The sequence below is a fragment of the Rutidosis leptorrhynchoides genome, chromosome 10 (genome assembly GCF_046630445.1).
Source record: "Rutidosis leptorrhynchoides isolate AG116_Rl617_1_P2 chromosome 10, CSIRO_AGI_Rlap_v1, whole genome shotgun sequence".
Lineage (NCBI taxonomy): Eukaryota > Viridiplantae > Streptophyta > Magnoliopsida > Asterales > Asteraceae > Rutidosis > Rutidosis leptorrhynchoides.
Window position 1 is genome coordinate 58,564,664 of NC_092342.1, and position 72,089 is coordinate 58,636,752.

The 72,089-nt window shown below is 33.1% G+C and overlaps 1 non-coding gene across 1 annotated transcript; it reads left to right on the forward strand.

The window, feature by feature from the left end:
* The first annotated feature begins 29,775 nt into the window (after positions 1-29,775).
* On the forward strand, positions 29,776-29,881 carry LOC139873859 (small nucleolar RNA R71). The gene has a single exon (XR_011767573.1). It is a non-coding gene; the product is annotated as a small nucleolar RNA R71 (small nucleolar RNA).
* Positions 29,882-72,089: the final 42,208 nt, after the last annotated feature.

Genomic DNA, 72,089 nt, shown 5'->3' on the forward strand with positions numbered 1-72,089 from the left:
CTCCCTTTAAAGTCTAGGGAAATAACATGAGATATATCTGTTCATCCTCCACTTCTCTTATTTTGAATAAAGTATAAATCCTATTAAAGGTACGAAAATGTTCATTTGGATCTTCCTTCGGCGCACCACTAAATTGGCATTGATTAGTTACCATGTGTAGAATTTGTCCTTTGATTTCATAATCTGGCGCATTAATGTCTGGTTGAGTAATTGCGTGACCTTGGCCAGTGTGTTTAGCTCTCATTCGGTCTTCCATACTTAGAGGTTCCAGATTTTCCATGATTGAATTTGTTGACTCTGAATCACTAGAGGATTCTGATTTAATGGGTTGTTCCTCGACAATCTCTGTTTGAATGATTGGTGGTTTTGGAGGAAAGATTAGTGGTTCAGGATCTTTGAATTGTCCCTGAATATCCTTCGGATTCTCAATTGTGAGGTCGGGTTCAAAAAATGGATTGTCGGAAATTTGAATTGGAGTACTTGGTCGACTGGATGACGATTCTAAAGAAAAATCAACGGCAACAATATTGGCTAGATGTCTTGATCGTGTTACAGGTGGTGAACGTATGAAAGGTGGTGAACGTTTTGCTCGGTGCATTCACTGAATATCCTATTAGTTATAAAAGTAAAAATTATATAAGTTATCAAATTAATAGACTTTTCTGCTTTTGCCCACGTTTCGAATAGCCAAAAGATGTAGCAGGGAGCCAGAACCCTTTAAATCGGAAGCTCACAACTCAGCCACTAACAAATTCAACTATTACTACGAAGCAGAAAATTTGGATGTCTATCAATTTAACCGCTTAAAATAATTTTTCGTTTTGATTTTTAAAGAAATTTTAGAGAAGAAATAGAAAATTCTATGTCCTAAAAACTAGAGCGTCGTGAAATAAGAAAGAAAAAGAGTGCGTCGAAAAATGTCGAAAAATAAAAGGTCGAAAAATAATAAAAATGAACGTAGCGCGTTGAAACTTAAAAGTCTAAAACTAAGAATTAAAAGTTGCGTCTAAAGATATTAAAGCTTAAAGAAATTCTATATCCAAAACGGTAATAACTTAAAAAATACTAAAATCTTAGAACGGCGTCATAAAATTCTAAAGCACTTAAATCTTAGTCTAAAGAAAAAGCACTTAAGGGATTTTACGGCAAAGCCTAAAAATCTAGAAATAAAAATAACTATGGCAAAAACTTTGACTTAAAACAAAATACGAACGAAAAATACAAATATTACGCTAAAAAAATAAAAAGATACAAAATATAAAAATAAACTTAAAGTTGTAAAAAGTACAAATTTTTTTATAAAAAAATTATTTTTATATTATTTATTTTATAAATTATTAATTTTATATATTTAATAAAACTAAAATTAAAATAAAAATACAAATTAACTAAAACTAAATAATAAATAAACTAAACCCTAATTATTATTAATTAAATTAACCCTAATCCTGTCGGCTGAGGTTACCAGGCCTGTCTTTTCAAGCCATGCGATCGCATGGCTTCGAAGTTATATTTCCATGCGATCGCATGGGCTAGGGTTTCTGGCCAGAATCTGGGCTGCTACAGTACCAGGCCGAGTGTTTTATTATTATTATTTTTTTATAGCGTTACGCTTTTGGCGTTTTAGTTTCCCCGGCAGCGGTGCCAAAAATACTTGATGTTATGCGAGGGGTATATGAAATAGTATTAATTTTTACTAGGAAATACTATTAAATACGATACAATTTTACACAAGTTATTTATTTATTTATAGAGTGGATATACCTAAACCTTGCTACAACACTTATAGGCAGTGTACCTAATCTTACAGTAGTGTAGTTTTTAGTAAGTCCGGTTCGTTCCACAGGGATCTTAGCCAAGTTTAACGCTATATTTTTAAAAACTATATTTGTAAAAATATAAATATATATAAGTAGCATTATTATTATAAAAGGGGGATTTTACCGTTTAATGACCGGTTTGTCGATTTTAAAACTTTAGTCGCAGTTAAAACCTAATGTAAAAATATTAAAAATAAATATAACTTAATTTAAAGCATAAATTAAATAACGATAATGAAATTGCGATAAAATAAAATGACAATAAATAAAGTTGCGGTAATTAAAAAGTACGATAATTAAAAGTGCAATTAAATACAATGACAGTAAATAAAAGTGCGATAATTAAAAGTGCAATTAAATATGAAATATATAAATTATGCTTATTTAAACTTCCTTAATCATGATGTTTGACGTGTTGATTTTAGTTTATTCCCATGGGTTAATTGTCCTTTGTCCTGGATTATTCAATATGTCCGTCTGGTTTTTGTCCATAACAGTCCATCAGTCATAAATATAAAGTGCGAGTGTACTTGTCAAATTATCCTTATATCCGAAGTCAAATATTCCAAATAATTGGGGACTTAAACTATAATTACACCAAGTGTCCTTGTATATAATTCACCCCTGTTTTAATAAGTCCATTGACTATTAATCCATTCCCGTGTCCGGTTAAATGAACGATTATTAGTACTTATAAATATCCCACCCATCGTGTCCGATCGAGTGTATATGGTTATTTATAGGTACGTCCAATTGTAAATCTTTATATTAAATTAACAAACTATCATTTAATTAAATAAATATAAAGCCCATTAATAGCCCATAGTCTAAATTCCACAAGTGTCGTTCTTTTGTTCAAACCCCAATTATGGTACAAAGCCCAATTACCCCGTCTTTAATATTTTAGCCTAACATCATGATTACTTCGGCTTAAAAAAGCATAATAATAACTTAGCTACGAGACATTAATTTAAAAAGGTTGAACATAACTTACAATGATTAAAAATAGCGTAGCGTTACACGGACAGAATTTCGACTTACACCCTTACAACATTCGCTAACATACCCTTATTATTATTAAAATTAAAATTAAAATTAAAATTATAATATATATATATATACTACGTGAGAGTAAGAAGAGAAAAAGATGTGTTTAAACTGGCCAAAACACGCGAAATTTATAGGATGTCACCAGAAACTGTTCACCATGCGATCGCATGGGTTTATAATGGCCAGGCCATGCGATCGAATGGCCTACTTTTCCAGCTCACATGACTTTGTTTCCTAGCTTGCCGACGGTTTAATAAATAAATATAATATATAAATAATTTTACCAATTATTTATATATTATATTATATTTATGTACATAGTTGACTTGTAATTTTTGCTCCATTGCGTCGCGCGTTGTTAGTTGGCTCAGGTCCCAGTTCCGGATTTTCGAACGTCCTTGCGTACAATTTAATATCTTGTATTTTGAGTTTCGCGTCTTGTACTCATGTAATTTCGAGACGTTTCTCATCAATAATTTGAACCTCTTGGATTGTACTTTGTACTTTTGAGCTTTTTGGTCATTTGCGTCTTCAAATCGTCGAATCTGTCTTTTGTTTTCACCTTTTATTATTTAAATGAATATCACTTGTAAATAGAACAATTGCAACCAAAAGCTTGTCTTTCTTGAGGGATAATGCTATGAAATATATGTTCGTTTTTAGTATTATCACCTGGTTTTCCACATCCAAAACAAACTACGGTGACATTATTTGTTCTTTTAATTCTATTATTCATTGGTTCGTAGACCTCACACTTCGTAGCACCATGACCATTTCTTTTACACTTGGTGCAAAATGTCGTGCAGAACCAATTCTGGTGGTACTCTTCACACATTTGGCATGGCTGTTTCTGATTCTTGTTGTTATAGGAATTGTTGTTGTTTGATATGGCCAAAACGAACGGTTTTTATTCGCGCGGTGTCATCGGGCTGCGGCGAGCCAGGATCAGCCACTCGAGGGAGGGGTATTGTTTTAAATTTATATTTAGCAGGGCCTAAATCTTACTACTCCTTATAAGTAAGGGAAGTATGACCTAGAGTCGTATTTTTGAGATATCAGTAGAATCGAACATATATTTAAGCCTAAGATAGTTAAGATGGAGTAGTGATTACCTATTTGGGATTTTCTAATTTATAAGACGGATAAAGTAAATGCGATAAAATTCGTAATTCAGATAAGGTTAAAGTGATTGCATACTATGACTTCATCAGTTATTCTGCCGAGATTATGGAATGCTGGCTCATGAATAGGCAGAGACCTTGTATTTATTACACTGGTCCTAAACGCCCCTGTCAAAAGACATGTCACTGGGTACTGCGTTAGGCTTGAAGATTTTGAATAGACAGCAACGTCCCTTACCCCCCGACGCCCGTGCAGTCTGACTACAGGCATACACGTTCAGACGGCTCATCCAATTGAGCGACTCGGTTGGGTGACGTATTAACATTCCACAATGGTCTAAACATTCTTAAGAATAATAGAATACATGGTTTACCATATCCGAGAGACGTGATGTGTTTCAATGCTTTCGTTAATGATTGGTTTTAGAAGATAGTTAGGCCCTTAAAAAGAGTTAAACCATAAAGAACACCATGGCCAAGTCAAGATGACTTCCATGAACACGTTCGGTTATCCTAACGGTCCAATCCTTTATGTGTCTAAACAAATAGTTCCTTAATTAACTAAGAATCCCTCAATCGGGGTGCAATGCTTAAGACCGCGTTATGGTGCAGTGTACTTGTCAACACTAACCGGGTTCCATGGCCTTACTTATCAAAGGTACAACTTACAACAACCGATGTGCTTCAGCGTACACGTACGAAGTTTATATGCTTGGTGACTACACTAGCATGGTCTGGGACCAACAATGTACTAATGGTCTAGTCAGATGTTTCACTACGAAAGAGTCCTCAGTCGAAATCCAAAGCTTGATAGACTCACTACAACCGGTGTGCCTCAGTTGATCTTACGTTGTATCCGATAGACTTCTCTTACCAAGGGGTGACACAGATAGTGTACTCTGAATCGGGGTTCGTGACTTCCCAATAATAGAGCCTATAACTACATTCTATTAGTTGGAAAAGCAATTGAGTTTAAAGCATAATCGGAAAGCATTTCAACAGCATACACAAACCATAATATTATTTCGGCATTATAACTGCTTACATCATAGCATACACTAAAGATAACTACTCGCTAATCATGGCAACAATATCACATAACATAATGATAGAAGACCTTATATAAAAATAAGGGATAGAAGTACCAGTAGATTAAACGAGTTCTGAATATAAAAGTGACAACTTCAAGACTCCAGACCGCTCCTAATACAATCTTCAGCGTTCTTCTCCGGGTACTAGGTTTCCCGCACGGAGTCGAAGGCCTTGAGAGTATGACTAATATTGTACAAGAGAGAGAAAGAAGTGAATTGAAGTGTGTGTTGGAATGAATGACAAAGACCCTTTAAATAAACAAGAATTTTGCCTGCAAACGGTTGGGAAGCCGTTTGACAGGCCGTATTTGGCAGGCCGTTTAGTAGGCAAGCCGTTTATCGAGCTTGTTTGCCTGACCGTTTGGCAGGCCGTTTTCCATACTGGCAAGCCAGTTGGCAAGCAGTATGGCAGGCCGTTTTTGTGCCTGGTCAGCCTTGATTCACTGGATCGTAACTTGATTTCTTGTCTTTCACCGTTTTCGCTCTAGAATCTTCATTTTAGCTCCGATTCTCTTGATTCTTTTTGCACCGTCTTTGTAATTACTTGTTCTTCAATTCTAACCGATGAAGTGGGTATTTTGCCGACAAAGTTCGAATCTTTCTTGTTTTTAGGCCTTAATACTGGGGTGAAAACGTGACTTTTTAGCCGATATCATTGTTGCGGTTGTTATTATTGTTGGGACGATTGTTGTAGTTGTTGTTGTTGGAACGTTTATTGTGGTTGTTATGGTGGTTATTGTTGTTGTTGTTGTTGGGATTGCGATTGTTGTTGTTGCGATTAATGTTACGGTTATTGTTGTGGTATTGGTGACTCTTGTCACTGTTTTCTTCCCACTTTCTCTTGACTTGTTTCATGTTGGCCTCTTCGGCCGCCTGCTCTTTAATCCTCCCCTCAATCTGGTTCACTAGTTTGTGAGCCATTCGAGTTACCTTTTGTATGGAGGTGGGATCGTTTGAACTCACATCCTCCTGAATCCTTTCTGGTAACCCTTTTACAAATGCGCCGATCTTCACTTCTTCATCTTCGAACACTCTTGGACACAATAGGCACAACTCTGTGAATCGTCCTTCGTATGTGGTAATATCGAATCCTTGCACTCGTAACCCTCTAAGCTCTACTTTAATCTTATTAACCTCGTTTCTGGGACGGTACTGCTCAGTCATCATGTGTTTGAATGCTGACCACGCTAGTGTGTAAGCAACATCTTGTCCCACCTACTCGAGATAGGTATTCCACCATGTTAACGCAGTACCGTGAAGGTATGCGTAGCGTACTTTACCCTATCTTCTTCCGTACATTTACTTATGGAAAACACCGATTCAACCTTTTTGGTCCACCGTTTTAATCCGATTGGACCCTCAGTTCCATCAAATTCCAGAGGTTTACAGGCAGTGAATTCTTTGTAGGAGCATCCTACACAAGTTCTTGTGGCATTAGTTCCATTGCTGGATTCAGAGTTATTGTTGTTTTGCATTGCAGGCAGTACTGCAGCTATGTTTGCTGCAAGGAAAACACGGAAGTCTTCCTCGCTCATGTTTAAGTTCTGACGAGTAGTCGGTGCCATTTCCTTCAAAAATAGCCAAAAGAATTAAGTTAATCATATAGAATATTAAGAGTAGTCAATAGTATTTTCGTAGCATAATATGAACTTATTTATAAAAACTTTTTCTTCATATTAGCGTTTTATAATTTTTCATTCGGGTAGTACCTACCCGTTAAGTTCATACTTAGTAGCTAATATACAATTCAACTACTACAATTCTATATGAAAAACTGATTACAATAATATTTCGCGTTCAAACTTTTATACAATATTTTACAAACTTACAATACCGTTATTTTACATATAGCATGAAATATAGCACACAATAACTTTGATACAAGGTAGTTGTGAAGTCAATTCTAGTTAAGCGCAAGTCGTTCAGCAAAGGCAATAAAGACACGTAATTCGTAGGTCCAGAAACAAGTCATGCAATCGGGTTTTACTAGTATTATTTCCCATCCTTGGTCTTGTGGAAAATAACCGTTGTGATCGTTGGCAAGACAGCATGTTGTAACGTCATCAAAAGGACGAGGGTTACGTAATGACCAACAGCCTAGTAACAATCTAAAAACCTTGTCTCTCACTCCAACTACTGAATCCGTCACTTGTGGGAATGTTTTATTTAACAGTTGTAATCCGATATTCTTTTTCTCAATTTGGTGAGAAGCGAACATCACTAACCCGTAGACATAACATGCTTCTTTAAGTTGCATTTTGGAAGCTCTTTCTAAGGAACAAAGTCCTATGTTGAGATATGTGGATTCAAAATAGGCTCTCAACCCGTAGCGTAAAATTGCATTTGGGTTCCCCGCACTTAATGCCTTAAAGAAAACACGGCGTAACTTAAGGTCTCCCCAATGTGATATACCCCATCTCTCAAAGGAAAGCCTTTTATAAACTAAGGCATGCCTGGAACGTCTTTCAAATGTTCGGCACACTAATTTTGCCATAAATAATTGTGCCGATGAATTCTGACCGACTCTTGACAAGATTTCATCAATCATATCCCCTTGTAGGTCTTCTAATATACTCGGTTATCTATCCTTAACATCCATTTTGTATTTTATACTGTAAAGTAGACGAGGATTAGATTCGTAAAAGATAATTAGCAAATAATACAAGCAATTTTTACATATAACATAAAAGTACAAGTACACTACAATACATATATTACACAGCATGATTACAACTCTTTATTCCGACTCACTTGTTTCTTCCTCTTCGGACTCGTTTCATTTTGCTAATTTCATAGGGATACATGGTGCTCCTCTAATACGAGCCGTCGTTTTCACAAATGGTTTAGAAAAACCTAGTGGATTAGATGTTCCCGGGTTATAGTTAAAATTTAAGAAATACGGGTGTTTACGATACACCCCATTAGGGTACTTCATGTTAACATAAAGTTCATCGGGGTTGGAATCAGGTTTCTCTATTTTGATGCCTTTTAAATTATTATTTTCTTTTGCTTTCTTAAATTGGGTCGGGGTAATTTATATAACATCATCGGAATCCTCGTCAGGATCCGATTCATCAAAAAATTGGTAATTTTTCCAATATTTTTCCTCCTCCGCGGAGACACCACAAACCATTTTTAACTTTGGACCATTTGTTGATGATTTTCTTTTATTTAAATATTTTTCTGTAGTTATTAATATTTCTTCCTCCAGAACCTCTTCTTCTTCCGGTTCCTCTTCTTCCGGTTCCTCTTCTTCTGGTTCCTCTTCTTCCGGTTCCTCTTCTTCCGGTTCCTCTTCGGGAATTTGTGAATCTTCCCAAAATATATTCGACTCTTCATTGTTATTATGTGAGTCGATGGGATTGGTACTGGAAGTAGACATCTATCACACATTAACTAATACATTAGTAATATACCACATAATATTTACATGTAAAAATATATAATTTCCAACAAAGTGTTAAGCAATCGTTTTCAAGGAAAACACGGTCGAAATCCAGACTCACTAATGCATCCTAGCAAACTTGGTTAGACAGACTAATGCAAATTTCTAGTTCTCTAAGACCAACGCTCTGATACCAACTGAAATGTCCCATTCATATTGATTATAAATGTTTCATATTAATTGATTTCGTTGTGAGGTTTTGACCTCTATATGAGACGTTTTCAAAGACTGGTAATCTAAAATATCACGCTTACACACAACCATTACATAATGGTTTACAATAATTAATATGTTACAACAACGTAAATTCTCGAATGCAGTTTTAAACAAAATTATACAAACATGGACTCCAAATCTTGTCCTTAATTTAGTATGCAACAGCGGATGCTCTTAACAATTACCTGAGAATAAACATGCTTAAAACGTCAACAAAAATGTTGGTGAGTTATAGGTTTAACCTATATATTTGTCAAATCGTAGTAATAGACCACAAGATTTCATATTTCCATTTCTCATAAACAACATGCATGCATATAGCAATCTGCATAAAAATCATTCATATGGTGAACACCTGCTAACCGACATTAACAAGATGCATATAGAATATCCCCATCATTCCAGGACATCCTTCGGACATGATAATTTCAAAGTACTAAAGCATCCGCAACAATGGATGGGGCTTGTTGGGCCTAATAGATCTATCTTTAGAATTCGCGTCAACTAGGGGCCAGTTCCCTAATTCTTAGGCTACCAAGCAAAAAGGGGCATATTCGATTTCGATCATTCAACCATAGAATGTAGTTTCACGTACTTGTGTCTATTTTGTAAAACATTTATAAAACTGCATGTATTCTCATCCCAAAAATATTAGATTTAAAAGTGGGACTATAACCCACTTTTACAGATTTTCAAATCTTTGAAAATAAGGCTTGGCCACGGGTTGATTCACGAACCTATAACAAATATATACATACATATCAAAGTATGATCGAAATATATTCACAACATAGTTTATTACGTTTTAACGATTTAAATGTATTAAGTTAACAGTCCAACGTTAGTAGTCCACAATTAGTTGTCCACAGTTAGTAGTAAAGAAATAAATATAATTTCTCGAATCAATCCACGACCCAGTGTATACAAGTCTCAGACTCGATCACAACTCAAAGTATATATATTATTTTGGAATCAACCTCAACCCTGTATAGCTAACTCGAGCATTACCGCATATAGAGTGTCTATGGTTATTCCAAAAATATATATATATGACGTCGATATGATATGTCGAAACATTGTATACGTGTCTATGGTCTATCAAGATTACATTATATATGTTAGAATACATGTATAATACAATATAAGTTATTTAAGTTATGGTTAGTATAGAATTGTTACAAATTTCACGTAGCTAAAACAAGCAAATTTATCCAATTTTGTTATACCCATAATTTCTTCGTTTTAAATCCGTTTTGAGTGAATCAAAGTGCTATGGTTTCATATCGAACTTGAGTTTATGAAAATAAACAGAAAAAGTGATGGTTTATAGTTGTAGTTACAGGTTACAAGTCATTTTTGTAAGAGGTAGTCATTTTGGTAGAAAGAACGACGTCTAGATGACCATTTTGAAAACATACTTCTGTATTGAGTTTAACCAAGATTTTTTGATATAGTTTCATGTTCATATGAAATATCATTTTACTAGAAGAACATATTTTAAATCAAAGGTTATCATAGTTTTTTAATTATCCAACCCAAAACAGCCCCCGGTTTCACTACGATGGCGTATGTCCGGTTTTACGGTGTTCTTCGTGTTTTCAGGTTTTAAATCATTAAGTTAGCATATCATATAGATATAGAACATGTGTTTAGTTGATTTTAAAAGTTAGGTTAGAAGGATTAACTTTGTTTGCGAACAAGTTTAGAATCAACTAAACTATGTTATAGTGATTACAAGTTTAAATCTTCGAATAAGATGGTTATATATATATATATATATATATATATATATATATATATATATATATATGAATCGAATGATGTTATGAACATCATTGCTACCTCAAGTATAGTAGGTAAACCTACTGGAAATGATGAAAAATAAACTTGAGCTTCAAAGGATCTTCGATGGCTTGGAAGTTCTTGAAGTAGAATCATGACACGAAAACAAGTTCAAGTAAGATTTTCTACTCGAATTAAGATAGTTATAGTTATAGAAATTGAATCAAAGTTTGAATATGAGTATTACCTTGAATTAGAATGATAACCTACTGTAAGTAATAAAGGTTCCTTGATCTTATATGATTACTTGGAATGGATTAGAAAGCTTAGAAGTAGACTTGCAAACTTGAAAGTGTTCTTGAAGTTTTCTTGAGTAGTTGTTCTGTATGTTGATCTAGGTTAACTAGCTTGAGCTAGATTGAGCTAGATTATGAAGGAAATGATGAAGAACACTTAGAACAATGAGAGAAAACTTGAGAGAGATGAGTTTGATTTAAGAAAATTGAAAAATGAAAGTGTTTGTGAGTGTGTAGGTTCACGTGAAAATGGGGGTACCATATAGTCTCCATTAGTTTGTAATTTTGCTCGATATTTCATGCTAGATGTTAAATAATGGTTCCCACATGTTTGATGACTCATTAAGGGCTTCTAAGAGCTGATCATTGGAGTGTATATACCAATAGTATGTATATCTAGGAGTTAGGTTTTGTACGAGTACGAATACGGATTGAGTACGAGTAGAATTGTTGATGAAAATGAATGGAAATGTAATTGTAATCATTTTTGTTAAGTATAAGTGTTTTGATATATGTCTTGAAGTCTTCCAAAAGTATATTAGTACATCTTAATACACTACATGATATACATTTTAACTGAGTCGTTAAGTCATCGTTAGTCGTTACATGTAAGTGTTGTTTCGAAACCTTTAAGTTAACAATCTTGTTAAATGTAATTAATCCATTATTATTATACTTAAATGAGATGTTAAATTATTATGTTAACATGATAACATGGTGTATGAATATATCTTAATATCATATATATATATATATATATATATATATATATATATATATATATATATATGTTAAAATACTATTACAACGATAATCGTTACATATATATATATATATATATATATATATATATATATATATATATATATATATATATATATATATATATATATATATATATATATATATATAGTTTCAAAATCCTTAAGTTAGTAGTCTCATCATACTTGTGTTGTTCATTGTTAATACACTTAATGATATAATTAATTATCATTTTATCATGTTAAACATAATGTGTTCATATCTTAATACAATACATATGTATTTATTTTAATTAAAACGTTGTTATAACGATAATCGTTATATATATCGTTTCGAGTTTCTTTAATTCATTAGTTTCATTTTATGCATATAACTCTTTGTTAATATACTTTGTGAGATACTTACTTATAATAATATCATGTTAAATATATATACATCCATCTATATATATCGTCATGTCGTTTTTACAAGTTTTAAAGTTCGTGAATCGCCGGACAACTGGGTGGTCAATTGTCTACATGAAACTCATTTCACTTAATCAAGTCTTACCAAGTTTGATTGCTTAACATGTTGGAAACATTTAATCCTGTAAATATGAATCTCATATAATATATAATCATGGAAAAGTTCGGGTCACTACACATACATCGTTGGAAAAGAATTTTAACGAGGAATACAACTAAGCACATTTCATCAAACAAGTTCATCATTTACAACAACGAAATCCTCGTCGAATGATCGTTAAAAGTTCATTATCAAAGTTTCAAGTTCGTAAAACGCATTTCATGATTCGGGAAGCTACTACACACATATAATATGCCGTTTCGTAGGTAATTACGCATACAATACAACTAAACACATAACAACAACATTGCAAAGCATTTGATGCATCAAAAAAATCGTTTTAAAATCTATCAAATCCTAACCAAGAATCATGAAATCAATAATCATGTTAATGTGGTCTTACCAAGCCAACCAACATATTAAATTGAAGTTAATGATGCTAGTAACACATTTAACACAATAGGTTTAACATCTAACAACATTTAATCAATCAAAATCAAGATTAAACTAACCTGTCACACCCCCAAATAGGGCCTGGGGTATTTGTGACTAATTATATCAAATCACAGTTGTATAAACGAGAACGACTCTATATGAGACGTTTTATCGCGTTTTGCAGCAGAAGATAAATAGATTACATTGTATTTAGAGCATTAAATGTCTTTAATTGATATGATATGTAATGAAGACTCCAAGAATAGCAAGCAATCATCATCAAAGCAGCACATATACAGCGGAAGCAATATTTAAGTACCTGAGAATAAACATGCTTAAAAAGTCAACACGAGGTTGAGTGAGTTCATAGGTTTGACATAAATAATGATTTCAGTAATAGATGTAGACCACAAGATTTTTATTTATAAAAGTAGATCTCGCAGGGATCTAAGAGTAGTGCCAAGTTTGTGATATTTAGACTAAACAGTTTCAAAGTGTGCCCCGTGAAAAGTTGTACCGTCCTTATCGGTTTGAATCATTATTAAGTAATACAATGACTTGGTCAAATGTATCGGGGACGTTACTCCCGATAGGCCTACCCCCAATAATTAAGAATGTGTTATGTAAAAGCAATTAAAAATATCACAGTGGAGACTTGCAGGACATAGCCAGATATAACACAGTTTAATAGTTGGTACTTGTGTCTAACGTGTAAAACAGTTATAAAAGTTGCGCATGTATTCTCAGCCAAAAAAATATATATAAAAAGGGAGCTATGAAAACTCAGGATACGATACGATAGTTTGCAGTAAATATGCATATGACGGCACTGAACAAGTGCAGAGTTGCCCTCGGATTCACGAACCTATATCAAGTATATATATTAACACATATACTCGTAATCGAACAAGTTTATATATATATATATATATATATATATATATATATATATATATATATATATATATATATATATATATATATATATATAAATTCATTACTTATATCCTTTTTATTTTAATAATATATGTGTTTCATATATTTTCATTTTATATATAAAAATATTAATTTGTGTTGTGTTATATGTATTAAATATATTTTCATATATATATATATATATATATATATATATATATATATATATATATATATATATCCTTAATAATACTAAATAATAGTAATAATAATAATACTAAAATAATATTTGTAATGATAATAATAATAATACTTAATAATGATAATAATGTTTATGATTTCATTAATAATAATGATATTATTAATAATAATACTTATAACAATAATAATAATGATAACAATTTTTAATAAAAATGAAAAGTTTAATAATAATAATAATAATAATTATAATTTTTGATAATAATACTTATCATAACCATAATCGTAATCATAATAATTAAAGATATCAATAATAATACAATTATAATAATGTTAATAATAATGATATTAATAATTTTTGTAATATTTACAATAGTAATAGTAATAATGATATTAGTAGTTTTTAAATAAAATGAAAGGTTTAATAATAATGATAATGAAAATAATAATTTTTTATAATAATAATAATAATCATGATATAAATAATAATAATAATTATAATGATAATACTAGTATTACTAATAATAAAACTTTTAATAATAATAATACTAGTAACAATAATAATAATAATAATAATAATAATAATAATAATAATACTTAATAATAATAATAATAATAATACTAATAATAATAATAATAATAATAATAATAATAATAATAATAATAATAATAATAATAATAATAATAATAATAATAATAATAATAATAACAATAATAATAATAATAACAATAATAATAATTAATGAGAACTACCTTACAAGCCTTTTCCAAAATTTTTTGCCCAAGACGGGACTCGAACCCGAGACCCCTCGCTAACCCGAACACCCATCAAACCATCCATCTGTTTCTCTCATTTCTGTTTTAAATCAAAACTTATATTTATTTAACCCTTTCCTGTCTGCTATTTCTTCTTCCTTCTTCTTAAAAAAATCAATATCGACCATAATCAAATCAATCGTGAATTACCAAATTTGAATTAAGACTTGGAATTTAATTATATTCGACCTGTATTTGGTGATTTTGATTAACAGACACGATAACCAAAAAAAATGAAGAACAGTATAGTGCTGCTGTTGCTGCGTTTGTAACACAAAACAAAACAAAAATTGTGATTTTTGTGATGACCCGGGAATTTTCGACCAAATTTAAACTTAATCTTTATATAATTTCGACACGATAATCAAAGCCTGTATTGGTGAGTCTCAAAAATGTTGGAACTATGTTCATATAATCAATTACCCTTTGACTATTCCCAACGATTCACGAACCACTATTTGTAAATAAATACATATATTCATATACATATATATAAATATATAATAATTATTATAAATTAAAATATTATATGAGTTAATTAATTATGTAAATAAAATAATATATGATATTATTATTATTAAAATAAACCTATATATATGTAATGTATATTGAATATATATTTATATGGTTTGGAATTTATTTAGTAAACGATAATAACACTGGTTTGATGTTTCGATTGATATTAGGCAAGTTATTTTTCATCCGTTCCTTTTTATTTATTTACTCACGAACCCATTATCTTAGGCTTAATATTCTATTTTCTTTGACTTGATTACAACTTTATAAAATATATATACAGATACAAATACAGATCGATACAATTTCAATACCATGTTATTACCCTAATTATATATTCCTATTATTATTAATATAATTATCAATATAAAAAAAATATACATTTTATAATTATTATAATTTATTTTATAAACTATAAAATGGATCAAGAACGTACAATATGTTTATGGTTGCTATCATACTATTTCCGATTGGCAAAACAAGTACTACCACGATTCAGTAAATCCAAAAGCAGTTATAGATCATATCAAACTTTTTATTTCTTTATTTTATTTTTCTTTTGTTCTAGTCTGCGTAGTTGATATTAGAATTATTATTATATTATTATTATTATTATGCTACCTTTTGAATTACTTATCGATCACCTTTCCATCCACTATCTCATCTCAATCTCAATCACAATTATATAGGAGTAATATACATATTCATATATTCTATCTATCTATAGATCGATCTGTCTCAACGGCACCATATACAAATAGTTATGATCAATCTTACACATTCATGATCACAAACCACCACCTCAACAAAATACAAACCATCATCTATATAACCTATCTATCTAATCTCTATCTTAACGAGATATATACATAACACATATGTTTATAAATATATATATATATATATATATATATATATATATATATTCTCAAAGATATAACAAGACCACCACTACCATCGAGCACTTCCACCCTCACCACCACCTGCTATTTTTATGTTGCAGCTCGACACTTCAATAAACACCACAACCATCTTTATGTTCCTATTCTTACTTCGGTTGTGAAGACCACCATAAAACATGAATTATAAACCAATTGAGATGCTACCTTTTTGTTGTTGCTAACCGAAACTAAACCAACCCCATCATCAAATCAATTCTGCTATAGTTTTTGTTTCCGCCTGCTACAAAAATTACAAACCTTTGAAGTTTGTTATTTACCTTCTTGATAGATTAAACCACTTGCAAGACTACAACCATTTTTGTTCCTTTTCATTGACCAACCACTGTTGTTATTTCTATTTCAAAACCATCTAACAACATCATTAACTACAAACTTTGATCACCATCTGTTGCCTGACTTAAACCGAATAAACCACCTGCTGTCCGAAGAGAAACCATGGAACCACAATAAATCATAGAAGAACTGGAACTGTTCGAACAGTCACAACCCTCATGGCTTCCAGCAAACCCACATCATCACCATGATGAACAAGACTACTACGACTTATTTATAATCGATTAAACCATCAATCAATCATCTTGTTATGCTTCTACTAATGGAACACCAAAAACATTATCAAATACCACCATGACCGAACCCACGTATTAAACTGTTGGGATTGGAGTGGTTTGAAAAGATAATTGCAAGTGGAGATTTGGTGACCGAACAAAATAGGCTATTCAAAAGGGACGCTCATTTTTTTTATTTAATCATACTGGAAGAATGAAGTGGCCATGAAGACCCCACTCGCTGACTCCTATCGTTGCTGCTAATCTACTTCCTAATTCTCAAAAACTATAAACTAGAATTTGATGTTTGCAAACAATGATAGCAATGCAAAACAGCTGTTGGATGCTGTTCCCTTTTCTGGATGGCCGACCAAGAACACAAAGACAAAAGGGATGTGTGTTTGTTTTCTTGTGATTAGGTAAAGCTTTCCATTTTAATCAAACTCCACTTTCAACTGTTAAATCACGAAGACATTTAACAAATCACAAATCCATTTGGGACGTCCATTTAGTTCTGTTGGGCCTATTCTAGTTGCTAGGGTCAGATCCCTTATCAAATGGACTTAGAACGTGTTCCATTTTAATATGAAGGCAAGTGATAAATAAAATGATGATATGTTAAACGCGAATGAAGATGGAGATGTTAGATGATGCTGTGATTGACGATAAAGATAAGGTTCTATAAGGATGATGATGAGATGTTACAGTGAATGATGATGATGTATGGATTATGTATGATATTGATGATGTAGGATGAATTACGGATATGATGAAGGATCGAGCTGTTCTTATTCCTTCTCCCGTCGAACCCTAAAAACTCCCACGATTTTTCTTTCATTAGAAAATCAAGACAGCTCAGTTGGTTAACACTCTCATCTATACTCCATGTGACTCAGGTTCGTGAATCCAAGGCCAACCCTACATGGTTTAGTTTCGTCATATGTATTTTTACTACAAAATACAGTATGGTGAGTTTCATTTGCTCCCCTTTTAAATGCTTTTGCAATATATATTTTTGGGACTGAGAATACATGCGCTGCTTTTACAATTGTTTTACAAAATAGACGCAAGTACGTAAAACTACATTCTATGGTTGGATTATTAAACCGAATATGCCCCTTTTTATTAAGTCTGGTAATCTAAGAATTAGGGAACAGACACCCTAATTGACGCGAACTCTAAAGATAGATCTATTGGGCCTAACAAACCCCATCCAAAGTACCAGATGCTTTAGTACTTCGAAATTTATATCATGTCCGAAGGAGGATCCCGGAATGATGGGGATATTCTTATATGCATGTTGTGAATGTTGGTTACCAGGTGTTCAATCCATATGAATGATATTTTTGTCTCTATGCATGGGACGTATGTTTATGAGAAATGGAAATATGAAATCTTGTGGTCTATTAAAATTATGAAATGATTATTTATGTTAAACTAATGAACTCATCAACCTTTTGGTTGACACTTTAAAGCATGTTTATTCTCAGGTACGAAAGAAATCTTCCGCCGTGCATTTGCTCATTCTAGAAATATTACTTGGAGTCATTCATGACATATTTCAAAAGACGTTGCATTCGAGTCATTGAGTTCATCAAGATTGTTATTTAATCAATTATAGTAAGATTTGTTATGAAATGGTATGCATGTCGTCAACTTTAGATGTAATGAAAGATTGTCTTTTCAAAACGAATGCAATGTTTGTAAAATGTATCATATAGAGGTCAAGTACCTCGCGATGTAATCAACTGTTGTGAATCATTTATAATCGATATGGACTTCGTCCGGATGGATTAGGACGGGTCTCTACAGTTGGTATCAGAGCGGTGGTCTTAGCGAACCAGGTCTGCATTAGTGTGTATAACTGATAAGTCGTTAGGATGCATTAGTGAGTCTGGACTTCGACCGTGTCTGCATGTCATAATTTTGCTTATCATTTTTGTCAGAAATCATCAGTTTATCATCCTTAGAAAATTACCTTCTTATCATTCTTAGTCTAGACACATCTTACTGCAATGATTGCATGAATAGTGTATAGACAAAATTCATATCTTAGCATATCTACTAATCCATATCTTAGCGTATCTGATAATTCATATCTTAGCGTATCTATTACTGTAGACTTTTCCTGACAGTTTCCGTAGATTCCTCCGTAACTTATGGAATTTTGGTATTATATATACATATGTAACTTATGTATTGCAGGGTACTAATCTACATCCTATAATCTATTTCTTATCAAAAATCCTTCATCTGATCGTATGAGGTGAATCCCTCAACCAGTTCGAGTTCCTCAGATTCCGATAGCTATTCCGATAGTTAATCCGACAGCTATTCTGATAAGGATTTCCACTCGAACTCCGAAAGCAATATAACCAGAATGAATCAACCAATCATCCATCCCCAATTCATCTGATGGGTTCGTAGTCGACTTAATCAATGGAAACGTGCAGAAGGTGATCCCCTCCACTAACCGAATTTATCTCCTGGCAATGAACCTGAAGCACTTACCCGCGAACCAGTCCGAAACACCATTTCCACCTTCATTTCCCGAATATCTCGCCATGATTATATTCTATCTAAAATTCTAAACCTCATTCATCCGCTCGTCCAAACCGACAATTATCGCGGCGTAATAGAAGAAGTCAATGAGCTTTGTGCTCGAGTAGTGGCTCTGGAGAATATGGTGCAAAATGTACCCAGCTTCAGCAACATCACCGGCACCAACAGTACCACCAGTAACAGCACCAGTACCATCAACAATCCATGCCTTAACATCTCATCCTATATCTCGAGCATAATCATCGTTCTACATGACGTTCTATATCATTTATCTTCGTTCTGTATGACGATTATGTAATCTCTAATGTTTTAGAGATTATATATTCTTGTTCTAACGGTAAATCAAATGAGTTTAATATCATATTGACTTATTAAATCCAAGATTACATCTGAAAAAAATATATATGTATATATTTTCATAAAGATTGTGATTAAAAATTCTTTCGTACAAACTGTTAATGGTGAAAATACTTTAACGGGTAGGTAATACCCGAGGAATATTTAGATTTCACATTAATAAGTTACACTGTACAATCTTCGAATCTGATTCAACAGTCATTCACTATGTTACTTACATCCACAGATATACGAATCCGTTCACCGCAGAATAACCATTTTCATTAAATTTCATATTTAGATTTTGACCTATCAGAATTTGACAAGTGGCATAATGAAGAAAACATTTGACAAAAATAAAATTTGTTAGAAACAAACAAATTAACCATGAGGAAATTTTGTTAAGAATCCACGCTAACAAAATCCTAGCTAACTATTCCTAGCTAACTGATTACATTTTATTTATCGCAGTTTATTTATCGCAATTTTATTTATCGTCATTTAATTTCTGTATTTATTTTATGCACTTTAGATATCGGGACACGTATACAAGGTTTTGACATATCATATCGACGCATATATATATATTATTTGGAATAACCATAGACACTCTATATGCAGTAATGATCGAGTTCTCTATACAGGGTTAAGGTTGATTCTATAATAATATATATACTTTGAGTTGTGATCGAGTCTGAGATGAATATGGGTCACGATACGTATTAATTAATTCGAATATTATAAATTAAACAATATATGAATTATTGGACTGTTAACTGTGGACTATCAAGATTGGACAATTAAAAATGAATAAAAATAATGATTATAACATATGAAACTAAACAATTCTTCAAGTTTGCCACTTGATTTCACCCTAAACCTCATTTTTATCTTGACGATTACAATCTGCATTCAAACCTTTCATGATTCTTGAAAACACCTCAATCGATAGGATGAACCAACCGCACTTCATCTACGGAAGAAAAGATTGATGCATATAGTTATGCACTTGAAAAACTCTCAGAAACTGAGTAAACGTTTAACACATAACTGTGCTAATTTCTTTAGTGTTATTATTACCCAAAATAACTTTGCATTTCTTCTTCAAAATAGCCAATTTTGTCACAGCTCCAGCAAGACAACTTCGACTTTTCGTACGAAACAAGCTTATTATAACGTTGATATATACGCATGTTTTTTTTTGTTACCAGGGAACCTTTCATATTCCACCATATTACCATCAGCGTTTAATCATCTAAAAACACAATTCTCCTTAAACCACCTCGGATTAATAACCGATGATTCAAATATCATAGCATTAAATGCAGAGGAAACAGAAAAAATGGTAGATGGTCTAAACGGCCAAAAGCTTGATGATAAAGAAAGGAGTGTTAGGAACGCTCGATAGAAAATTGGGTATTGAAAAAAAAAACAGATTGAGCTACCCATGAAGGAGACCAAGGACAAATACAAGGACTAAACCATATATTCAAAGGATTCAGGTAATTCTGGATCTGTTGAAATCTTTAGAGAATATCTTGCTCCGAAGTCATGTTAAAATCTTGCGGAAAAATCTTTCTCCATCAATCATCGAACTTAGAAATTCCAAAATATTCTCGTCCGAAATTATATACCTCTTCGTGCTAACTGTGTATCATTATATTGGAAACATTCAATAGAAAATTTGGTACTGAAAATCAGATTATGAGAAGCTATAAAGAAAGCCGTGGACAAATCACAAAGAATAAGTTTGACTTCAAAGAATCCAAATGATTCAATGTCTGCTAAAGTCTTTAGTGAATATCTTGCTCCTTACTCTAAACCCTTGCAGACAATAGTTTCTATCATCCTCTGATCTTAGATATTCCAAGATATTATCGTATCTTTCATTATAAATATCCTCCATATTTCTGGAGATATTTTTATAACTATTCTTATCTGAAATCATTAATCTCTTCGTGCTATCAGTATTACATCATATAGAAACTGTTAGTTTCTATATTCTATAAACTTTCGAGCTTAAAATATGAATGTTATTGAAGTAATGTTGGGAACTGATGCATGAGTTAGCATAATATAATGACACTTGATCAACGTGATTATATTACAGTAAGTAATGCTGAGTTTCTAAATGGAATGTGATGATTCACAGATCATAACGTCATCATGTGCCATGTTACACGACTCTTAAGTTCTGTCTAATCTATAAATATATCAAGAACATATTTTTCTTGATAGTCCTATCTTTCCTTGAATTCTGGTAATTTGACAAGTCAAATTGTGCTATTACCGTTTCTTTATTAGAACATTAACAATGTTCATTCTGAAACTTATACTTACGAATTCTGGACCATTATTCGCTTGATTTAAAGTCAGGAAGAGAAAACAAGAGCATGAAGCTCCGATATATAAGGGAAAATATAAAGCCCAACAACAACACCGAAATTACAAACTGTGGATATCAGTGCGTATAGCAATATAAAGACACGGGAGGATTATAAATACAATAATCCCTAGAGCATAGTAGAAGTAAGCAGATTCTTCTGGTGGAAGATTGAATAGAAGGAGGACAGAAATGATAATTAGGAAAATATCAAGGATTAGAACTAGATTAAGCATTTTCACAATCTTCTGGATGTATGAACTAAGGAAGAAAGTATAAGAATGGTGAGAATAAAGGAACGGAAGAGTATAATTTATAATGGAAATATCAGACAGAGTAATTAAGGCAGATCACCGCATTTAATTATAGAGATCTTAATTTCCTTATTCACCGAAGAATCAAATCTTTTAGATTTCGAAGATTTTCTTTAAATCCCTTGAATTCCGGAATTCAAGCAAAACAACGTCAAAAGTTAAGACGCACCTTATTCTCTAAATTCAACCATGACTAGTCAAAAGTTATGATGAAACATGTCTTTCTCATTTCACTATTTAGTGATAGCTTCACTCGTACTCTTCGAATAATCGAATTATTTTATCTGTATTATTCAATCATGATAAAAATCTATTTATCAGCTCATATTCGTCAGGAAAACATATTTATTGTTAGCCATGACGACCTCGCTAAAATTTCGGGACGAAATTTCTTTAACGGGTAGGTACTGTGATGACCCGGGAATTTTTGACCAAATTTAAACTTAATCTTTATATAATTTCGACATGATAATCAAAGCCTGTATTGGTGAGTCTCGAAAATGTTGGAACTATGTTCATATAATCAATTACCCTTTGACTATTCCCAACGATTCACAAATCACTATTTGTAAATAAATACATATATTCATATACATATATATAAATATATAATAATTATTATAAATTAAAATATTATATGAGTTAATTAATTATGTAAATAAAATAATATATGATATTATTATTATTAAAATAAACCTATATATATGTAATGTATATTGAATATATATTTATATGGTTTGGAATTTATTTAGTAAACGATAATAACACTAGTTTGATGTTTCGATTGATATTAGGCAAGTTATTTTTCATCCGTTCCTTTTTATTTATTTACTCACGAACCCATTATCTTAGGCTTAATATTCTATTTTCTTTTACTTGATTACAACTTTATAAAATATATATACAGATACAAATACAGATCGATACAATTTCAATTCCATGTTATTACCCTAATTATATATTCCTATTATTATTAATATAATTATAATTATCAATATAAAAAAAATATACATTTTATAATTATTAGAATTTATTTTATAAACTATAAAATGGATCAAGAACGTACAATATGTTTATGGTTGCTATCATACTATTTCTGATTGGCAAAACTAGTACTACCACGATTCAATAAATCCAAAAGCAGTTATAGATAATATCAAACTTTTTATTTCTTTATTTTATTTTTCTTTTGTTCTAGTCTGCGTAGTTGATATTAGAATTATTATTATATTATTATTATTATGCTACCTTTTGAATTACTTATCGATCACCTTTCCATCCACTATCTCATCTCAATCTCAATCACAATTATATAGGAGTAATATACATATTCATATATTCTATCTATCTATAGATCGATCTGTCTCAACTGCACCATATACAAATAGTTATGATCAATCTTACAGATTCATGATCACAAACCACCACCTCAACAAAATACAAACCATCATCTATATAACCTATCTATCTAATCTCTATCTTAAAGAGATATATACATAACACATATGTTTATAAATATATATATATTCTCAAAGATATAACAAGACCACCACTACCATCGGGCACTTCCACCCTCACCACCACCTGCTATTTTTATGTTGCAGCTCGACACTTCAATAAACACCACAACCATCTTTATGTTCCTATTCTTACTTCGGTTGTGAAGACCACCATAAAACATGAATTATAAACCAATTGAGATGCTACCTTTTTGTTGTTGCTAACTGAAACCAAACTAACCCCATCATCAAATCAATTCTGCTATAGTTTTTGTTTCCGCCTGCTACCAAAATTACAAACCTTTGAAGTTCGTTATTTACCTTCTTGATAGATTAAACCACTTGCAATACAACCATTTTTGTTCCTTTTCATTGACTAACCACTGTTGTTATTTCTATTTCAAAACCATCGAACAACATCATTAACTACAAACTTTGATCACCATCTGTTGCCTGACTTAAATCGAATAAACCACCTGCTGTCTGAAGAGAAACCATGGAACCACAATAAATCATAGAAGAACTGGAACTGTTCGAACAGTCACAACCCTCATGGCTTCCAGCAAACCCACATCATCACCATGATGAACAAGACTACTACGACTTATTTATAATCGATTAAACCATCAATAAATCATCTTGTTATGCTTCTACTAATGGAACACCAAAAACATTATCAAATACCACCATGACCGAACCCACGTATTAAACTGTTGGGATTGGAGTGGTTTGAAAAGATAATTGCAAGTGGAGATTTGGTGACCGAACAAAATAGGCTATTCAAAAGGGACGCTCGTTTTTTTTTATTTAATAATAATGGAAGAATGAAGTGGCCATGAAGACCCCACTCGCTGACTCCTATCGTTGCTGCCAATCTACTTCCTAATTCGCGAAAACTATAAACTAGAATTTGATGTTTGCAAACAATGATAGCAATGTAAAACAGCTGTTGGATGCTGTTCCTTTTTCTGGATGGCCGACCAAGAACACAAAGACAAAAGGGATGTGTGTTTGTTTTCTTGTGATTAGGTAAAGCTTTCCATTTTAATCAAACTCCACTTTCAACTGTTAAATCACGAAGACATTTAACAAATCACAAATCCATTTGGGACGTCCATTTAGTTCTGTTGGGCCTATTCTAGTTGCTAGGGTCAGATCCCTTATCAAATTGACTTAGAACGTGTTCCATTTTAATATGAAGGCAAGTGATAAATAAAATGATAATATGTTAAACGCGAATGAAGATGGAGATGTTAGATGATGATGTGATCGACGATAAAGATAAGGTTCTATAAGGATGATGATGAGATGTTACAGTGAATGATGATGATGTACAGATTATGTATGATATTGATGATGTAGGATGAATTACGGATATGATGAAGGATCGAGCTGTTCTTATTCCTTCTCCCGTCGAACCCTAAAAACTCCCACGATTTTTCTTTCATTAGAAAATCAAGACAGCTCAGTTGGTTAACACTCTCATCTATACTCCATGTGACTCAGGTTTGTGAATCCGAGGCCAACCCTACATGGTTTAGTTTCGTCATATGTATTTTTACTACAAAATACAGTATGGTGAGTTTCATTTGCTCCCTTTTTAAATGCTTTTGCAATATATTTATTTTTGGGACTGAGAATACATGCGCTGCTTTTATAACTGTTTTACGAAATAGACATAAGTACGTGAAACTACATTCTATGGTTGGATTATTAAACCGAATATGCCCCTTTTAATTAAGTCTGGTAATCTAAGAATTAGAGAACAGACACCCTAATTGACGCGAACTCTAAAGATAGATCTATTGGGCCTAACATACCCCATCCAAAGTACCGGATGCTTTAGTAATTCGAAATTTATATCATGTCCGAAGGAGGATCCCGGAATGATGGGGATATTCTTATATGCATGTTGTGAATGTCGGTTACCAGGTGTTCAATCCATATGAATGATATTTTTGTCTCTATGCATGGGACGTATGTTTATGAGAAATGGAAATATGAAATCTTGTGGTCTATTAAAATTATGAATTGATTATTTATGTTAAACTAATGAACTCACCAACCTTTTGGTTGACACTTTAAAGCATGTTTATTCTCAGGTACGAAAGAAATCTTCCGCTGTGCATTTGCTCATTCTAGAAATATTACTTGGAGTCATTCATGATATATTTCAAAAGATGTTGCATTCGAGTCGTTGAGTTCATCAAGATTGTTATTTAATCAATTATAGTAAGATATGTTATGAAATGGTATGCATGTCGTCAACTTTAGATGTAATGAAAGATTTTCTTTTCAAAACGAATGCAATGGTTCAAGTACCTCGCGATGTAATCAACTGTTGTGAATCGTTGTGAATCGATATGGACTTCGTCCGGATGGATTAGGACGGGTCTCTACAATTTTTGAATTCGAGCTCGTTTTAGATAAAGGTTACTACATGAAATAAGTTCAAAATCGATCCTATAATCTTTCTGGACCATTAATTTAATTTGAAACATAACATAAAATTCGAATTTGATTGAAGAACAAATGTTGACCTTTTCAATTCAAAACTTTGACTCGAAAATTGGAATTCAATACAACGAATTGGAATTTGATATTTTGTAGGTAGTTTACGTGGGTGATTCCCAACAAGACTGCATTTAAGGATTTGAAATTGGATTTAAAATCGAGCTTTTGACAATAATAACCAAGAACAGAGGTATACGACCTCTTTTAAAAAAAATTCAATTTAATTCACTAAATTTTTTTGTTGTAATTGATAATTGATAGTGTAAAGGAATTCGTGTGATTTCCTAAACAACCTGAATTGATTGATTTATAATAGGTGTAGTCAACAAGATCGAGCAGGAGAAATTATAAAAATAAAATAAAAAGCAGATAAAAATATATAAAAGTAGATCACGATCTAAAAAAATTAAAAACAGGTTAAAAAGAAAATGGAACGCAGAAGTCAAATACAGAGGGAAAGAAAAAAATAAAAAAATAAAACAGATTTATATATACTGATTTAGTACATTGTTCTTGACTTTTTATTTATTTTTTATAAATATATTAATAACTAATTAATAACTAATTAATAAATATATTAATAATAATTTGATAATATAATAATAAAAGTAATAATAATAATAATAATAATAATAATAATAATAATAATAATAATAATAATATTAATAATAATATTAATGATAATAATAATCAAAATAATAAAGTGATATTAACAATAATAATCACAATAATAATAATAGATAATAATAATATTTACTAAATATCAAAATAATATTAAGAATGATATTTAAAATGATAATAATCATAATAGTATTATTATAACAAATTGTGGTTATTAAATCTGATGTTAACATTATTATTAATGTTAATAATAATGATGAAAGTGATATTATGATATTTTTTTTACTTATACTTAATTTAATATGTACATATTATTAATCATATAATAAATAATTATATTCTATATGATAACATTTATTTAATATTTACACATTTTATATGTATATTTAAATATATACATTTTTATTTACAGTTATTTGTTCGTGAATCGTCGAAAGTAGTCGGAATCATATAAAAGTTAGGTTTAAATTTAGTTGGAAATTTCCGGGTTGTCATATAACCCATTTCAAGTGTTCATGCTAGTTACACCAAATAACAAGATCGAGCATATAAATTACATGCACGACATTACGATGAGCCATAGACACTAATTAACACCAATTCAAGTCTAAAGGTCTAATTTATGAAAATTAGAGATTTTGAAAAGCTTACCCCAAGCTATGAAATTGGTACCAAATTGAAGAGGATGATGTAAGGATCACAAATATGTAATTTATTTTGATGTTTGATTACTAGATTGGATTTAGATGATGAAGTAGTGAATTGGATGTTTGAGAGTAAAAATGGAAGTAGTAGAGAAAGAGAGATGAGATTGAATGAATGAGTGGTGGTGGTGGTGGTGGTGGGTTGACTAGTTGACCTAGTCAACTAGTTTGCCCACTTGGCAACTCTAGTCCCTCGAGTTTGAAAGCGGGTGCGTGAATTAACCAAACTAATTATTTTAAACACACGAGAGTAAACGGAAGATGTTATAATCCAATAACGGGAATATTAAGAACGTTAGTTAACGGAAGGTACGAATTTAGATAACGAAAGATATTATAAAAAAAACGGTGTTAAAATAAATTTAACGGAAAAAGGCGGGATGTTACAGGCTTCAGGTCACCTAAATTTAAACGTAAGTAAAAAGAATAGGGTATTAAGTTGATACTTGCACCTGAGTCTGCTAAAGAACGTATCAAATCAGATCCATCCACACGACAGGGCACAATGAATGGCCCAGGATCACCCAACTTTAGTGGTAACTCACATTTTTTAATAAGAGCATTGCATTCCGCTTCAAGAAACGCGGTAGATGCTTTCTCGTGATCACGCTTCTTAGCTAACAAATCCTTTAAAAACTTCCCATAGTTATGCATACCTGCAAGCACATCAACCAAGGGCACATTCACATAAATATTTTCAGTATTATTAGACTTACAACCATTCTCCTTCGATTTCTCAGGCTCGCGGGCTCGCGGGTATGGAACTGGAGGTTCATAAACTTTCAACTTTGGTGAACTTCAAACTTTCAATTCATCATCCACCCTAGCTTCCATCTCATGCTTAATTCGAGACATATGAGACTCGGTATCTTTTTCCTTCTCAACAAATACGGTCTCCTCCACCATCGGTACCTACAAAACATTAGGATAAACAATAGGTGGAGACTCGGGAGTCTACGTGTTAACAATCAAACCACCTCGGGTGGTAGTAGAATTTACATGCTTACTTCTCGTCGGCCCGGTATTCGGATTAGCATGAGTATTCACCGAAAGGGCAACCGGTTGCAACTTAGGTGACGGTTTCACCTTAGCTTCTACCTTCGCTTCAAACTTTTACACAAAATCTTGAACTTTTAACCTTGGAAACTCGATAGTCTCCATACTATTCACTTTCGAAACATTCAGTAGCGCATTCGGATCTATTGGACATCTTGAACATTAAAGAGTTCTCAAATTCAGGAGAGATATCACGAATCGTATTCCATCGTCCATATCAAGATCAACATTATTAATACTTTCCCATATATTCTTCAAACTCTTCACACTCAACCCACTATTCACTTCCACGTCATCCTCTTCCTCTTTCACTCTCATAAATCCCGAGTCTTGGAGATGAGTATAATTTAGCTTGTCGGTATAATCGGGAAATACAAAATCACTATACTCCGTAGAAGTAGCAATGGCGTTAACCTGCGAGTAATTGGAAAATTGGGGTTCCTTGTTCTTTTGGGCACTTTGACTTGTACTTGCACTAGGGTTCACCTTGGTGTCTGATGGGAGAGTACCTGGTGGTCTCTCCACTAACATTGTTGCCATTTTACACATATCGCGCTCCAAATTTTGGATCGAGGTTTGTTGAGTTCGCAATTGTTGCCTCACTAATTCTTCGTTTTGTGATTGTTTAACCATGTAACCATGCACCAAATCCTCCAAGCTATCTTTCTTCGGGACTTGTGGCTGAACTTGGGGTTGCACGAGTGCATGGTATTGATTTTGGTTTTGGTATTGGTTATTGAAACCTGGTAGTCCATTTCACTGAAAAGCAAAGGTCATTTGACTACCTTGGTTACCTTGGTAACCCATGTTCCTTCCTTGGTATGCATTTGAACTTCCACTTTGATTTTGAGCATTAGCCAATAGATTCACATTTTGAATCATCGGTCGATCGTTAATATCACAATCCTTAGAAAGATGAGAACCATGGCAAATCTCACAACCCACTTGCATAGCAAAAACCGTTGAGGTTAACTTCTCAATTTCATTTCCAAACTTCTTAAATTGCTTTGATAATGAAGCAATCGTCTCACCACTATCATCCTCCGAAGTCGCATTTGCTATTGCCTTTCTTATCGGGGTGTCCCTCGAAGGTGTCCATTCAAAAGTATGAACGTAAATGTCTTCCAACAATTGATAAGCTTGGTTTGGAGACTTATACAAAAACACACCACCCGACGAAGAATCAAGAATACCTCATGTATGTTCATCTACCCCTCGATAAAAAGTTTGGACGATTTGTCCTTTTTGTAACTCGTGTTGCAGGCAATTTCTCAACATTCTCTTTAAGCGTTCCCAAGATTCATAAAGTGATTCATCATGTTTCTGAGCAAAGGAATTAATCTCCATTCGTAACTTTTCGGCCTTAGCCGGTGGAAAATACCTCGTAATGAACTTATCCCTTAACTGAGCAAACATAATGATGGAGTCGGGTTGCAAAGATTTCAACCATGCACTAGCATCACCTGATAAGGAATACGGGAAAGTTCTCAATTTAAAAGCATCGTCTATTCACCTTGATTCTTGTACAACTGACATAAATCACGAATTGTTCCATGTGTTCAGTCGGATTACTGTTTGTCCTTCCATCAAACAGCTTCTTACGCAACATATGAATAAATTGACTCTTAACCTCCCAATTCTGGGTCGTAATGTAGGGCCTTCGAATGACGGGTAAAATTGTCGGAGGTGCAGTTTGTCGCGTGGTCCACATCGGTTGATCATCAGGATCCTCTGCCATTTCCTCTTCTTCTTCTTCAAATGTTTCTTCGTAAACTGTTAGATCCAAATCAGGAGTGGGACCACTAGTTTCTAATTCAGTCTCAATCTTTTCTTTAGTACCACTAAGGCTTTCCTTTGGTTGTTGATTTTTCTTTCAAGCTTTGGTCTTCTTGGTATCCTTATGAAACTTTCTCTCCGGCTCAGGATGAGGTTCTAACAGTTTTCCCGTAGGCAAACGGGGCATAAACCTTGTCACCTAGCTGTAAGATCACAAGCACAAACAAGAAACCGTAAACAGAAAAGTAACTTTCGTGGGATAAATCCCAACGAAAGGATCCAGTAACAAAATAGATAATAAAATTCTAAAAAGACTGTACTCCGCGGCAGCGGCGCCAAAAGTTAATGTGCGTTTATTATACTTAAAAAAATGGGACAAAAAAGTTTTAATTTACTAACACACAAATGGGTACGAATCCCAGTCATATGTAGCTAGCTAAAAGTAAGTTCGGTCGATCCACAGGGAGTAATTGTTTTATTGGATTGAATCACAATTAATCAAACTAAAAGGGGGGAATTTTCTCAATAATGAGAAAGTGGTTTTGAAAAGCATAAATGAGAGAATAACAAATAAACAATGATAACAAATGGTGCTCACTCAATTGATTCTCCTCAACATGGATTACATGACAATTAAACCGATTATTTCGTTGAAAAGGTATATAGTCTTATGACTACTGGACAAATAACCACGTGACCTCAACTAACAAGAATCAACCAACTCTCATCGATCTTTCCTTATCAGTCAAACTATACCTGACTAATGAATGTGAGACTCAACCCAGTTCCACTCTCGTAGAACCACAAATCACAACGGTGTCCCGTAAATGATTACACAATTGCTAGGGTTTTAATATCAACCAATCACCAATTACACTTATACACCAATCTCTCAGAAATACTCGTGTAACTGTCTAAATCACCAGAGGTGTTTAAGCACAAATCGTATGTTGCGGATTAACTCTCGTTAACCGCCCAACAATCTATGTGATTGGAGTTAAAGTATCAGACCTAACAACGATGGGTCTTTGGTTGAACACAACAATCAAAAGTCGGACTAACGCAATAATATTACATAAATTAGCAATCTATAATCAAGGGTTCAAAATCAAGTGAACACACAAATTATTTAGCCTAACATAATGCAAGAGCAAATCACAATCAAGATGAACATAATGGAAATCATAAACTTATAATAAGAAAATGAGAACCGAGAAGTACCAATCGCAACCGTGAATTAATCCCACAATATGGATGTTTAACAATGATTAAATGATGATGAAAACAAGTAAACAAAACCTAAAAATCGCCCAAAGATGTCTGGAACTCGAAGCGGTGAAAAAATGTACAAGTTGTCTTTTCAAATGGCCAAAAAATTGCTTTAAATAATGCTGAAAACCGTTTTGGACCGTCGGACCAAAGTGGACCTATTGAAGCTGAAAACTGACGCTGGACCGCCGGTCCAAAGTGGACCGCCGGTCCAGGTAACTTCTATTAATGATCTTGCTCAGTAGACCACCTGTCCAAAGTGGACCGCCGGTCCAGGTCTGTTCTGTTAGTTCCAAGCTCGATATTCTTCAATCAAACTTTCAAGAAAACCATTCCAAACTATATCTTCAAAGCATAAATGATCTTCCGGGCACAAAAATCTTCAATAATTGAATACAAACCTTCACAAACCAAAATAATCACAAAGTACTCAATCTTCACCAAATGCGTGTAACAAATCTTCAAACAAGCATGAAACATAAACAAATGAGATCGATAATGCGACAAGAAATGTATATAAATTGAGCAATATCAAATTGCTTAATGTAACTAATTATATACTGTATATATATGGTATATATATATGGTTTATCTTCACACGTATCTACACTCATTATACTCTTTCTTCTTCTAATATACTCTATTTGATAATATATATATATATATATATATATATATATATATATATATATATATATATATATATATATATATATATATATATATATATACACACACACACTAGGTTTAAGAGCCCGTGTGTTGCACGGGTAAGTAAAAAGCCGTGCTATATAAATTACAGTTGATCAAACAATAATAATTCGTTGAAAATTACACTAACAAACTAACTAAATAATGACTATTTAATTCTAATTCTAAAAGGTTATATAAGTATGGAAGCAAATTAAACAACTACTCCCTCCGTCTCAAATCTATTGTCATCAGACAAAAAACACACAGATTAAGAAAAAGTACCTGTAGTTTTTTGTTAACTTTCCAGTTTTACCCCTTACTTTTTAACCATCTTTTTATCTTATATGTAATGTATAAAGTAGGGATACAAAAGAGATTTATCATATTATTCTTTTTCATTTATGGAAGTAAACAATTAATTTGGAACATCTAAAGGAATACTGGACAATAGATATGAGACAGAGGGAGTAAAAAATAACACTTGAATTTGGAATTGTACATAGTACTACCAGCAAAGAATACCCAGTTTATTTCAAAATAGTCAAGTTTTTCATCCAAACTCATACCAGAGAAGTTCCATTTGAGCCCGTGCATTATACATCTATTAGAAAATCCGTTAAAAATTAGATATGATTTATCATACATATAATATTGTGAACCAACAATTATCTTATGCAATTATGATCGATGTACATTAATTTCTCTTTTGAATACAAACTCTAAAATTGGGATGCAATTTGTATATCTTACCACATACTTTGTACATTAATTTCATACATTTTTTTATTAGTTGATAATTTTTGTAATATTTTATTTCGTTTATTAATTAATAGATAAATATATTACTTGATACTGGATTGTAATTCATGCACAAACTTAAAATTGTGTAGTCAAATTGGACATTTTGACCGAGAAATATAGAATAGCAAATCATAATTTAGTTTTAAAAATTATAGACCAATTCGATCATAATATATACGGAGTAAATCAAGATTCACTCCTATAGCTATATATTCCGTAATCTTTTAGAGATCTTATATCAAAAGTATTAAAAATCGATATTATTCCTCAATTATCTCATATATAATATAATTAAAGATTAAAGATATAATCTCTTTATATGCCATTAATTAATTTGTAATTAATTTAATAATATATATAATACAGATATATAGATATAATATATAGATACAAACATCCTAAAATAACTTTCAACCACAATTCACAAAAAACTTTTGGTTTATATATATATATATATATATATATATATATATATATATATATATATATATATATATATATATATATATATATGTATATATATAAATTAATCAAGAGTTAATTATTACTCGTATAAATCTCACATTCTAGTTGCTCATTTTAAGCATATACGGAGTAATTCTTTCTAGTTTGATTAAGGTTGTCGTTTATTAGAGTAGTGCTTGTAGCAAACAAGATGCCATAAAAAGTCACACGGACACGTTATTGTTGAAGATCATTTTTCTTTTGAACAGCAGTTTGGGATCACCTAGGGAAAATAAACTACCTACGCGATCATCTCCCGCGATTGCATAACCTGCCCTCAATTGCTGTCTTGGATGAATCCCGGACCAATCCAAAGGCATGGCCGGTAAAACCCCTCCCACTGTTCCCGCAACACGATGTGTGAAAGGCGACCTTGGATGGATTTCAAGATCAGGGATAAACTTGTGTGCAATATTGTAGTCCTCGAGAGTCGAACCCCTCACATTATTTAACAATCAAATTCAAATTATGTGTTTAGAGGACTCTATAAGATCATTTTCAACGGGGTAGGCTCTAGACATGCGTTCCGGCTTGCCCACAAGGGCACCGTTGGTATTGATCTTGGTTCGCCCTCAACATGATCCAAACTAGCTCCTACTGGATTTTTTTCTCACAAAGCATAAAGGAAAACGGACCAGAATCAATTATTTTGGATATACAAAGAGCCATTTGAGGCTAACGACTATTTTATTTGTTTATTTTTAACACTTAAAACACTTATAAACAACTCAAACAAACACTCATTTTAACACTTTCAAATATACAACTTCCATACACTTTCAACTACATTTTCTACTACTATAATGGCAAGAAAATCAATCATAAAAATCAAACCCAACCAAACTTTCAACTTGAAACTAGTAAACGTCGACATTTACTGCGTTTACTTAATGTTTTATTGCGTATTAGTTTAGTTATGTCGTCTTTAGTTAATTAATGTAACGTTTTAGTTTTAGTTTATGAATTGTTCCGTTTTAGTTTTAATTTATAAAATGTAACATTTTACTTTTAATCATAATTATATTGTTAATTAATAATAATAATAATAATAATAATAATAATAATAATAATAATAATAATAATAATAATAATAATAATAATAAAAATTAAATATTTAAACAATAATTATATAATATTAAATAGTTAAATGTGAGGTCATGTGATAGGGATGAAGTATGTCATGACTGGTAGTTGTGTGTGATGGCATGATGGGTATGTGATGAAGAGAAAATGGAGAAAGAAAACTAATATGACGCTGATGTGACGGTATGTTCTGGGAAAGAAAAACATCATGGTTGTAAATGGTGTTGTAAATAACTAGAGGGGGGGTGAATAGTTACTTAATACATTTTTAACTTTTTTTCGATTGATCATCAAATTCGATTTTATTTTGATCAACCAACTCAACTCAAACTTGATGTGTGTAGTGTATATGTTCAAAGTGATAAATGAAGTAATGTAAAGAACATAGACACAAGGATTTATAGTGATTAGGGAGGATGTTAACTAATCCACCTTAATCCACTCCCCGATTACACTAATCGGGATTTGTTGCTTCACTAAGCACTTTTCTCCAAACCCGGTGGAGATCCGATTTACAAGTCTTCAATCTTCTTTAGTAGACAACAAACCTAATCTTTCTATCCCTTTGAAAGATCAACTCTAACCTAGATCAACTTGTCTTCACCTTGGACAAGTACTAATCTCCAAATGAGATTAATCAACTTCCTAAGTCCCTTTAAGGAAGTAGATCACTAAGCTAGCCTAAGCTTCCACTAACTGAAGTTACAAGACTCATACACTCTGCAATGATGACCCTAACACAATACTAGGACATACATTACATTAAGTAAACTCACAAGATAAATGATTGTAATTAGTAAGTTTACAACAACCCAATTCTATATCTATAAGATTATAGAATCTTCTCTTGCTTGATCACATTTGAGTAGTAATTGATGCACTTGTGATCACTAGAGATAAGCATTTTAAATGTGCAAGAGGGTCAGCTTCAAATGCTCTTAAATGTTTGACTTTTATAGTGGGATACAAAAAATAGCCGTTGACACACGGTTGCCTGCACGGTCGATCGTGGTGCGACCGTGCGTGCTCCAGTCCAAAATTGGTATCCGTTGTATAGCCGTTTGACTCAGATTTGAACACCACATTTTGGCACCTTTACTCCTTCTAGCACCTGCAAAAGAAACCAAACATCATATACAAGTACTATATGCATTAAGTGTGTGAGATTTGGTCTTATTGCATGAAAGTGACTAATCATTTCAAAAGTGGCAAACCCAACATTCTTGGGGAAGTGTCTTGATCGATATTTAGGAAAATTTTAGATTGGTCAAGACTTAGTTAGTCACTTTAATGCTCTTGGTTCAATTCTAAAGGCTAGTCACTATATCATTAACTTCCTAGTTCCAATTAATCACAAGTCATGTTTCATTTGAGTTTAGTCAGGGATTAATTGAATAATGTCTCTATAAGATAATCATGAAGTATGTAGAGACATTAAGGTTAAGTTATTCTTGATTAACCTATCACACTTAGTTACTTAGACTAGACCAAATAGACAATTGACTATAGTTTCATTGTGAACCATTTTACACTTAATCTATTGGAGTAGGTTAGTTACTTGAATCCTAACTAATGAGCACATGACAAACATATTAATTTAGTTGACAAGTTTATGAGTATTAAGCATATTAGCAAGTAGCAAGTAATACTCACATAGCAAGAGATAGTTATTCTAAGATCAATCAGGTAGATACTTGTACAACTTATAATTTAAGTACTTAAAAAGTATAATGTGCAATATAACACATTACATGATTAATGTGTAAGCACACATTAATGTCCAACACATGCACAAGGGAAGAGCAATCTCTAGTTGGGACTTGGTGACCATCCTAAATGTATCTAATTGTGTTTTAGGATTACAAGTCATTTCTAGTTTAACCTTGAGATCATTGTTCTTCATTTAGCCTTAATTAATTACTAAGTCATTTCTAATAGCAATCATTGTTCTAGTGACATTGGCTTAAGTGTGTTGGCACTTGATGAGCGTACTAAATATATCTAGATAAGAATTAAGATCACAAGTTGTTGATTAACACTTATGTGTTATGCCTAATCTTGGTTAATTTGTCATTAAGATGTCATTAGGCGTAATTAATCACAATTAGTATTTTTATGACCAAAACTCAATTGAGTATGGAGATGGCATCTATTCTAAGCATGTTTAGAAAGGTTTCATGAATTATAGATGTCGGGAACTAGTCAAACTTTATTTGGTCAATAACGGTGACAGAAGAAACTGCGGTCGCACTGCGGTTGACCGTGGTGATGACCGTGTAACTTGTTTTCACAAAACTACGTTGCAATTCAGTTTGGGGTTTCACGGTTGACTATGCGGTCGACCGTACCTCGACCGTGTGTTTACCTGAACTTTTAATTTCATTGTTAATCCTATGTTTGACTTGGTCGTTTGCAAGATAAAGTATGGATTAGTGACCTTGCGTGTTTTATGTTAAGATGTCAGTCATCACTTATGCATATGTATGTGTCATCATCAAAATATATTCTTTGGTTAATTACACTTTGGTTAATCATACTTAAGTTTATTGTTTAGTGTATTAACCCACATTCAACCAACATTTTCCCCCTTTTTGATGATGACAAACATACAAGTGATGATGGAAATTTTGCTATAAATACGCAAGTGTTAACAAGCACTTGTATCCATCTTTCTCCCCCTTTTGTCGAAGCAAAAAGGTTAGCTCCCCCTAGAACTTGTAACATCCCGCCTTTTTCCGTTTACTTTTCCGTTTAACTATTTAAATTCCGTTATATGTTTATGACATCCCTCGTTAATACGCGTTTTAAAAATATCTCGTTTAGGTAATTCACGCACCCGCAACCGAACTCGAGGGACTAGTTTTTCCAAAGTGCCAAAGAGGTGACTAGCATTTGACTAGTCAACCCACCTCCTCTTTATTTTCCATTTCATTTTCCTTTTCTTTCTATACTTTCCATTTTTCTCTCAACTCTTCAAACAAAGAATCATCATCTAAATCCAAGCTAGCGGGTGTTTTGCAAAACAAATTACATATTTGGAATCCTTGCAACTTTCTCTTCGATTCCATACCGATTTCATTACGTTTGGGTAACTTTCTAAAATCACTGGATTTTGTTCTCTTGATGTTTTTAACTTATAAAGTTGTTAATTAGTGTCTATGGCTCAAGTCTAACACGAATATATGATTTATATGTTCGATTTTGTTATTTGAAGTAACTAGCTTGAGTATGAACTTTGGTGTGCTTGATTTGGTGATTTGGTTGTTTGAATGTTGTTAAATGTTATAAATGCATGTATTAAATGTGTTCCTAGTATCACTAGCTTCAATTTGATGTGTAGGTTGCTTGAGAAAACTCCATTAACTTGATTAGTGATTTGGTGAATTTGGGTTAGGGTTTGATAAGCTTGAAATGAATATTTGATGCATTGAATGCCATGAATTATTGTTAGTAAGTAGTTAGTTGTATTGTATGCTTGATTACCTACAAAATGGCGTGTTTTATGTATGCATTAAATGCCCGAATCATAAATGTGCACTTGTAAGATTTGAAGCATTAAATGTGGGCATTGATTGATCTTTTGATTTGAAAAGTCGGTTATTGCAAATAAGGTTTTGGTTGGTAAAATGTATTTAGTTGTGTTCTTTGTCAAATTACCTTTCCAACGATATAAGATGCGTGTCATAAGTGTTTGCGGTTTGTGTTTTATGTTTGATCGAAGTTCGGAAAAAGACTTGAACAATTGAAACTGACCAGGTACCAGCACCAGTTAAATGCCGCGGCGCGGCAGCCTTGGGTCGCGGCGCGACATATAATGTGACCAGGTTCTGACCTACTTGGTCAAAATACGAAAAATGTTTGGCACGCTATGGACCTCCGATTCACATGAGACTTGTTCTAACATGCTTATATATGAATAAAAACCTCAGAAAAATAGTTCGGGACCCGACCCGAACGTGTTGACTTTTTCGTTGACTTTGACCGACCAAAGTTTGACTTTTTGTCAAACTTAACCAAATGATTATGCAACCTTCCTAGCTTGTTTCTATACTTGTATCTTACATGAAACTTGACAAATTGATTCACATGTTACATAATCGAGTCGTAACGAGCCATAGGACTAATTGAACATCTTTGACCTATCGTGTTTACGGTTATTGATATGACCTATTTGTTTAGGTCAAGACTAGCATTGTCCTTTGCACACGTTACTTTGTGAAGTACTTTTCATACGTGCACTTAAGGTGAGATCATAGTCCCACTTTTACTCTTTTGAACTTACATTTGGGATGAGAAAACATAAACGTTTCTTTTTACTAAGTGAACACAAGTACAGGAAAACAAACATTCTACATACGAGTTTGAACAAAAATCCTCAATTCGATTATCATTAGTTACACTTGTCGGGTGTAAGCGAGAACTTATGTTATATGGCCATATGGGTTTGACAAACCCTCATTCAAATGGTTCGCTACCGTTTACGAATGAAATATATTTTCGAGAAACAGTGTATGTTCTAACACTATTGTGATGGGGTTCTATGGAAGGAATGTTAAGCATTGATAATTGGGTGCTCGTGAAACAAACTTTTGGAATGTATTACTATTATATCAATGTTACAAATCTTGTGGTTCACTTGTACTTAATTACTTAAACCTATGATTTCACCAACGTTTTCGTTGACAGATTTCTATGTTTTTCTCAGGTCCTTGAACATTTTGTGATACATGCTTCCGCTCATTACTTTTGATACTTGCTTGGATGTCGAGTATATACATGCATACATGGAGCATCTTTTGGCTACTTTTAAATCGTGTCGCATAGATTTCAATTGTACTTATAACTTTGTAACGTAACTTTTGGATGAACGATACTTGTAAACTTGGGAACAAATCTTAACTTTTGAAATGAATGCGACATATTTTCGGTCAAACGTCATTTTAAAGACTTATGACCACGTAATGGGACCTAAGTAGCCGAAGCCGTCAATGATGATTTTTTCGGGTCGCTACAGATGGTATCAGAGCTTTGGTTGTAGGGATTTAGAGTTCATTGGTGTCAACCCCGAGTCATAGGGTACATTAGTGAGTCTAGACTACAACCGGCATATAGACTTGAAGTAGGAATTACTTGACTACTTGTGCATTATACTCGAACTCTTCTATCATATCTAATTCTTATTCAACCTTAATCTCACGTTACTTGATTTAATTGACACGTCACCTTGACTATATGAAATAGTGTCAAATGCACATATCAATTAGGGTAATATAATTTCCGGGATTATATTACGGTGACTCATATGAACATTCCGACATTATGACATAAAGAATTTAAGACGAGTCAAGGAAAATTTCTCTCTATCCTTATTCCATATCATGGTTAGTATTATTAAGAATACTAATCAACGGTATTCTTGTGTTTTGAAGGAACAATGCCTCCTCGTCGTGTGCCAGGCCATGAGACACCCGAACAAGCTCTACAACGAATGGTAGCCACCGCCGTAGAGGCGGCCATGGCCGATCACTCCACCAACAACAATAATAATAACAACAACAACAACAATCAAGGGGCCTGTAACTCAAGCGAAGGGTGCTCCTACAAAGCCTTCATGGGGTGCAAACCTTACACCTTTGATGGAACCGGGGGACCGGTTGTACTCACTCGATGGTTCGAACAAACGGAAGCCGTTTTTAGCATAAGCGGTTGTCGAGACCAAGATAAAGTCAAATATTCCACTCACACTTTCACCGGTGTCGCCCTCACATGGTGGAACACCTATGTACAATCGGTGGGTACCGATGAAGCTCACGCCCTCTCTTGGGCCGACTTAAGGGAAAAGATGATCGTCGAATATTTCCCTCGTGAAGAAACCCGAAGGCTCGAACAAGAGCTAAGAACTTTGAAAGCGGTCAGAAACGATCTCAAGGCTTATAATCAATGATTTTCCGAACTAGCCTTGATGTGCCTAAACCTTGTGAACCCCGAAGCTTTAAGGGTTGAACTTTACATGGATGGTCTCCCAAAGAGCATCAAACACGGAGTAATGTCATCCAAACCCACTAATCATCAAGAAGCTTTAAACATGGCCCACAAGTTGATAGAAACGGTGGACGAAATTGTAGTGCCGGCACCTAAAGCCGAGGATAAGTCGGGTAACAACAAAATAAAGTGGGAAACCCCCCAATCAAGCAACAACAACTTTGCCAAGAAGCCTTACACCTCCGACGGCAAGAAGGGTTATGCCGGAAACCTACCACTTTGCAACAAATGCAACAAACATCACTTTGGCGAATGTGGCAAGCTAATTTGCTATCGGTGCCAAGGAATTGGTCATAAGGCCAATGAGTGTAAAAGTGTCGCCCCCATCGCTCGAAAGGGGCCCAATGCACCAAAAACGGGCACTTGTTACGAATGTGGCCAAACGGGCCATTATAGAAATGCATGCCCGAAGAAGAAAGATAACCCCAACACACACTGCCGAGCTTTCAACATCAGCACCGAGGAAGCCCGAGATGACAATGAATTAGTCACGGGTACGTTTCTTCTCAACAACACTTATGTTACTTGTTTATTCGATTCGGGTGCCGATAAGAGTTTTGATCTAAGACTTTGACTCATTCTTTTAACACTCCACCACTTCCACTAGATACCACTTATACCATTGAAGTGGCCAACGAAAAACTATTAAGTGCCGACACATATTACCGGGAGTGTACGTTAAACATTTTGGGTAATGAGTTTGAAATTGACTTGATACCCATGGAACTAGGAAGCTTCGATGTAATAATCGGTATGAATTGGCTAGCCAAAACAAAATCTCACATCCTTTGTGATCTTAACGCAATCCGAATTCCTATCGAGAATGGTGAACCTTTGATCGTCTATGGCGATAAGAGTTGCACCGGACTCAACCTCGTTTCATGCATTAAAGTTAGAAAACTACTCCGTAAGGGTTGTTTTGCGATCCTTGCTTACGTTAAGAAAGTCGAGTCCGATGAGAAGCACATCGATGATGTGCCAATTGTTAGTGACTATTCCGATGTATTTCCCGACGAATTGCCGGGTCTTCCACCTCATCGACCGGTTGAATTCCAAATCGATCTTATTCCGGGAGCCGCACCCGTAGCACGTGCACCATATAGATTCGCTCCATCTGAAATGCAAGAGTTGCAAAGTCAAATCCAAGAACTACTTGATCGTGGTTTTATCCAACCTAGCCATTCACCTTGGGGCGCTCCGATTTTGTTTGTTAAAAAGAAAGACGGATCCCTACGAATGTGCATTGATTATCGTGAACTAAACAAATTGACGGTTAAGAACCGATATCCTCTTCCTCGCATCGATGACCTCTTTGATCAACTACAAGGGTCTTGTGTATATTCAAAAATCGATCTCCGCTCGGGTTATCATCAATTAAGGGTTAAGGGGGAAGATGTCTCCAAAACCGCTTTCCGAACTCGTTATGGTAGTTATGAATTCCTTGTCATGCCATTTGGTCTCACTAACACACCGGCGGTGTTCATGGACCTTATGAACCGCGTGTGCAAACCGTATCTTGACAAATTCGTTATCGTGTTCATCGATGATATTTTGGTTTATTCTAAAAGCAAAGAAGAACACGAGGAACACCTCCGACTTGTGCTTGAACTTTTAAGACAAGAACGACTCTATGCCAAATTCTCCAAGTGTGAATTTTGGTTGAAGGAAGTTCAATTTCTTGGTCATGTTGTAAGTGACCAAGGTATTAAAGTCGATCCAACAAAAATCGAAGCCATTAGTAAATGGGAGACTCCTACTACTCCTACTCACATTCGTCAATTCTTGGGTCTCGCCGGATACTATCATAGATTCATCAAAGATTTCTCTTTGGTCGCTCGTCCTCTAACCGCGTTAACTCATAAGGGAAGAAAATTCGTTTGGGCAACTGAATAAGAATCCGCATTTCAAATCCTGAAAACGAAGCTAACCACCGCTCCTATCTTGTTACTTCCCGAAGGCAACGATGATTTTGTTGTGTATTGCGACGCCTCGAAACATGGTTTTGGGTGTGTATTGATGCAACGAACGAAAGTCATTTCTTATGCTTCTCGACAACTCAAAATTCATGAACGAAACTACACGACACATGATCTCGAACTCGGAGCCGTTGTCTTTGCACTTAAAATGTGGAGACACTATCTTTATGGAACCAAGAGTACTATCTTTACCGATCACAAAAGTCTCCAACACATCTTCGATCAAAAGCAACTAAACATGAAACAACGAAGGTGGATTGAAACCTTAAACGATTACGATTGCGAGCTTCATTACCATCCCGGAAAGGCAAATGTAGTAGCCGATGCCTTAAGTCGAAAAGAAAGAGCGGTGCCTCTTCGTGTCCGAGCCTTAAACATCACCATCCACACAAACCTTAATAGCCAAATTCGGGTAGCCCAAGATGAAGCTCTCAAGGATGAAAACGTTTCACGCGAGCTCTTGAACATTCTCGTCTCTCGATTCGAAACTAAGGAAACCGGACTCTGATATTTCACCAGAAGGATTTGGGTGCCTAGTTATGGGGACCTACGAAGTCTTATTTTAGATTAAGCCCATAAGTCACGATACTCGATTCACCCCGGTGCCAATAAGATGTACCACGACCTTAAACAACAATATTGGTAGCCGAACATCAAAAGGGACGTAGCTACTTACGTTTCCAAGTGTTTGACATGTTCCAAAGTCAAAGCCGAACACCAAAGACCGTACGGGTTACTTCAACAATTGAACATGAAACTTGTATCTTGCATGAAACTTGACAAATTGATTCACATGCTACATAATCGAGTCGTAACGAGCCATAGGACTAATTGAACATCTTTGACCTATCGTGTTTACCGTTATTGATATGACCTATTTGTTTAGGTCAAGACTAGCATTGTCCTTTGCACACGTTACTTTGTGAAGTACTTTTCATACGTGCACTCAAGGTGAGATCATAGTCCCACTTTTACTCTTTTGAACTTACATTTGGGATGAGAAAACATATACGTTTCTTTTTACTAAGTGAACACAAGTACAGGAAAACAAACATTCTACATACGAGTTTGAACAAAAATCCTCAATTCGATTATCATTAGTTACACTTGCCAGGTGTAAGCGAGAACTTATGTTATATGGCCATATGGGTTTGACAAACCCTCATTCAAACGGTTCGCTACCGTTTACGAATGAAATATATTTTCGAGAAATAGTGTATGTTCTAACACTATTGTGATGGGGTTCTATGGAAGGAATGTAAGCATTGATAATTGGGTGCTCGTGAAACAAACTTTTGGAATGTATTACTATTATATCAATGTTACAAATCTTGTCGTTCACTTGTACTTAATTACTTAAACCTATGATTTCACCAACATTTTCGTTGACAGATTTCTATGTTTTTCTCAGGATCTTGAACGTTTTGTGATACATGCTTTCGCTCATTACTTTTGATACTTGCTTGGATGTCGAGTATATGCATGCATAAATGGAGCTACTTTTGGCTACTTTTAAATCGTGTCGCATAGATTTCAATTGTACTTATAACTTTGTAACGTAACTTTTGGATGAACGATTCTTGTAAACTTGGGAACAAATCTTAACTTTTGAAATGAATGCGACATATTTTCGGTCAAACGTCATTTTAAAGACTTATGACCACGTAATGGGACCTAAGTAGCCGACGCCGTCAATGACGATTTTTTCGGGTCGCTACAGAACTAAGCTCGCCATTAGAACAAAACTCAACCTTAAATTGTGCACGTTGGAAAAACATATATTAAAACATAACAAGCACACATTTTATTCAAAGCAATCATGAAACATAGTAATGCATATATGAGAATATGCATGGAGGGTACAACAATTGAAAGCAACTCTATTAAGCATGGGTGATGATGCATTTGGTTCTTGAGGGAAATGTGAGGTTTAGTGCGTTGAGATGCTTGAACAGAAGCATCAAGCGACGACCATAAGGATAGGATTGTGAAGGATCTTGTTTAAGATCTTGCATCCTGGAAGCCATTATGTAGGCAAGATTTACTTGTATGGACTTGGTTAAGCACCACATGAGTCCAAGTTCAGTCATGGAAACTTTATCATCATCTTCTTTTCTGAAGAAGACGTTGTGACTTATGATCATTTTGCATATTCCATACTCTGGTCGAATGTCATTGTCAAAAACTCCTTCTTGACAGAGAGTGCTTAGTTTTAGTCCTGGATCAATGAAGAGTGAGGTTAGTGCTCTTCTTGGAATGAACTTTGGAAGGAGTTGTATATGATTCTTCGTATCATAGAACTCAGCTCCTTTTGTGGGCACTCTAAGGATGTAGCCAAATCGCTTAAGTGTCATCACGTGGTCTTGATCAAGCAGAGTGAATTTTACCCTTCGGTCAGAGGTAAATTTAAACTTTGAATAGAATTGCTTGACAAGTGAAGGAAATGTGTAGGTTTTAAGTGAAAGAAATGATCCCCATCTAATTTTATCAAACTCACTTTGAAGAGTAGGATAGTCATAGAACACTTCACGTTCTTCTTGGATGTGTCTTGAATCATCTTGAGAGTTCTTCTTTTCATCACATGGAAGTTTGTTGTGAACTTTTATCATTTTGAGATTTGAGTGATGTTTGGAGTTTGAGAAGATAAAGGGTTTTGGAGAGCTCATTGTTTTGAGGTGCAAGAAGTTCTTTGAGAATTCTCAATTTAAAGAATCTTGAGTAGAGGATTTTCATCCATTTTGAGTAATTGTTTTGTTCAAGAATTTTAAAGTGGAGTTAAATTTGATTGCTTTTGGATATTGTTTGTAAGTTAGTGGTATTGATTTGCTATTGGTGTGTATTTAATGAACCTTAAATGAATTGCAGTCAATCTGCGGTCACTGTCACAGTCAGCCGTGTCTGCGACCGCATGATATCTGCAATACATTTTAGCTATTTAATCTTTCATATTTTTGAGTACGATTAAGGCATTATAATATTCAAATGCGTTATGTCTACATTAAACCATAGCATAATTGTCTCACTCATTCCTTACCACAATTATCCTTCTTCAAGGAATTCTTAGAGTGATTCACTTGAATTCTCGTCCTCGGTGTTGCTTGCCTTGCAGGTCAACTTCTTTATTACCCCTTTCATCATCTTCACAAATTTTGACTCCTTTTTGAGATTCTTAATTTGCTCCTTGTAGATTTTGTCCAACTTTCCCATTATCTTACATCCTTGAACTTGTTCATTTGCTTCTTCGTCTTTACTGTCAGGTATCACAGTATTTTCTCTACTGGTCCCTGCTTCACCAGACATCCTTTTTCATTTTCGGGTGGTTACTTCTGAGATTTTTGGTCCTTTGAATATGGCAAGTGTAGGTTGATGAAAGTTATCACTTGTGACACCTAAATAATCAAACACTTTATTGAGATGTAGTCCATAGGGTAATGCACGAGTGGTTTCCGTAACAGTTTTGTTCATCCTTGATGCCATGAGATACGCCATGTTTACTTCGATGTCATTTTCTAGGCACCACATCAGAGCAAATTGAGTGGCATGGACATTTGCGTGATTACCAGATTTGCAATAAATGTTGTGGATGATAATTTTGTTCCAAGTATCATATTTATGGCGAAGGTGTTTCCCTTGTACACCAGACTTCTCAATCTCAGCTCTTGGAGCATCATTTTTGCATAGTGTATCGATTAGAGGAGTTTTATCTGAAATGAAGTCAGAAATATTTGAAAGATCATGTTGCCTGTTGTAGAACTTTTCTCCCTCAGTGGGAACATCCAACATGATCCCGAAATCCTTGAGTGAATAACGATAATTAACGCCCAGAAGATTGCAGAATACTTCATCTTTCACAAAGTTGAAATTAGCGTAAAATTCTAGAATGAGTGAGGGATAGATCGGACCTTTTAGAGTGAGAAAGGATTTCCATGTGAGTTTTTCAAACTGCCTTACAAGTTTAGGCATTTCAGTGTGAGCAACTCTTCTTCCTTTGGCAATTTTTCTGCCTGACAGAAATTCAATGTTGTAGGCAATTCTCTCTTTAAGATCAGATGGTGGATCATATGAGTCTTTTCTTTTTGCTACAACGGTCTTGCCTTTTCCTCTTGCCATTTTCTACACAATGATTCTTCAGATTAGTTCAAAGTGTATAATTTCAATTGTAGGCAACACGTTTTGCAAACTTTAATTATCATCAATACTTAGACATTTTGATGTTAATGTTCTTCACATTTTCACTCTTCATTAGTGTCTATGAGTTTGCAACTAGATTAAGATTTTCACAAAGTTCATATGTGTTTTAGACTTTTGAAATCGTCATCAACACATGTTTTGACATTCAATATTATTACACTCAATTAGCAACAATGTCATTCATATCATGTGAACAATGCTTCTATGAAAATTTAACCTAGATGTATAATGAACCCTAGAATCATTCAATGTTAAATCAATGCATAGATATACAACAATCATTACTACAATTGTTTCTAAATTGTTCTTCAAGAACAATTTCAATTGTTTGCATCAATTTAGGTTTTGATTCATTCTAGTTAGGGTTTCTTCATAACCCTAATTCATCATACAAACACAATTGAATGTTAGGAAAGCAAGGATTAATCATACCGAAAGTAGGAATTGAATTTGAAGAAATGCGCGTTTTTTTTCGTGCGGTCGATCTCCTCAGCCATGTGTAGGAGTGTGTGTTTTGAAGTGGGTTGAAAAGAAATAAAAGTGAGGGTTTAGTTCAATTTAAAACTGAATCAGACCACGAACGGTCGAAGCACGGTCGACCGTGGTGTTAGCCGTAAAGAAATTTTTTCACGAACAGGACAGGTGTCTGCGGTCGAGTACACGGTCAGCCGTGGTGCTACTGTGGATCCTTCGGATCACTCGTTTCTTCACTTCTTCTTTCTTCGAACGCGTTTTGACGATTCTTAGGTTCTATAGAATACTTGAGGACAAGTTTTCTTTTCCTAACATTGAATGATTACATCCTCCCGATGTTTTAATCATCAATGACACTTAATATACTATATATATATATATATATATATATATATATATATATATATATATATATATATATATATATATATATATAATCGCATATAGTATACACAAAACGCATCAACCTAGTATTTAGCATGCAATACATGTTTTCACATAAACACACAATCCTAAGGCAAGTAAGCTTCCTACACTTAATCTTTTAAAATCATTTTTCAAAAACAATTTGCATTTGTAAGAAAAACATTTCTTTTATACAAGGTCTTTTGAGAAGATTATTCTCATTAGTATTTTGATCATTGATTTTGATTGATTTTAAGATTACTCAATCCTTGACTTATCCCTACAATGAAATTTGATGTTTAAGCGAAGGGGTACAAAATAGTTATATATTTACTACGAAAAACTATTAAATACGATACAATTTTACACAAGTTATTTATTTATTTATAGAGTGGATATACCTAAACCTTGCTACAACACTTATAGGCAGTGTACCTAATCGTACATTAAAGTAGTTTTTAGTAAGTCCGGTTCGTTCCACAGGGATCTTAGCCAAGTTTAACGCTATATTTTTAAAACTATATTTGTATAAATATAAATATATATATATATATATAAGTAATATTATTATTATAAAAAGGGGGTTTTTACCGTTTAATGACCGGTTTGTCGATTTTAAAACTTTAGTCGCAGTTAAAACCTAATGTAAAATATTAAAAATAAATATAACTTAAATTAAAGCGTAAAGTAAATAACGATAATGAAATTGCGATAAATAAAAGTGCGATAAATAAAATGAAAATAAATAAAATTGCGATAATTAAAAAGTACGATAATTAAAATGACAATAAATTAAAGTGCGATAATTAAAAGTGCAATTAAATATGAAATAAAGGAATTATGCTTATTTAAACTTCCGTAATTATGAAGTTTGACGTGTTGATTTTAGTTTTATTACCATGGGTTAATTGTCCTTTGTCATGGATTATTTAATATGTCCATCTGGTTTTTGTCCATAACAGTCCATCAGTCATAAATATAAAGTGCGAGTGTCCTCGTCAAATTATCCTTATATCCGAAGTCAAATATTCCAACTAATTGGGGACTTAAACTATAATTACACTGATAATGCTAAAAACGAACATATATTTCATAGCATTATTCCTCAAGAAAGACAAGCTTTTAGTTGCAATTGTTCTATTTAAAAGTGATATTCGTTTAAATAATAAAAGGTGAAGACAAAAGACAGATTCGACGAATTGAAGACGCAAACGACCAAAAAGCTCAAAAGTACAAAATAAAATCAAAGAGGTTCCAATTATTGATAAGAAACGTCTCGAAATTACAAGAGTACAAGATTCAAAACGCAAAGTACAAGATATTAAATTGTACGCAAGGACATTCGAAAATTCGGAACCAGGACCAGAGTCAACTCTCAACGCTCGACGCAACGGACTAAAAATTACAAGTCAACTATGCACATAAATATAATATAATATTTAAATAATTCTTATAATTATTTATATATTATATAAATAATAAAAAACCGTCGGCAAGAAAGACTCCAAATTTTGTGAGCTGTATTTTCAAACTCCGCGACTCGCGGAGTTTGAAGGCAAAAATTGCCGCGAGTCGCGGAGTATCCCTGAACTCAATTCCCCATAAAGCCAACCGAATTCTGATCATTTGACAAACTCATATAACCATCTCTCTATCTATATACGTAATATTTATAATTTATATTTTAATTTTAATTTTAATTATAATTCTAATAATAAGGGTATGTTAGCAAATGTTGTAAGGGTGTAAATCGAAATTCTGTCCGTGTAACGCTACGCTATTTTTAATCATTGTAAGTTATGTTCAACCTTTTTAATTTAATGTCTCGTAGCTAAGTTATTATTATGCTTATTTAAAACGAAGTAATCATGATGTTGGGCTAATTACTAAAATTGGGTAATTGGGCTTTGTACCATAATTGGGGTTTGGACAAAAGAACGACACTTGTGGAAATTAGACTATGGGCTATTAATGGGCTTTATATTTTTTTTTAACTAAATGATAGTTTGTTAATGTTAATATAAAGATTTACAATTGGGCGTCCCTATAAATTACCATATACACTCAATCGGACACGATGGGTGGGGTATTTATATGTACGAATAATCGTTCATTTAACCGGACACGGGAATGGATTAATAGCCACTAGAATAATTAAAACAGGGGTGAAATTATGTACAAGGACACTTGGTATAATTGATAACAAAATATTAAAACCTTGGGTTACACTAAGTCGACATCCTGGTGTAATTATTAAACAAAGTATTAAAATCTTGTTACAGTTTAAGTCCCCAATTAGTTGGAATATTTAACTTCGGGTATAAGGATAATTTGTCGAAGACACTCGCACTTTATATTTATGACTGATGGAATGTTATGGAAAAAAACCAGACGGACATATTAAATAATCTAGGACAAAGGACAATTAACCCATGGGCATAAAACTAAAATCAACACGTCAAACATCATGATTACGGAAGTTTAAATAAGCATAATTCTTTTATTTCATATTTAATTTCCTTTATTTTATATTTAATTGCACTTCTAATTATCGCATTTTTATTGTTATTATTGCACTTTTAATTATCGTACTTTTTAATTATCGCAAGTTTATTTTATCGCACTTTTATTATTCGCAATTTCATTATCGTTATTTACTTTACGCTTTAAATTAAGTCTTGTATTTATTTATTATTTTACATTTGGTTTTAACTGCAACTAAAGTTTTAAAATCGACAAACCGGTCATTAAACGGTAAAAACCCCCTTTATAATAATAATATTACTTATATATATATTTGTATTTTTATAAAAGTAAACTAATATAGCGTTAAGCTTTGTTTAAAGATTTTCCCTGTGGAACGAACCGGACTTACTAAAAACTACACTACTGTACGATTAGGTACACTGCCTATAAGTGTTGTAGCAAGGTTTAAGTATATCCATTCTCTAAATAAATAAATATCTTGTGTAAAATTGTATCGTATTTAATAGTATTTTCCTGCTAAAATTTAATAGCTATTTTATATACACCTCGCATAACCATCAAGTATTTTTGGCACCGCTGCCGGGGAATCGCTTAAAAGCCGGAAGCGCAACGCTAATATAAAAAAAAAAAGATTTTTAGTTTACTTTTATTAAAATTCGTTTTTATAAAAATACGTTTTAAATATTCGAAAATATAAAAAGAAAACAAAAATATAAGTATTTTTAAGATTTTGTTAAATATTTAAGTTTTATAAAGTTTCTTTATTTTTATATAAGTTTTATTTAAGTATTTTGTTTTTATTTAAAATAAAAAAAACCGAAAAAAATAAAAATAAAATATATATATAAATCTAGTTTTACGATTTTTATTTATAAAATTATAAAGTAGTTCTATTTTTATTTTAGTTTTTAAATATAAGTTTTTATTATATAAATATTTAGATTTTAAAACAGAAAAATATAAAACAGAAAAAAAAACGTCAAATTTAAAACTGTACCAGAGTTGAATTTTGGAACCCCGCGACTCGCGGGGTTTGCTGCTTGGAATACCGCGACTCGCGGAGACACTCTGACACACGTGACAGAACCCTAATTTCACATTAATTACGGATTTTATTATTATTATTATTAATAAACCCTAATTAGTTTAATTATTATAATTAGTTTAAGTTTTTTTAATTAAATTGTATTTTAAATTTTAATTAGTTTTATTATATATAAAATTAATAGTTTTAATAAATAAATAATATAAAAATAATATTTTTATAAAAATTGTACTTTTTACAACTTTTTGTATATTTTTATATTTTGTCCCTTTTTAATCGTTTTAGCGTAATATTTGTATTTTTAGCTCATATTTAGTTTTAAACTTAGTTTTTGCCATAGTTATTTTTACTTCTAGATTTTTAGGCTTTGCCGTAGAATTCCTTAAGTGCTTTTTCTTTAGACTAAGATTTAGGTGCTTTAGAATTTTGCGACGCCTTTTTAAGTTTTAGTTTCTTTTTAAGTTGTTTCCATTTGGGATTTAGTTTTTCCTGTAAGCTTTAATATTTTTAGACGACTTTTTCCTATGTATCAATTATCATTCCAATTAGTAATCTCAATTTGCGATTATAATTTTAAGTTATTGTAGTAATAAGGTTAGGTTAGTCAAGTATTTTTAAGTGTTATAAGTTTCTTTTATTTTTCCGTCACCTTTTATTTTTCAACCATTTTTCTTTTTTGACCTTTTTCGACGAACTCTTTTTCTTTCTTATTTCTCGTTATTCTAGTTTTAGGACATAGATTTTTATTCTACTTCTTATCTAATTTTCTTAAAATTACGAAAATTTATTTTAAGTGGTTAAATTGATAGACATCAAAATTTTCTGGTTCGTAGTAATAGTTGGATTTTTACGTGGACCGGGTTATTGGAGCCAAACAGTCCTCAATTATATTGAGACCAAACGAATCCTGCCCCTCTGCTGCATCTTTTGGCTATTCGAAACGTGGGCAAAATCAGAAAAGTCTATTGATTGGATAACTTATTATAATTTTTCTTTCCTTTTAAAAACTAATAGGATATTCAGTGAATACACCGAGCAAGACGTTCACCACCTTTTGTACGTTCACCACCTGTAACTAGATCAAGACATTTAGCAAATATTACTGCCGTTGATTTTTCTTTAGAATCGTCATCCAGTCGACCAAGTACTCCAGTTCAAATTTCCGATAATCCATTTTTTGAACCCGACCTCACCATTGAGAATCCGGAGAATATTCAGGAACGATTCGTAGATCCTGAACCACTAAACTTTCCTCCGGAACCACCAATCATTCAAACAGAGATTGTTGAGGAACGAACCATTAAATCAGAATCCTCTAGTGATTCCGATTCAACAAATTCAATTATGGAGAATCTGGAACCTTTAAGTATGGAAGACCGAATGAGAGCTAAACGCACTGGCCAAGGTCACGCAATTACTCATCCAGACATTAATGCGCTAGATTATGAAATCAAAGGACAAATTCTACACATGGTGACTAATCAATGCCAATTTAGTGGTGCGCCGAAGGAAGATCCAAATGAACATCTACGTACCTTTAATAGGATCTGCACACTATTTAAAATCCGAGAAGTGGAGGATGAACAGATATATCTCATGTTATTTCCCTGGACTTTAAAGGGAGAAGCCAAAGATTGGTTGGAATCGTTACCTGAAGGGGCGATTGATACATGGGATGTTTTAGTTGAAAAATTTCTTAAACAATTCTTTCCTGCATCTAAAGCCGTAAGACTTCAAGCAGAAATTGTTACGTTCACACAGAAACCAAATGAAACTCTATATGAGGCGTGGACTAGATTTGGAAAGTTATTAAGAGGATGTCCACAACATGGTTTAGACACCTGTCAAATAGTACAAATATTCTACCAAGGATGCGACATCACTACAAGGAAAGACATAGATATAGCAGCTGGTGGTTCTATTATGAAGAAAACCGAAACTGATGCTTACAAAATTATTGATAACACTGCTTCCCACTCACATGAGTGGCACCAAGAAAAAGATATCGTTAGATCATCTAAAGCAGCTAGAGCCGATTCTAGCCATGACTTAGATTCCATTTCCGCAAAGATAGATGCTGTCGAGAGACGAATGGAAAAGATGACTAAAGATATTCACTCAATACGAATTAGTTGTGAGCAGTGTGGAGGACCACATTTGACAAAAGATTGTCTCAGTATTGAATTAACAATGGAACAAAGAGAGAATATTTCATACATAAACCAAAGGCCTGGAAATAATTATCAGAATAATTATCAACCGCCAAGACCGATTTACAATCAAAACCAGAATTATAACAGAAATATTTCATACAACAACCAACAAGGTCCTAGAAATCAACAAGTATCCAATAATACTTACAATCAGCAAAGACCTAATTTTCAAAACAAACCACCACAACAAACCGATGATAAAAAGCCGAATTTAGAAGATATGATGACGAAGCTAGTTGAAACTCAAACGCAGTTTTTCACATCTCAGAAACAAACTAATGAACAAAATGCTCAAGCATTTAGAAATCAACAAGCTTCTATTCAAAATCTGGAACAAGAAGTAAGTAACCTAGCAAGGTTAATAGGTGAAAGAAAACCGGGAAGTCTACCTAGTGATACAAATGCTAACCCCTGAAATGAAACAGCTAAAGCCATTACCACAAGAAGTGGTACAACATTTAAACCACCTGAAATACCTGTAACTTCTGATGAAGCTATTCCTACTCCACAAGAACCACAACCTGATCAAGATAAGGAAAACGAACCGGTAGTTGAAAAGGTTAATGAAGATAACACAGTTAAGGCTAAACCTTATGTTAAACCATACCAACCACCACTTCCTTACCCGAGTAAAATGAAGAAAGAAAAACTTGAAGCCGAGCAATCCAAATTCTTGGATATGTTTAAACAGATAAATGTAAATCTTCCTTTCATTGATGTGATTTCAGGAATGCCTAGATATGCTAAATTCTTGAAAGATCTAATTTCAAATAGAAAGAAAATGGAAGAACTCTCGGCTGTTACCATGAATGCTAATTGTTCAGCAGTGCTGTTGAATAAGTTACCAGAAAAATTATCTGATCCAGGAAGTTTCACAATTCCATGTTTTCTGGGTAGTCTTAGTTCAATAGAAGCATTGGCAGACTTAGGTGCTAGTATAAATCTAATGTCGTATTCACTATACGCTAAACTAGACCTTGGAGAATTGAAACCAACCAGAATACGCATACAACTAGCCGATAGATCAATAAAATATCCTAGAGGGATAATGGAGAACATGCTAGTTAAAGTTGGTACTTTAGTATTTCCAGTAGATTTTGTTGTTCTGGACATGGAAGAAGATTCTCAAGTTCCTCTCATATTAGGAAGACCATTCTTAAACACGGCTAAAGCAATGATAGACGTGTTTGGTAAGAAATTGACCCTAAGTATAGAGGATGAGAGTGTTACCTTTTCAGTTGATAGAGCAATGCAACAACCACAATCTGCAGATGATACATGTTATTATATTCAAACTATAGATGCACATGCAGAATTATTAGAAGAATTTCCAGAATTACAAGGAACAGGAGAATGTTCTTTAGGAGAAGGAACAGAACAAATTGATGAAGCTGAAATGTTAGCTACACTTATAGCTAATGGATATGAACCAACAACAGAAGAAATTCAAATGCTAAAAGAAGAAGACAGATATCGATACAAATCATCGATAGAAGAACCTCCGAAATTAGAGTTAAAGCCACTTCTAAACCATTTGGAATACGCTTATTTACATGGTGAATCTGAATTACCTGTAATAATATCGTCTTCTCTTACTGAAAATGAGAAATCACAACTCATTTCTGTGTTGAAAGCTTATAAACCAGCCATTGCATGGAAGATTCATGATATTAAAGGAATAAGTCCTTCGTATTGCACACATAAAATCCTTATGGAAGAAGGTCATAAAACGTATGTACAACGTCAACGAAGACTAAATCCTAATATGCAAGATGTAGTTAAGAAAGAGATTATTAAACTGCTAGATGCAGGTCTAATTTATCCAATCTCTGATAGTCCATGGGTAAGCCCAGTTCAATGCGTGCCTAAGAAGGGTGGCATGACTGTCATTACAAATGAAAAAAATGAGCTTATTCCTACTAGAACTGTAACAGGATGGCGTGTGTGTATTGATTATAGAAAATTAAATGACGCCACCAGAAAAGATCACTTTCCCTTACCTTTCATTGATCAAATGTTGGAAAGATTAGCCGGAAATAGTTACTATTGTTTTCTAGATGGATTTTCCGGATATTTTCAAATTCCAATAGCACCCGAAGATCAAGAGAAAACCACATTCACGTGCCCTTATGGTACTTTTACTTACAAACGCATGCCATTTGGACTTTGCAACGCCCCTGCAACCTTTCAAAGGTGTATGATGGCGATTTTTCATGACATGATAGAAGAATGCATGGAAGTTTTCATGGATGACTTTTCGGTCTTCGGTGATACATTTGAAACATGTCTAGCTAATCTTGAACGAATGCTTATTAGATGCGAACAATCAAATCTAGTACTTAATTGGGAGAAATGCCATTTCATGGTTAAAGAAGGCATCGTTCTTGGTCATAAAATTTCAAAAGAAGGAATTGAAGTGGATAGAGCTAAAGTAGATGTAATTGCTAAACTTCCACATCCCACCAATGTTAGAGGAGTTAGGAGTTTTCTAGGGCATGCCGGTTTTTACCGACGTTTCATAAAAGATTTTTCTAAAATTGCCACTCCTATGAATAAACTCCTAGAAAAGGATGCTCCATTCATCTTTTCAGATGAATGTATCAAATCTTTTAATATTCTTAAAGAGAAACTCACTAATGCGCCGATCATGATAACACCAAATTGGAATCTACCATTTGAACTAATGTGCGATGCAATTGATTTTGCAATGGGAGCCGTTTTAGGACAAAGGATTGAAAAACGATTTCAACCTATATATTATGCTAGTAAGACGTTACAAGGAGCACACACGAACTATACAACTACTGAAAAAGAACTCCTTGCTATTGTCTTTGCTTTTGAAAAATTTCGATCATATCTCGTTCTAGCAAAAACGGTGGTTTATACCGACCATTCTGCTCTTAGATACCTATTTTCGAAACAAGATGCTAAACCAAGATTAATCCGTTGGATCTTACTCTTACAAGAGTTTGATATTGAAATCCGAGATAAAAGAGGAGCAGAAAATCTCGCCGCTGATCATCTTTCTCGTCTTGAAAATCCCGAATTAGAAGTTCTAAATGAATCGGCCATACAAGACAACTTTCCTGATGAATATCTATTGAAGATAGATTATAAAGAAATTCCATGGTTTGCAGACTATGCAAACTACTTAGTTTGTGGATTCCTTGAAAAAGGATTATCGTACCAAAGACGAAAGAAATTCTTCAGTGATATAAAACACTATTTTTGGGAAGATCCACATTTGTTTAAAAGTTGTCCCGATGGAATAATACGTCGATGTGTATTTGGAGATGAAGCTAGTAAAATATTAAACCATTGTCACACAGGACCAACAGGAGGGCATTATGGGCCTCAACTAACAGCAAGAAAAGTTTATGATGCTGGATTCTATTGGCCTACAATTTACAAAGACGCACACCTTCTTTGCAAATCCTGTGATGCTTGTCAAAGGGCCGGAAAAATAAGTCAACGTGATGAAATGCCACAAAATGTCATCCAAGTATGTGAAGTATTTGACATTTGGGGTATTGACTTTATGGGTCCATTTCCAAAATCTCATAATAATCTATATATACTCGTAGCCATTGATTATGTATCTAAATGGGCGGAAGCACAAGCTCTCCTAACTAACGATGCACGAGTTGTAGTCAACTTTTTAAAACGTATTTTTGCAAGGTTTGGAACACCGAAAGCTTTAATAAGTGATCGGGGTACTCATTTCTGTAATAATCAACTTGAGAAAGTTCTTAAAAGATATGGAGTAACTCATAAAATCTCCACCGCATATCATCCACAAACAAGTGGACAAGTTGAAAATACCAACCGAGCTTTAAAACGTATTCTAGAGAAAACCGTAGGATCAAATCCGAAGGAATGGTCCATTAAATTGGAGGATGCACTCTGGGCTTTTAGAACAGCCTACAAAACTCCAATTGGAACCACACCTTTTAGACTTGTTTATGGAAAAGCATGTCATCTTCCAGTAGAAATTGAACACAAAGCATTTTGGGCTTTGAAGACGTGTAATCTTGATTTACATGAAGCCGGACGTCTACGATTAAGTCAACTAAATGAATTAGAAGAATTAAGACATGAAGCATACGAAAATTCGTTAATCTATAAAGAAAGAACGAAGAAATGGCATGATAAAAGAATCAGAAGTTCAAAAGAATTTAAAGAAGGAGACAGATTTCTTCTTTTCAATTCATGATTCAAGCTATTTCCTGGAAAATTGAAATCAAGATGGTCTGGACCATTCATAGTCAAAAGAGTTTTCCCATACGGAACGATAGAATTAATAAATTCAAATGGGATGGAATTTAAAGTTAATGGTCACAGAGTTAAACACTACATAGATAGTCCGATGGAAGTCGACAACGAAGTTAATCACAATTTCGACACCACAGCTAACTAAGAGTGGGGAGAATCATGTCTTTAAAGGATAATATGTATTTCTGTTAGAGTTAGATTGTCTGTTTTCGTGTAGTTCTCGAAAATGGAACCCGAATGGTCTTTCTCTAGCAGACCCTAAAGAACTAGTCTTCTCCCCCCATTCTGAATTTTTATTTTTTTAGGTTTTTAGGAAATGAAGACTGCCTGTGAACTAAACCATGGTCTAATGCTTCACGCTTTGATCACTAAACGTAATAATGACACACTTCCGAGTGAAATAGTATCAGTAATCAGAGAAAGATTGGACGGAGTAAGAAAAGAATCCAGATGCGAAGATAATAAGTTACAATTTGGTAAAGGAAAATCAAAATCCGCAGCAAAAAGAAGAGCACGACACCTAGAAAGATGTCACAAATGCGGAAAATGGTCACATGGAGGTAAATGTTCAAATAATCAAACCTATTCAAACACCGAATTTGTTACTTTATGTAGAGACGGACCGTTCATATGTTTAGAAGAAAAGACACTGAATGCTCGAGGTTACGCCTATGTAGCTATGGAAAACCAATTAAACCGACTATCTTATGAATGGGATAGATCATATAACTAAGAATTCTATTTCACAGGTATGTTTGTACAGTTTTTTTTATTTATTTTTATTTTTAACTTTTTGATAATAAACGCTAATTTGTTCGCTATAAAGTATTAAATTGGTATTGAATAAAATTAGGTTTGGCGACCGAAATTATTGATATCATTCAAAAATTTATTACATCACTGCGAAATTTCACGTTTATTCTTAAGGTATAAATATCTTTAATCAATCAACCCAAAATATTTCAAAAATTCGTCATGAGTTAAATTAGGTCTTGGAACCGAAATTACTTTACCGAAAAGAGGGGCGCTTATTTTTGATAATATTTGATTGATTAAAGTGGGATAAAAACCAAAAAGATTTTTAATTTTATTTTTACCATGTTTTTAAAATTAATATATAAATCTTAAATTAATATTGTAAACTTGGTAAAAACAATATATTTAAACTTTTAAATATTTGAAAATTTTATATAAGTTTGGTGTGAATTTATAATATGAATTTTTAAATTAAGTTTGGTGTGAATTTATAATATGAATTTTTAAATTAAGTTTGGTGTGAATTTTTAATTTTAAAAAAAAATATGAATTTTTAATTTTATGCATTGCAAATTTTAAAGTTTGGTGTGAATTTTTAATATTAATTTTGAATTTTATATTTAAGTTGTGTGAATTTAAAAACAAAAATTTACTTTATCTCATTAAGTTAAAAATATGATTTTTAAAGGAAATTAAATATGAAATAAAAGAATTATGCTTATTTAAACTTCCGTAATCATGATGTTTGACGTGTTGATTTTAGTTTTATGCCCATGGGTTAATTGTCCTTTGTCCTGGATTATTTAATATGTCCGTCTGGTTTTTGTCCATAACAGTCCATCGGTCATAAATTTAAAGTGTGAGTGTCCTCGTCAATTTATTCTTATACCCGAAGTCAAATATTCCAACTAATTGGGGACTTAAACTGTAACAAGATTTTAATACTTTGTTTAATAATTACACCAGGATATCGACTGCGTGTAACCCAAGGTTTTAATACTTTGTTATCAATTATGCCAAGTGTCCTTGTACATAATTTCACCCCTGTTTTAATAATTCCATAGACTATTAATCCATTCCCTTGTCCAGTTAAATGAACGATTATTCGTACATATAAATACCCCGCCCATCGTGTCCGATCGAGTGTATATGGTTATTTATAGGTATATCCAATTGTAAATCTTTATATTAAAATTAACAAACTATCATTTAGTTAAACAAATATAAAGCCCATTAATAGCCCATAGTTTAATTTCCACAAGTGTCGTTCTTTTGTCCAAACCCCAATTATGGTACAAAGCCCAATTACCCAATTTTAATATTTTTAGCCCAACATCATGATTACTTCGTCTTAAATAAGCATAATAATAAATTAAGTACAAGACATTAATTTAAAAAGGAAAACATAGCTTACATTGATTATTTATCGCGTAGTGTTACACGGACAGAGCTCCGACTTTAAAACCCGTAAAATAACCTTTACATAACCCGAACTAATCTAATATAACGCTAATATATATATATATATATATATATATATATATATATATATATATATATATATATATATATATATATATATATATATATATATATTATACTACGGAGTATTATTATTATTATGTTATTTTTACTCGCAGAATTCGAGACCTTTTATAGGCATTTTGGAATTTGGCAGCTCCACGAGTCGTGGAGTTTTTGGCCTTCAAACTCCGCGAGTCATGGAGTTTGAAAATCCAGCTCACAAACTTTTGGCTCCTAGCTTGTCGACATAATAAATATATAAATATAAAATATAAATAATTAATATAATTATTTATATATTATATTATATTCTTGTGCATAACTGACTTGTAATTTTTGGTCCGTTGCGTCGGGCGTTGATAGTTGACTCATGTCCCGGTTCCGGAATTTCGAACGTCCTTGCGTACAATTTAATATCTTGTACTTTGCATTCCGCAACTTGTACTTTTGTCATTTTTAGACGTTTCTTATCAATAAATTGAACCACTTGGATTGTATCTTGTACATTTGAGCTTTTTGGTCATTTGCGTCTTTAAATCGTCGTTTTCGCCTTTTGTCTTCACATTTATTTAATATAAACGATTACAACTTAAAATAGGACAATTACAACTAAATAATTTACATGTTGGGAGGATATTGCTACTAAATATATGTTCATTTAGAGCACTATCAAATATCCCCACACTTGAACGTTGCTTGTCCTCAAGCAATACAGAACTTGAAATATAATACATCACACGAATCACTTCTTTATTCTTCACACTTTATACATTAGTGATTTTGAGATGGCGGTATGAACAATGGTAGTAACGATAGAACCATAGTTAAAGGTGGGTGTGTCATCCACAGTTGCCTCGGGTTTAGGTCAACGACACTTGCAATTAAATAGCCGATTTACTTTCGGTTTCCAAAGCAAAGTGCACATTTGAAAGGCGGTTTACAGTCCCACATGACTATGAAACTTTAGATCCGTTAGGAAATTGGATCTTTATGAAAACATTTGATCTTTTGAAAATTCAAGCTAGATTTTACCCTAGACAAGTTTTCCGGAATAACCCTTCACCGGTGTTTGCAAAATATTTTTGTGGGTTTCAGATTTGAAAATTTTAGCTCAAAACTTATGGTTTTGTGTCACCCACTTGCTAACCTTGTATTAGAAAAGCAACACGTCCAGCTTACTTGTCCCGTATATTACCTTTCAGCAAACTACCGTCCGGTTGTAAAGGAAAGCGTTGAACAAGCAACTGTTAAGGCAATGTCTAATGACATGCTTTTGATTATGGTCTATAAACGTGTCGGATGCTAGTACTATCCTTTGTAGGAGCAATAGTAAAGCTCACCCTATAGTTTTTCGTTCTGGCACAAGGTCCTGTCTCCGACCATGCTATGCAACCACCGTTCTTACGGTTGACACCCGATTTGGTTCAGGTGACCTAATGAATTCCAGGTGAATTCCTAGGATTTTATGTTCAATGGTAATGAACGCATTGAAAATGGCTTTTCAGAAAACAAATCAGTTTATAATTTTGATCAAAATATTTTCTCGTTCAAGCTCGAGTTTAGATATCATCGAATTCCATGAGTTTGTAATTCTCAATCTTTAAGGTCAATCTCAAGGATTGAGTAATATCAGTCTTAAAAGCTGATTTTTAATCTTTAAGGAGATTATCCTTTCTGAGGATCTGATTCATTAGTCTTATCAAGCTAATTTGAACGACACCCTCCCCATTTTACGAGACAGATCCTCTCATGGTTAGGATAAGTCTGACCACTTGGCGACCCTGTTTTATGCTGAGGTCCGTGGATTTTCTGCTGATTTTAGTGTTGACTTTTCTAGATTTTTTGTCAACATACAGCTGGTCTGGACGACAACTTCTTGACCTAAATCAAGAAGCGCGTTTCTTTTTCAGAAGACTTTACTTCCTTTATATGATGGAATTGATTCATCGTGTAGATCCATCTTTCATTACAGTAAATCGGGTAAAACAGTTAATTTAGTCCAAAACAAAAGCACCTGCAATAAACTTTACAGAAACATGTGATAGATAGTTTTTTAATTGAATAACTTGGTACATTCTCCCCACACTTAGTTTCTTTCTTTGCCTTTTTATTCTCCTTTATTCCATTTTAAATGAATTCAAGCGTTTTAGGATGTTTCTCAATTTATGTCCTTTCCGAGGTAACGATAATTTCGGTATTAACACCTAGTTTTCACCGTTCATAAATATATATAAACATGATTTTAAATTCATTTAGTTGAAAATTTTTCAAATTTTCATAAAATTTGGCAAATAAACCAAGTATAAACCCGAGAGAATTTATAACCCTTCCCCCACACTTGAGATCATGCAATGCCCTCATTTGCATGAAATCAGACTATAATTATAAATTCATGAGGGTGATTAGTGTAGAAAAGTAACTAAAAATACCTAGTTTGTAATTACAAAGCTCGTCGAATGATAGATGGCGCGCCTCATCGTTCATTCCTTCTTTTGTTATTTCACACATGTTTTTCTTCAAAAACGGTTGCTTTTCTGAACTGTTTGCTAATATTTGAAAATGCGTCTTTTACCCTAATTGTGCATTTTTATTAACGAGTTATGCACTAACCCGAACCCCTAATTTAACATTAAGTGGGGTTAGACTTCCCCACACTTAGCTGACGACATGTGAAGTCGGTAGAATGAGTTCCACGAATTAGAGTAGTGAGCCAGTTATTTACATTTCGGGTGGTGTATAATATATCAATGGGTTTAAAGTTTAGACTCACCAGATCGTCACTACTTAATTCTTTTTTAAGTGTAGCTTTTAGTAAATGGATATGTCTCTTTTCTGGTTCTTGGTCAAATGGATCGATATACACCGACATACTTATTTCTATAGGGTGGACAATTCCTAATATTTCCTTCCTTTTATTCTCAGGATCAAAGTTTTCACCTCTATTACCCAATTGGGTGAAATTCGAGGTGTCATTATCTATTACATCTCGTAGTTCATTTCCGGTGGATGACTCGTCTATTGAGAATATTGGGTTGGAAGGTTGTGGAATGGTGAAGTTCGGTTTGGCCTCGGGGGTAAAATTTTCAACGTTATCGTATTCCCAAGAGTACCAATTTGTCACCCTTACTTCTTCTTTATCCATTGATGGATCGATGATTTCGTCGGTAGAGGCTAATGTGTCGATATGTTGTGAAATTGGTAAGACTGAATAAAAAGTATCATCGGGATAATTGGTGATTTCGGAGCTCTCGAATTCATCAAAATTCGATGATATGAGATTTTCTTGCACAATACTCCTCAGATCAACAGGTGTGTAGTCTGATAGAGTTTTAGCTTGTCGGTTTACAAACTCTCTCATTTGTTCATTTTGAGCATTGAGTTCTTCGAGTTTGATTTTCATATTGTCTAATAAATTTTCAGACACGTAATTTTCCTCGTCTACTGGTTGTTGAGTTTGGAAATATTCTTGGGAATAATCCCAATTTGAATTGTATTCTTCATAATCATTCCATTCAGGTTCCGTGGGTGCGTAATTTTCCATAGGAACGTAATAATAACATTCTCATGTTGAGTGATAATCTCCACAGATTTCACAACCAGTTATTGTTTCGTCATTCGTGATCCAAGATTGACCGAACGAATTGTCATCAACACCCATTTGAGAGTATTGATTTAATTGATTTTGGATATCAAAAAGAGTTTCCATAGCCTTGTTTTCAAAATTTTCCATTTTATTGCGATGGCCAAATTTTAGCTACAATGTGGTGCATTTACTAATTATCCTATTAGTTATAAAAATAGAAAAACTTATATAAGTTGTCCAATTAATAGACTTTTCTGCTTTTGCCCACGTTTCGAATAGCCAAAAGATGCAGCAGGGAGCCAGAACCCTTTAAATCGGAAGCTCACAACTCAGCCACTAACAAATCCAACTATTACTACGAAGCAGAAAATTGTCAACGTCCATTAATTTAACCACTTAAATAATTTTTCTTTCCGTTTGAGATAGTAGATAAGAAATAGAGAAAATTTCTAAGTCCTAAAAACTAAAGCGTCGAGAAATAAGAAAGAAAAAGAATGCGCGTCGAAAAACGTCGAAAAATAAAAATAAGAAAGTAGCGAGTCGTGACTTAAAAGCCACTAAAATTTTAAAATCGTCGCAAAATTCTAAAGCACCTAAATCTTAGTCTAAAGAAATAGCACTTAAGGGATTTTACGGCAAAGCCTAAGAATCTATACATATAAAATAACTACGGAAAAACTAATTTTAAAACTAATTGCGAACAAAAAATATATAAAATATTACGATTACACTAAATAAAAGGATACAAATTATAAAAAGTGATAAAATTACTTATTTTTATAAAAAATATTATTTTTATATTTTTATTTTATATTTTATAAAAGTATTAATTTTTTATATATTAAAACTAAATATAATTAATTATAACTAATTAATTTAAAAACTTAAACTAAATAATAATAATAATAAAGTAATTAGGGTTAAATAATAATAATAATTAATAATACCCCGTAATTAATGCGAAATAGGGTTTCTGGTCAGGCTGGTCAGGGCGGCTCCGCGAGTCGTGGAGTTTTAAGCCTGCAAACTCCGCGAGTCGTGGAGTTTGAAAAAAACATTTTTTTTGTTTTGTTCTGTTTTTTTAAATTTTATATTGTTTTTCTAAAAATATATTAAAATATATCTATACAAAAATAAATTAAAAATATAGCGTTTCGCCGATCCCCGGCAGCGGCGCCAAAAACTTGATGTCGTAGCGTGGGGGTATGAAATAGTTTATATTTTTACTAGGAAAAGCGATACAAATTACACAAGTTTTAATTATTTATTTACAAATGGGATATACCTAAACTTTGCTACAACACTATAGGCAGTGTACCTAATCGTAGAGTAGTGTAGTTTTTAGTAAGTCCGGTTCGTTCCACAGGGAGCTGGCTTATTTCACACTATATTTTAAACAATTATATTCGTACAAAATATATTATATTAATAATATATAAAAGGGGGTTTTACCGTTTAATGACCGGTTTGTCGATTTTATATTTTAAGCGAAGCGTAAAGTAAATGACGATATTTAACTAACAATATAAAATAAATAACAATAATTAAAATTACAATAAATAAAAGTACGAGGAAATATGAAATAAAATATATTATGCTTATTTAAACTTCCGTAACCATGATGGTTGACGTGTTGATTTTAGTTTTATGCTCATGGGTTAATTGTCCTTTGTCCTGGATTATTTAATATATCCGTCTGGTTTTTGTCCATAACAGTCCATCGGTCATAAATTTAAAGTGTGAGTGTCCTCGTCAATTTATTCTTATACCCGAAGTCAAATATTCCAACTAATTGGGGACTTAAACTGTAACAAGATTTTAATACTTTGTTTAATAATTACACCAGGATGTCGACTGAGTGTAACCCAAGGTTTTAATATTTTGTTATCAATTATACCAAGTGTCCTTGTACATAATTTCACCCCTGTTTTAATTATTCTAGTAGCTATTAATCCATTCCCGTGTCCGGTTAAATGAACGATTATTCGTACATATAAATACCCCGCCCATCGTGTCCGATTGAGTGTATATGGTAATTTATAGGGACGCCCAATTGTAAATCTTTATATTAACATTAACAAACTATCATTTAGTTAAACAAATATAAAGCCCATCAATAGCCCATAGTCTAATTTCCACAAGTGTCGTTCTTTTGTCCAAACCCCAATTATGGTACAAAGCCCAATTACCCAATTTTAGTAATTAGCCCAACATCATGATTACTTCGTTTTAAATAAGCATAATAATAACTTAGCTACGAGACATTAAATTAAAAAGGTTGAACATAACTTACAATGATTAAAAATAGCGTAGCGTTACACGGACAGAATTTCGATTTACACCCTTACAACATTTGCTAACATACCCTTATTATTAGAATTATAATTAAAATTAAAATTAAAATATAAATTATAAATATAAATATTACGTATATAGATAGAGAGATGGATATATGAGTGTGAAAAATGATCAGAATTCGGTTGGCTTTATAGGGAATTGAGTTCAGGGATACTCCGCGACTCGCAGCAATTTTTGCCTTCAAACTCCGCGAGTCGCGGAGTTTGAAAATACAGCTCACAAAATTTGGAGTCTTTCTTGCCGACGGTTTTTTATTATTTATATAATATATAAATAATTATAAGAATTATTTAAATATTATATTATATTTATGTGCATAGTTGACTTGTAATTTTTAGTCCGTTGCGTCGAGCGTTGAGAGTTGACTCTGGTCCTGGTTCCGGATTTTCGAATGTCCTTGCGTACAATTTAATATCTTGTACTTTGCATTTTGAATCTTGTACTCTTGTAATTTCGAGACGTTTCTTATCAATAATTGGAACCTCTTTGATTTTATTTTGTACTTTTGAGCTTTTTGGTCGTTTGCGTCTTCAATTCGTCGAATCTGTCTTTTGTCTTCACCTTTTATTATTTAAACGAATATCACTTTTAAATAGAACAATTGCAACTAAAAGCTTGTCTTTCTTGAGGAATAATGCTATGAAATATATGTTCGTTTTTAGCATTATCAAATATTCCCACACTTGAGCGTTGCTTGTCCTCAAGCAATATCGTCTTGAAATACTAGAATCACTTCTTTATTCTTCACACTTTGTACATCAGTGATTTCTATACGGCGGTATAAACAATGGTAGTAACGATATGGTTTACAGTCCCACATGACTATAAAAATTTAGATCCATTAAGGAAATTGGATCTTTATGAAAACATTTGATCTTTTGAAAATTAAATCTAGTTTTTACCCTAGATAAGTTTTTCGGAATAACCCTTTACCGGTGTTTGCAAAATATTTTTGTGGGTTTCAGATTTGAAAATTTTAGCTCAAAACTTGCGTTTTTGTGTCACCCACTTGCTAACCTTGTATTTGGAAAGCAACACGTCCAGTTTACTTGTCCCGTATATTACCTTTCGGTAAACTACCGTCCGGTTGTAAAGGAAAGCGTTGAACAAGCAACTGTTAAGGCAATGTCCCCTGACATGCTTTTAATTATGGTCTATAACGTGTCGGACGCAATTACTATCCTTGGTAGGAGCAATAGTAAAGCTCATCCTTATAATTTTTCGGTCTGGCACAAGGTCCTGTCTTTGACCATGCTATGCAACCACCGTTCTTACGGTTGACACCCGATTTGGTTCAGGTGACCTAATGAATTCCAGGTGAATTCCTAGGATTTTACGTTCAATGGTAATGAACGCATTGAAAATAGGGTTTTCAGAAAACAAATCGGTTTGTAATTTTGATCAAAATATTTTCTCGTTCAAGCTCGAGTTTAGATATCATTGAATTCCATGAGTTTGTAATTCTTAATCTTTAAGGTCAATCTCAAGGATTGAGTAATATCAGGCTTAAAAGCTGATTTTTGATCTTTTAAGGAGATTATCCTTTCTGGGGATCTGATTCATTAGTCTTATCAAGCTAATTTGCACGGTGCCTCCCCATTTTATGAGATAAATCCTTCTCATGGTTAGGATAAATCTGACCACTTGGCGACCCTGTTTAATGCTGAGGTCCGTGGATTTCCTGCTGATTTTAGTGATGACTTTTCTAGGTTTTTCGTCAACCTACAGCTGGTCTGGACGACAACTTCATGACCTAAATCAAGAAGCGCGTTTCTTTTTCGGAAGACTTTACTTCCTTTTAATGATGGAATTGATTCATCGTGTAGATCCATCTCTTCTTTTCTTTCATCGGGTAAAACAGTTTAGTTTAGTCCAAAGCAAAAGTATTTTCAGTTATTTGTTACAGATATATGTGACATATGTTTAAGATAACTTGGTAAATTTTCCCACACTTGGCTTTTATTTTCCTTTTTATCGTCCTCTATTCCATTTTAAATGAATTTTAACATTTTGGTTTGTTTCTCAATTTATGTCCTTTCTGAGGTAACAATAATTTCGGTGTTAAAACCTAGTTTTATCATTCATAAATATGTATAAACATGATTTTGAGTTCATTTAATTGAAAATTTTGAAAAATTTTACTAGAATTGGGTAGTCAGTATATAAGACTAGGGCTGTTCTTTATTATCAGAGAGCACTAGATTCTAATACAACTACTACTTTACTAGTATTTTTAATGGTAACCCAGTGTTTAAGATAAAAATTTTAAAATTCGAAAGAATTTAACCCCTTCCCACACTTAAGATCTTGCAATGCCCTCATTTGCAAGAAATCAGTAACAATTTAAATTATTGAGGGTGATTTGTGTGAAAATGATTAAATTTTACCAAAGTTTCCAAATATATTGGCGTTTGTTTGCTGAATGATAAATGGTGCACATCATTTGTTCATTCCGTCTTGTTGTTATTTCACATATATTTTGCATCTTGTCGTCAAAATTAGTTGCTTTTGCTGAACTTAATGACAGTCTTTGAAAATGCGTTGTTTTACCCTGTTGTGTACATAAGATAAACTGCAAACATATATACATATTTTTGAAGTTTGGTATATTACCCCACATTCAAAAATTATTAAAATCTAAGAATAAAAGTTAGAAAATTATAAAAACTATTACAATATTAACATAAGTATTAAACGTATCAACATTACAAATTACAAAATAAATAAAACTAAGTAGACTAGGGATGATACTGATACCAATAGGGGTTCCATGCATAACCATAGGTGCTATAGAATGCTTCGGCTGGGTTATACGTAGGATACGGTGGTTGCATCTCTATAGACCAGGGAGGGAATATGGGTTTTGGAGTAGGAATATAGTTTCTACCTATATGTTGGCAATGAGCTATGATTTGGTTTTGATGAACTTGCCAATCTTCAAATGCTCTCTGTCTAGCATTTTCGTACTCCTGTGAAGCTATAAACCTTTGCATTTCTTGCATTTCATTTCCCCCTCCTACATTACCTTACTGTTGGTTTCTCTCAATCTGTGGATGTCTACCATGGTATTGTACTGCGGCGTTATTTCGCCTCTTTAAAACTTTCGCACCATGGTATACATTTAAACCTATTGTATCGCGGGGTTCTGGTTCTTCGACTAATAATCCCCCCCGACTTATATCCACACCGAGATATTCAGCAATCAAAGTAATAAAAATACCACCTCCTATTATGCTATGCGGTCTCATCTGAAATGTCCCGTTCTTATTGATTAAAAACGTTCCATATTAATTGATTTCGTTGCGAGGTTTTGACCTCTATATGAGACGTTTTTCAAAGACTGCATTCATTTTAAAACAAACCATAACCTTTATTTCATCAATAAAGGTTTAAAAAGCTTTACGTAGATTATCAAATAATGATAATCTAAAATATCCTGTTTACACACGACCATTACATAATGGTTTACAATACAAATATGTTACAATAAAATAAGTTTCTTGAATGCAGTTTTTACACAATATCATACAAGCATGGACTCCAAATCTCGTCCTTATTTAAGTATGCGACAGCGGAAGCTCTTAATAATCACCTGAGAATAAACATGCTTAAAACGTCAACAAAAATGTTGGTGAGTTATAGGTTTAACCTATATATATCAAATCATAATAATAGACCACAAGATTTCATATTTCAATACACATCCCATACATAGAGATAAAAATTATTCATATGGTGAACACCTGGTAACCGACATTAACAAGATGCATATATAAGAATATCCCCATCATTCCGGGACACCCTTCGGATATGATATAAATTTCAAAGTACTAAAGCATCCGGTACTTTGGATGGGGTTTGTTAGGCCCAATAGATCTATCTTTAGGATTCGCGTCAATTAGGGTGTCTGTTCCCTAATTCTTAGATTACCAGACTTAATAAAAAGGGGCATATTCGATTTCAATAATTCAACCATAGAATGTAGTTTCACGTACTTGTGTCTATTTTGTAAATCATTTATAAAACCTGCATGTATTCTCATCCCAAAAATATTAGATTTTAAAAGTGGGACTATAACTCACTTTCACAGATTTTTACTTCGTCGGGAAGTAAGACTTGGCCACTGGTTGATTCACGAACCTATAACAATATATACATATATATCAAAGTATGTTCAAAATATATTTACAACACTTTTAATATATTTTGATGTTTTAAGTTTATTAAGTCAGCTGTCTTCGTTAGTAACCTACAACTAGTTGTCCACAGTTAGATGTACAGAAATAAATCGATAAATATTATCTTGAATCAATCCACGACCCAGTGTATACGTATCTCAGTATTGATCACAACTCAAACTATATATATTTTGGAATCAACCTCAACCCTGTATAGCTAACTCCAACATTCACATATAGAGTGTCTATGGTTGTTCCGAAATATATATAGATGTGTCAACATGATAGGTCGAAACATTGTATACGTGCCTATGGTATCTCAAGATTACATAATATACAATACAAGTTGATTAAGTTATGGTAGGAATAGATTTGTTACCAATTTTCACGTAGCTAAAATGAGAAAAATTATCCAATCTTGTTTTACCCATAACTTCTTCATTTTAAATCCGTTTTGAGTGAATCAAATTGCTATGGTTTTATATTGAACTCTATTTTATGAATCTATATAGAAAAAGTATAGGTTTATAGTCGAAAAAATAAGTTACAAGTCGTTTTTGTAAAGGTAGTCATTTCAGTCGAAAGAACGACGTCTAGATGACCATTTTAGAAAACATACTTCCACTTTGAGTTTAACCATAATTTTTGGATATAGTTTCATGTTCATAATAAAAATCATTTTCTCAGAATAACAACTTTTAAATCAAAGTTTATCATCGTTTTTAATTAACTAACCCAAAACAGCCCGCGGTGTTACTATGACGGCGTAAATCCGGTTTTACGGTGTTTTTCGTGTTTCCAGGTTTTAAAACATTAAGTTAGCATATCATATAGATATAGAACATGTGTTTAGTTGATTTTAAAAGTCAAGTTAGAAGGATTAACTTTTGTTTGCGAACAAGTTTAGAATTAACTAAACTATGTTCTAGTGATTACAAGTTTAAACCTTCGAATAAGATAGCTTTATATGTATGAATCGAATGATGTTATGAACATCATTACTACCTTAAGTTCCTTGGATAAACCTACTGGAAAAGAGAAAAATGGATCTAGCTTCAACGGATCCTTGGATGGCTCGAAGTTCTTGAAGCAGAATCATGACACGAAAACAAGTTCAAGTAAGATCATCACTTGAAATAAGATTGTTATAGTTATAGAAATTGAACCAAAGTTTGAATATGATTATTACCTTGTATTAGAATGATAACCTACTGTAAGAAACAAAGATTTCTTGAGGTTGGATGATCACCTTACAAGATTGGAAGTGAGCTAGCAAACTTGAAAGTATTCTTGATTTTATGTAACTAGAACTTGTAGAATATATGAAGAACACTTAGAACTTGAAGATAGAACTTGAGAGAGATCAATTAGATGAAGAAAATTGAAGAATGAAAGTGTTTGTAGGTGTTTTTGGTCGTTGGTGTATGGATTAGATATAAAGGATATGTAATTTTGTTTTCATGTAAATAAGTCATGAATGATTACTCATATTTTTGTAATTTTATGAGATATTTCATGCTAGTTGCCAAATGATGGTTCCCACATGTGTTAGGTGACTCACATGGGCTGCTAAGAGCTGATCATTGGAGTGTATATACCAATAGTACATACATCTAAAAGCTGTGTATTGTACGAATACGAATACGGGTGCATACGTGTAGAATTGTTGATGAAACTGAACGAGGATGTAATTGTAAGAATTTTTGTTAAGTAGAAGTATTTTGATAAGTGTATTGAAGTCTTTCAAAAGTGTATAAATACATATTAAAACACTACATGTATATACATTTTAACTGAGTCGTTAAGTCATCGTTAGGCGTTACATGTAAGTGTTGTTTTTAAACCTTTAGGTTAACGATCTTGTTAAATGTTGTTAACCCAATGTTTATAATATCAAATGAGATTTTAAATTATTATATTATCATGATATTAT